This window comes from Coregonus lavaretus, assembly GCF_964263955.1.
Source record: "Coregonus lavaretus genome assembly, chromosome: 6".
Classification (NCBI taxonomy): Eukaryota; Metazoa; Chordata; class Actinopteri; order Salmoniformes; family Salmonidae; genus Coregonus; species Coregonus lavaretus.
The window spans coordinates 33475712-33547800 of NC_139993.1; the positions used below are offsets into that span (position 1 = coordinate 33475712).

Genomic DNA, 72089 nt, shown 5'->3' on the forward strand with positions numbered 1-72089 from the left:
TCTTTCGTTTGGCGTGCGTCTCGGTCAAATTAATTATCAACAGTGGCGATTTTAGAATGTAAATCTTGGTGGGGCAAACAAAACAAAAAATTGTGGGATGCATGCCAGCAAAGCCACTACACAACACCACACTAAACAATACATTACGGTGACAAACGTGCCCACAAACTTTTAAGGCCTACATAAAGCTGTCCCAACTGCAGAGTCCCAACACCTTACTACTGCTACACCTGGCTATCAGCGGAACCTTGTCTGGCAGCGAAACAGTTAATTCAGCCTAATTTACTGTCAAGTCAGCTGATATGGCTGACTTGCTTAAAAAGATGTGGTTTCTACTGACAACTGAGATGTACAAACTATGGCATAAGGGGATGACAAGTGGATAAGAGGCAATCTGTAATTTCGATTAAGACATTAATGAGCGAGCTAGGACGGACGTAGTCAATATAACTATTTGTTCATCACTTTTGAAATGTACAGCAACAGAATTCAGAACATGGGCCGTTCATACAGTGTTCTCAGAACCGTAGGATAAATAAAGGGGGCATATAAGCAGACAATGAAAGCTCTTACAATATTCAATGATTACATTTCTCTAAAACAAGTTATAGGCTACATGTGCACCACCAAGTCAGAACAGTAGGCAAAATTTAGATTTCCGCCTAAATAGACATACACAAAAGTAACTGCTATTCATGTGTAATTACATGACTCTGACATGCCACAACTTGGTATATTTGGAAAGAAGACATCTGGGAGATTATGAGGAAATGATCAGAAGATAGATAGGCATTACATAGTTCAAAATACACAAGATCAAGCACACACAAAATAACTGTTTATTTTTATTTTGAAAGTCAGCTTTCTTTGATAAGCTATAAGTGAATTATTGATTCCCAGAGCTGGAAACACATCAGATGGCTTCCACAACATGTGAACAATATCAGGAAAAAAAGGGATTGATAGACCTAACAACTAGAAATGGGCAGATGTTTTATTAAGTGGTGTCAGGTGTGGTCACAGGATGTTTCCAAGTGTCCCTAAACCTCTCCAAAGTGGCATATGTCTGTAAATTAGATAATTCCAGTGCTATTACATATTTGCAATCCCTAAATGCTATTTGTTCAGTTAAAAACACAATTTCTACCATTGCAACCTCACTCAAACATTGTGGTGGTGTTATGGGGTACATTCAAGTGTCCTTTCAACCTCTCCAAAGTGTCCGATTGTGGTAAATGCACTGTTTTTGCACACTGGATGTGCCTAAAAGTTATTGTTCACTAAAAAAACAAAATTTCTACAACAGCAACCTCTCTCAAACATTGTGGGGTTCTTGGGGGACATACATGGGATATCCAAGTGTTTTTTCAACCTCTCCAAAATGCCTGAACGTTTAGCCTAGGCATATTTTTCATGCGCAAAGATATAGTCACTCGGTGGACATTCGATGTTGCCATTAAGTCATACCTCATCAGATATTGCCAATAGGCGAGATTTATCCTACCAACCTAAGAATTAATTTCATATCCCCCATGTAGCTATATCTCAAACACAGACCAAATCGAAGCTTATCTTGTAAGATGTTTGCTGTTTGGTGAAAACGTTGAGTAAAATAAACATTTTGACTCTCGGGGCTGGTGATCAATAACGGTAGGTCACAGGCAGACAAAGAAGACATCCTCATGATCTGTGGAGTCCCGGCTTTCGGTGTGCATCGACGTATTCTGTGTTTATTTCGTTTATGCTTCACAACACTAACTGAAATGTAGGTAGCAGCCATCTTGAAATGAGGTCATCGGCTCGGCCTGCCCTTATACATTCATATGCCCATATATGGTAGTAAGTCACACCAAAGATTTTAAGGCACAGATCAATAGCCAAGATACTCAGCTTAACGCAGACACCCTGCTTTTGCAGATAGGGGCTACCGTTCTCATACCCGACTGAATTGAATAAAAAAAATCTAATAGGATCCCCAAATATGGGGACAATACATTTAAGAGTTAAGAGGGGAAAATATACCAAATTATTAGGGTGAGGTACATGGGCTACTAACAGTTTACTACACAACATACTTAGTATTACTTTCTTAGCTACGGTATACATATCTCCCTGGCATATTACATCATTTTTGCAGCAGCATACAATACATTTTTGGACTCACCTTGTTGTGCTGTGCTCACTTGAACAGGAAGGTGGCGCGGCGGTCCTTCGTGGGCAAATTTTGTCATCAAACTTTGTCATCAAAGTCTGGCATTCTCTGGATTTATGGTGCATGTAAGACAACAGGGAACTCAGGAAAAAACAAGGTTGAATCATGATGACTTCAGTAATCTTCAGGTCGTAGCTCTAGAAAGAGGCCCGAGTTCCAGATTAACAATTCCGAGTTGGATGACCGTTCAAAACATATTTTCCCTTGACTGAGCTCGTTTTTCCAGAGTTCCCAGTTGTCTTGAACTCACTGAAGTCAGATTTTGCAGTGAGTTAACAGTTGTTTTGAGCGCGCACAAATCATGCTTCATTGACAGCATGGCCAATGTTCAATGTTTATCATTTTAAGCTTGGAAAAGAGACCCTTAAATCCAGACTTGGGACCACACAGCCACTCCACTGAATAGCAGGCTAGTGATTGCTTTGCAATGCTTGCAGTTAGCCACTGATTCCTTCCAAACCATTCATTGTTGAATTTGCGATTTCAAACTTGTTGTGTAATGTTTATGTCCAATGGCCGATGAGCACCGATACGTTTTATCTATAATTTATCTTCATTATTTCTCTTCATATGACAAGGATGATTAAAAAGGATTTGCCAGTAGATTGTTGACTTGATTCGTGATGATGACTGATAGCTAAGATTTTGAAAGTATGACGTTGACATGATCAGTCCAATCAAAGCTACTGTAGATATAACGCGATTTTACATCATTTTATCTGTGGCCAATGACCTTGAGCCTTCTTGGATGGGCACTTCTAATGTAACTCTATGGCAGCACCCAATGGGCTTGAATTTCCGAGCTCTGCCCTTAGATTTGGTGGTGACAAGTGTCCCCATGAGTGACAGAACACTGAGCTAATCACGGCGCAACTAGAGAACATTACCAACACTTACGCTCTGTCTTTTCTGTTGGATGCTCAACCTCCACAGAAAGCACTGAGCTAGGCTGAAACACCTGCATTTTGGAGCTGCCTTTCTCAAGAAATCAAAAAAGTGGCTTTATTAACTCAATTATTGAGTTGACACGTTTTATTTTTTTGTGTGTTTCTTTTTTTTTGCTAAAAATGTGGGGCTCTGAATGATAGGTCGCCACTGATCATCAATATTTCAATATTTTATTTGGACGGGCAAGGAGGTAAGGTTGAGCGGGCCAGGCCCCCTAGGGCCCGCCCATAATGCTTGCCCTGGCACGGTACCAGTTTAACAAATCAAAGGAAGTATATATGGAAGTAGTTTAGTGCCCCCCCTCAAAAAGTGGTTCAAATGGGTAAAAATCTAATCTTTCTGATATCTATTTTTGTTTTACTTTTTGGCTATCTGTTTTTCCATGTATGAATCTGTTATTCAATGCGTTTCTATGGACAAATAGCAGTAAGGTAAAATTAAATGTTTCACCAAATTATTTCGGGGTCCTAAAATTCCAAATCTAATAGCTAAATTATACTTGGTATGGCTATCTTAAAACAATTCCATATGTTAGCTTAGTAGAACCCCCTCTTAAGGATCGTTTTAACTGCGCCGTGTTAAACATCCCACAACATTGAAAGTCTTGAACGCACCCTAGATAGCGCGTCATAGCCTACACGAGCGAAGTCATATGACCTAACATTAGTACCAGCTCACAGAAGCAGAGGAAAACAAAGGACTACTCAGCTGCGGTAATGTATAATTAGTTGATTTCAGGATTAGATACTGTGTTGAACCAGCTAACTATTGTTGTTCAGACGAAACTCTTTTACCGTGATATATATGGCACATTGCTGTTGTCATTATGGATTTGTATGGAGGCATATGTTGACTAATGCAGATTGTTTGGTCAGCAATGTTCCTCATACACGTCATATCTTTCTCTTTTGCACTTTCAGAGTTCAGCTATCCCTCGAGATGGCAGATAAGAACTTTCTGTCATTCTTGGTCATAACTCTCTGTACAGTCATTACATGTGGTGAGTTTGCCCTTGTCCAACCAACATAAGCTCTGATTTAATATCTGGCCATTTAAACATCCCTATTTGAATACTGAAATGTCATATTCCTTCAACAGATGGGAGTGTATCCCTATCTGCTCCAGCCACTGTAAATCTGGAGGAGAAAGGTTCAGCCAATATCACCATAACGACTAGGTAACTGTTCTTCTAGCTGGGCATCTACTACCAGTTTGTATCAGTATTATATCTATTTGTTGTGATAATTTGATGCAGTGTTTGGCATTTCTTTCTTTTTGCAGCGCTCCTCTGAATGTCTCAGCACTCATTATTTTTAACTTCACTGACTCCTCTGCAAATGTTACCTCAATACTTCAACTGCCTCAGCAGGTATGCGTTTTGTTTCATTCAAACTCACTGAAAAGCAAGAACCAAGAACCATGTAATTGAATATTAATGCACTTTGATATCTGCATCTGTCATATTTCAATTAACTACAGTGGTCACAGTGTGTAAAATCAATACTAGTGCTTATGTTGTAGCCATAAATGCATATTATGTCCAAATGTAACAATTGTTTACAGTAACTTTTTATATATTTTATTATTATTTATGTGCAGTATTTCCAACGTTTTATGTTGTGTAAATCTGATCTCCAGGTAGAGTTGCCTGCAAACACCACATCAAGCACTTTTGAGGTTCATGCTGAACATGTGGGTCAGGTGACAGCCTATTTATACAGCAACAACACTGACATTGCAAGGTGAGCTGTACAGGGTTTCTGTCTCTTAGTGAATTTCAACTCCATGAGAGTTTCTCACTTTCAGACTGATTTTTAAACCAACATAAAGTACTAAAAGTCTCATTTATGTTTTCCAGCCATAAGACCAGAATCCGTTTCTTGGTCATTAGAAGCAACATCATTGATATAATTAACCAAGTAATTGGTTGGATTTACTTCCTAGCATGGTCTATCTCATTCTACCCTCAAGTATATGAGAACTGGAGAAGAAAAAGGTAGTGCCTTTGACACTTTTTTCAAAATCCTCTGCATCACAGGATTTAGAGCTAAAGGACCTTTGGATATGGTTTCTGACTAACTTTGTCTGTTTGACAGTGTGGTGGGGCTGAACTTTGATTTTCTGGCACTCAACTTGACAGGCTTCATTGCCTACAGTGTCTTCAATGTAGGCCTCTTCTGGGTTCCATACGTGAAGGTAACCGTTTGCATGCCCTCACAAACAGTATAACAAATTGTGACGAATCCTGACTTGATACCAATGGGGATTTGCGCTGGATAATCTTCTATGGTCTTATTGACTCGGTTTTTACTCCATATGGTTATATAACAGTGTGTTTCTTTATTTACAGGAAGAGTTTTTGAAGATAAATCCAAATGGTGTAAACCCAGTGGATACCAACGATGTGTTCTTCAGTCTCCATGCAGTTGTGCTGACTCTTGTGTATGTCTCTCAGTGTGCCATCTATGAAGTGAGTAACAAAAGACCAGTCTTTAGTGACTTCCTAGATGTCCCCCTTGGTTATAGACTGGAGACAGATGTTGGCTGGCCAAATATTGATTAGCTTATGTTTTGATTGTTGGCAAAAACTGATATTCATTTGATCCTTTGAGCAGTTTTTTTGGGGGGAGAAGGAAAGCATTTTTGTCAAGGCCTCGATTAAACATTGACAGTTAAAATAATGTTGAAAGTGATTTAGAGTGTTCCTGTGTGTCTGTGTTGCAGAGAGGAGGGCAGAAGGTGTCCAAGATTGCTATTGGCCTTCTGGTGATTGGTTGGACGTTTGCCCTGGTCACCCTCTTTGTTGCTGTGGCCAATAAGATCACCTGGCTGGAATATCTCTACTATTTCTCTTACATCAAGCTAGGTGTCACCCTCGTCAAATACATCCCACAGGTATGGATTTCACAATATTTTACTGTATATTGGATGGTTTTAGCTTATATAATTAGCATTTGTTACAGTAGATGTTGTTGCACCTCACTTGGAAATGTATGATGCTATTGCTTTTCATGATCACACACTGTCTCTGTGTGTCCTCAGGCCTACATGAACTACCAAAGACAAAGCACAGAGGGGTGGAGCATTGGCAATGTGTTGCTGGACTGCACAGGAGGCAGCTTCAGTCTCATTCAGATGTTCCTTCAGTCGTATAACAACGGTAAGGCTGCCTATGCTTCCCGTAGTGCACTAATGTACACATACCTCAGTAGAACAGGCAATAATTAGTGAGTGAAAATATTTAAAGGACAGTCCCAACAATTCAAAACGTGTCTTAAGTTGCAGGCATTTAACATTTTAATTGTAGTCATTCATTGTTTATAGTCATTAATTGTCATTCATTGTGTGTGTAAACACAGTGCATTCGGAAAGTATTCAGACCCCTTCACTTTTTCCACATTGTGTTGTGTTACAGCCTTATTCTAAAATGGATTAAAGGGTTTATTTCTTCATCAATCTACACACAATACCCCATAATGAAAAAGCAAAAACAGGTTTTTAGAAGTTTTAGCAAATGTATAAAAAAAAAAAATGAAATATCACATTTACATAAGTATTCAGACCCTTTACTCAGTACTTTGTTGAAGCAGCGATTACAGCCTTGAGTCTTCTTGGGTATGATGCTACAAGCTTGGCACACCTGTATTTGGGGAGTTTCTCCCATTCTTCTCTGCAGATCCTCTCAAGCTCTGTCAGGTTGGATGGGGAGTGTTTCTGCACAGCTATTTTCAGTCCGGGCTCTGCAATGAGACTCGAAATTGAGCTCAGGTGCATCCTGTTTCCATTGATCATCCTTGAGATGTTTCTACAACTTCATTGGAGTCCACCTGTGGTAAATTCAATTGATTGGACATGATTTGGAATGGCACACACCTGTCTATAAGGTCCCACAGTTGACAGTGCATGTCAGAGCAAAAACCAAGCCATGAGATCGAAGGAATTGTCCGTAGATCTCCGAGACAGGATTGTGTCGAGGCACAGATCTGGGGACGGGTACCAAAACATTTCTGCAGCATTGGTACCCGTCCTCAATCATTCTTAAATGGAAGAAGTTTGGAACCACCAAGACTAGAGCTGGCCGCCCGGCCAAACTGAGCAATAGGGGAAGTAGGGCCTTGGTCAGGGAGGTGACCAAGAACCCGATGGTCACTCTGACAGAGCTCTAGAGTTCCTCTATGAAGATGGGAGAACTTCCCAGAAGGACAACCGTCTCTGCAGCACTCCACCAATCAGGCCTTTATGGTAGAGTGGCCAGACGGAAGGCACTCCTCAGTAAAAGGCACATGACAGCCCTCTTGGAGTTTGCCAAAAGGCACCTAAAGGACTCTCAGACCATGAGAAACAAGATTCTCTGGTCTGATGAAAACATGATTAAACTCTTTGGCCTGAATGCCAAGTGTCACGTCTGGAGGAAACATTTTACATTTTAGTCATTTAGCAGACGCTCTTATCCAGAGCGACTTACAGTTAGTGAGTGCATACATTTTCATACTGGCCCCCCGTGGGAAACGGACCCACAACCCTGGCATTGCAAGCACAATGCTCTTCCAACTGAGCTACAGGAAACCTGGCACCATCCCTACGGTGAAGCATGGTGGTAGCAGCATCATGCTGTGGGGATGTTTTTCAGCGGCAGGGACTGGGAGACTAGTCAGAATCGAGGGAAAGATGAACAGAGTAAAGTACATAGATCCTTGATGAAAACCTGCTCCAGAGCGCTCATGACCTCAGACTGGGGCGAAGGTTCACCTTCCAACTGGACAACGACCCTAAGCACACAGCCAAGACAACGCAGGAGTGGCTTCGGGACAAGTCTCTGAATATCCTTGAGTGGCCCAGCCAGAGCCTGGACTTGAACCTGTTCGAACATCTCTGGAGAGACCTGAAAATAGCTGTGCAGCAATGCTCTCACCATCCAACCTGACAGCGCTTGAGAGGATCTGCAAAGAGGAATAGGAGAAACTCCCCAAATACAGGTGTGCCAAGCTTGTAGCATCATACCCAAGAAGACTCGACGCTGTAATTGCTGCCAAAGGTGCTTCAACAAAGTACTGAGTAAAGGGTCTGAATACTTATGTAAATGGAATATTTCCGTTTTTTTTTTTCTATACATTTGAAAAAAGTTCTGGCAACCTGTTTTGGTTGGTAATTATGGGGTATTGTGTGTAGATTGATGAGGGGGATAAAAATATTTAATCAATTTTAGAATAAGGCTGTAACGTAACAAAGTGGAAAAAGTCAAGGGGTCCGAATACTTTCCGAATGCACTGGGAAGACAGGGAAGATGTATGTATGTATGTATATGTACAGTACCAGTCAAAAGTTTGAACACACCTACTCATTCAAGGGTTTTTCTTAATTTTTTACTATTTTCTACATTGTAGAATAATAGTGAAGACATCAAAACAATGAAATAACACATGGAATCATGTAGTAACCAAAAAAGTGTTAAACAAAATATATTTTCTATTTGAGATTCTTCAAATTGCCACCCTTTGCCTTGATGACAGCTTTGCACAATCTTGGCATTCTCTCAACCAGCTTCACCTGGGATGCATTTCCAACAGTCTTGAAGGTGTTCCCACATGTGCTGAGCACTTGTTGGCTGCTTTTCCTTCACTCTGCTGTCCGACTCATCCCAAACCACCTCAGTTGGGTTGAGGTCATCTGATGCAGCACTCAATCACTCTCTTTCTTGTTAAAATAGCCCTTACACAGCCTGGAGGTATGTTGGGTCATTGTCCTGTTGAAAAACAAATGATAGTCCCACTAAGCCCAAACCAGATGGGATGGCGTATCGCTGCAGAATGCTGTGGTAGCCATGCTGGTTATGTGTGCCTTGAATTCTAAATAAATCACAGACGGTGTCACCAGCAAAGCACCCCCACACCATAACACCTCCTCCTCCATGCTTTACGGTGGGAACTACACATGCAGAGATCATCTGTTCACCCACACCGCGTCTCACAAAGACATGGCGGTTGGAACCAAAAATCTCCAATTTGGACTCCAGACCAAAGGACAAATCTCCACCGGTCTAATGTCCATTGCTTGTGTTTCTTGGCCCAGGCAGGTCTCTTCTTCTTATTGGTGTCCTTTAGTAGTGGTTTCTTTGTAGCAATTCAACCATGAAGGCCTGATTCACACAGTCCCCTCGGAACAGTTGATGTTGAGATGTGTCTGTGACTTGAACTCTGTGAAGCATTTATTTGGGCTGCAATTTCTGAGGCTGGTAACTCTAATGAACTTATCCTCTGCAGCAGAGGTACAGTGAGGGAAAAAGTATTTGATCCCCTGCTGATTTTGTACGTTTGCCCACTGACAAAGAAATGATCAGTCTATAATTTTAATGGTAGGTTTATTTGAACAGTGAGAGACAGAATAACAACAAAAAAATCCAGAAAAACGCATGTCAAAAATGTTATCAATTGATTTGCATTTTAATGAGGGAAATAAGTATTTGACCCCTCTGCAAAACATTACTTAGTACTTGGTGGCAAAACCCTTGTTGGCAATCACAGAGGTCAGACATTTCTTGTAGTTGGCCACCAGGTTTGCACACATCTCAGGAGGGATTTTGTTCCACTCCTCTTTGCAGATCTTCTCCAAGTCATTAAGGTTTCGAGGCTGACGTTTGGCAACTCGAACCTTCAGCTCCCTCCACAGATTTTCTATGGGATTAAGGTCTGGAGACTGGCTAGGCCACTCCAGGACCTTAATGTGCTTCTTCTTGAGCCACTCCTTTGTTGCCTTGGCCGTGTGTTTTGGGTCATTGTCATGCTGGAATACCCATCCACGACCCATTTTCAATGCCCTGGCTGAGGGAAGGAGGTTCTCACCCAAGATTTGACGGTACATGGCCCCGTCCATCGTCCCTTTGATGCGGTGAAGTTGTCCTGTCCCCTTAGCAGAAAAACAGCCCCAAAGCATAATGTTTCCACCTCCATGTTTGACGGTGGGGATGGTGTTCTTGGGGTCCTCCTCCTCCAAACACGGCGAGTTGAGTTGATGCCAAAGAGCTCCATTTTGGTCTCATCTGACCACAACACTTTCACCCAGTTCTCCTCTGAATCATTCAGATGTTCATTGGCAAACTTCAGATGGCCCTGTATATGTGCTTTCTTGAGCAGGGGGACCTTGCGGGCGGTGCAGGATTTCAGTCCTTCACGGCGTAGTGTGTTACCAATTGTTTTCTTGGTGACTATGGTCCCAGCTGCCTTGAGATCATTGACAAGATCCTCCCGTGTAGTTCTGGGCTGATTCCTCACCATTCTCATGATCATTGCAACTCCACGAGGTGAGATCTTGCATGGAGCCCCAGGCCGAGGGAGATTGACAGTTATTTTGTGTTTCTTCCATTTGCGAATAATCGCACCAACTGTTGTCACCCTATCACCAAGCTGCTTGGCGATGGTCTTGTAGCCCATTCCAGCCTTGTGTAGGTATACAATCTTGTCCCTGACATCCTTGGAGAGGTCTTTGATCTTGGCCATGGTGGAGAGTTTGGAATCTGATTGATTGATTGTTTCTGTGGACTTTAAGAGTGTGCTCTAATCTCAGCTCGTTACCTGTATAAAAGACACCTGGGAGCCAGAAATCTTTCTGATTGAGAGGGGGTCAAATACTTATTTCCCTCATTAAAATGCTAATCAATTCATAACATTTTTGACATGCGTTTTGCTGGATTGTTTTGTTGTTATTCTGTCTCTCACTGTTCAAATAAACCTACCATTAAAATTATAGACTGGTCATTTCTTTGTCAGTAGGCAAACATACAAAATCAGCAGGGGATCAAATACTTTTTTCCCTCACTGTAACTCTGGGTCTTCCATTCCTGTGGCTGTCCTCATGAGAGGCAGTTTCATCATAGCGCTTAATGGTTTTTGCTACTGCACTTGAAGAAACTTTCAAAGTTCTTGAAATGTTCTGTATTGACTGACCTTCATGTCTTGAAGTAATGATGGACTGTCGTTTCTCTTTGCTTATTGGATCTGTTCTTGCTATAATATGGACTTGGTCTTTTACCAAATAGGGCTATCTTCTGTATACCCCCCTACCTTGTCACAATACAACTGATTGGCTCAAATGCATTAAGAAGGAAAGGAATTCCACAAATTAACTTTTAAGAAGGCACACCTGTTAATTATAATGAATTCCAGGTGACTACCTCATGAAGCTAGTTGAGGGAATGCCAAGAGTGTGTAAAGCTGTCATCAAGGCAAAGGGTGGCTATGTGAAGAATCTCAAATATAAAATATATTTTGATTTGTTTAACACTTTTTTTGGTTACTACATGATTCAATATGTGTTATTTCATAGTTTTGATGTCTTCACTATAATTATACAATGTAAAAATTTCAGAAAAACCCTTGAATGAGTAGGTGTCCAAACTTTTGACTGTGTGTGTGTGCATACATACATACATACATACATACATACATACATACATACATACATACATACATACAAACGTATGTGGACACCCCTTCAAATTAGTGGATTTGGCTATTTCAGCCACACCCATTGCTGACAGGTGTATAAAGTCGAGCACACAGCCATGCAATTTCCATAGTCAAACATTGGCAGTAGAATGGCCTTACTGAAGAGCTCAGGGACTTTCAACGTGGTACCGTCATAGGATGCCACCTTTCCAACAAGTCAGTTGGTCAAATTTCTACCCTGCTAGAGCTGCCCAGGTCAACTGTAAGTGCTGTTGTTGTGAAGTGGAAAGTCTAGGAGCAACAAAGATTCAGCCGCGAAGTGGTAGGCCACACAAGCTCACAGAACATGGTGGATGCCAGGAGAACACTACCTGCCCCAATGCATAGTGCCAACTGTAATGTTTGGTGGAGGAGGATTAATGGTCTTGGGCTGTTTTTCATGGTTCGGGCTAGGCTCCTCAGTTCCAGTGAAGGGAAATCTTAATGCTACAGCATTCAATGACATTCTATGCATCCAACTTTGTGGCAACAGTTTCGGGAAGGCCCTTTCCTGTTTCAGCATGACAATGCCCCCGTGCATAAATCGAGGTCCATACAGAAATGGTTTGTCGAGATCGGTGTGGAAGAACTTGACTAGCCTGCACAGAGCCCTGACCTCAACCCCATCAAACACCTTTGGGATGAATTGGAACGCCGACTTCGAGCCAGGCCTAATCGCCCAACATCGGTGCCCGACCTCACTAATGCTCTTGTGGCTGAATGGAAGCAAGTCCCCGCAGCAATGTTCCAACATCTAGTGGAAAGCCTTCACAGAAGAGTGGAGGCTGTTATAGCAGCAAAGGGGGGACCAACTCCATATTAATGCCCATGATTTTGGAATGAGATGTTCGACAAGCAGGTGTCCACAGACTTTTGTGTGTGTGTGTGTGTGTGTGTGTGTGTGTGTGTGTGTGTGTGTGTGTGTGTGTGTGTGTGTGTGTGTATATACAGCTCTGGAAAAAATTAAGAGACCACTGCAAAAATATAAGTTTCTCTGGTTTTACTATTTATAGGTATGTGTTTGGGTGAAATTAACATTTTTGTTTTATTCTATAAACTACTGACAACATTTCTCCCAAATTCCAAATAAAAATATTGTTATTTAGAGCATTTATTTGCAGAAAATGACAACTGGTTAAAATAACAAAAAAGATGCAGTGCTGTCAGTCCTCGAATAATGCAAAGAAAATAAGTTCATGTTCATTTTTAAACAACACAATACTAATGTTTTAACTTAGGAAGAGTTCAGAAATCAATATTTGGTGGAATAACCCTGATTTTCAATCACAGCTTTCATGCGTCTTGGCATGCTCTCCACCAGTCTTTCACATTGATGTTGGGTGACTTTATGCCACTCCTGGCACAAATATTCAAGCAGCTCGGCTTTGTTTGATGGCTTGTGACCATCCATCTTCCTCTTGATCACATTCCAGAAGTTTTCAATGGGGTTCAGGTCTGGAGATTGGGCTGGCCATGACAGGGTCTTGATCTGGTGGTCCTCCATCCACACCTTGATTGACCTGGCTGTGTGGCATGGCGCATTGTCCTGTTGGGGAACAATGTCAGAGCAAAAGGAAGCAAGTTTTCTTCCAGTACAACCTTGTACGTGGCTTGATTCATGCGTCCTTCACAAAGACAAATCTGCCCGATTCCAGCCTTGCTGAAGCACCCCCAGATCATCACCGATCCTCCACCAAATTTTACAGTGGGTGTGAGACACTGTGGCTTGTAGGCCTCTCCAGGTCTCCGTCTAACCATTAGACGACCAGGTGTTGGGCAAAGCTGAAAATTGGACTCATCAGAGAAGATGACCTTACTCCAGTCCTCTATGGTCCAATCCTTATGGTCTTTTGCAAACCTCAGCCTGACTCTTCTTTGCTTCTCATTGATGAAGGGCTTTTTTCTAGCTTTGCACGACTTCAGTCCTGCCCCTAGGAGCCGGTTTCAAACCGTCCTCGCCGTGCACTTCACCCCAGCTGCCCATTGCCATTATTTTTGTAGTTCAATTGATGTCATCCTACGGTTGTTGAGTGACATTCGAATGAGTTGGTGGTAATCCCGGTCAGTAGAGAGTCGTTTTTGCCCTCTGCCGGTCTGTAGCTTTGTTGTCCCCAATGTCTGCTGCTTGACCTTGTTCTTATGAACCGCCGTCTTTGAAATTTTAAGAAGCAACCTGACGCTCACTGTATCCCTCTGCCAGTAAAGCCAGAATTGAACTGTTCTTTTCCTCACTCAAAACTTTCCTTTTCAACTCTTTTGGCATGGTCAATAGTTCTTTTTTGATTAATATTACTTTTGCGGTACTATTAGCACTGTTTTTGCCATCCAGCTGGTCCTATTGCAAGAGGATAGTGATGACCACAGCAGTGGTTTTTATACTTTTCCTCGTTAAATAAGATTTGGTTCAGGTGATCACCTAATCAGTACCTAATTCAGTAGAATGAGGTGTGCCTGTGTTGGAATTCAACAAACACTGGAATGGAATGGCTGTCATACATGTAGAGATGCTGATTTAAGAAAAATGTGTAGTGGTCTCTTAATTTTTTCCAGAGCTGTATATATACAGTTGAAGTCGGAAGTTTACATAAACTTAGGTTGGAGTCATTAAAACTCGTTTTTCAACCAATCCACAAATTTCTTGTTAACAAACTATAGTTTTGGCAAGTCGGTTAGGACATCTACTTTGTGCATGACACAAGTAATTTTTCCAACAATTGTTTACAGACAGATTATTTCACTTATAATTCACTGTATCACAATTCCAGTGGGTCAGAAGTTTACATTCACTAAGTTGACGGTGCCTTTAAACAGCTTGGACATTTTCAGAAAATTATGTCATGGCTTTAGAAGCTTCTGATAGGCTAATTGACATCATTTGAGTCAATTGGAGGTATACCTGTGGATGTATTTCAAGGCCTACCTTCAAACTCAGTGCCTCTTTGCTTGTCATCATGGGAAAATCAAAAGAAATCAGCCAAGACCTCAGAAATATTATTGTAGACCTCCACAAGTCTGGTTCATCCTTGGGAGCAATTTCCAAACGCCTGAAGGTACCACGTTCATCTGTACTAACAATAGTATGCAATTATAAACACCATGGGACCACGCAGCCGTCATACCGCTCAGGAAGAAGATGCGTTCTGTCTCCTAGAGATGAACGTACTTTGGTGCAAAAAGTGCAAATCAATCCCAGAACAACAGCAAAGGACCTTGTGAAGATGCTGGAGGGAACAGGTACAAAAGTTTATATATCCACAGTAAAACGAGTCCTATATCGACATAACCTGAATCCCAAAACCGCCATAAAAAAGCCAGACTACGGTTTGCAACTGTACATGGGGACAAAGATCGTACTTTTTGGAGAAATGTCCTCTGGTCTGATGAAACAAAAATAGAACTGTTTGGCCATAATGACCATCGTTATGTTTGGAGGAAAAAGAGGTAGGCTTGCAAGCCGAAGAACACCATCCCAACCGTGAAGCTCGGGTGTGGCAGCATCATGCTGTGTGGGGGGGCTTTGCTGCAGGAGGGACTGGTGTACATCACAAAATAGGAAGGAAAATTATGTGGATATATTGAAGCAACATCTCAAGATATCAGTCAGGAAGTTAAAGCTTGGTCATAAATGGGTCTTCCAAATGGACAATGACCCCAAGCATACTTCCAAAGTTGTGGCAAAATGGCTTAAGGACATCAAAGTCAAGGTATTGGAGTGGCCATCACAAAGCCCTGACCTCAATCCTAAAGAAAATGTGTGGGCAGAACTGAAAAAGCGTGTGCGAGCAAGGAGGCCTACAAATCTGACTCAGTTACACCAGCTCTGTCAGGAGGAATGGGCCAGAATTCACCCAACTTTTTGTAGGAAGTTTGTGGAAGGCTACCCGAAACGTTTGACCCAAGTTAAACAATTTAAAGGCAATGCTACCATATACTAATTGAGTGTATGTAAACTTCTGACCCACTGGGAATGTGATGAAATAAATAAAAGCTTAAATAAATCATTCTCTCTACTATTATTCTGACATTTCACATTCTTAAAATAAAGTGGTGATCCTAACTGACCTAAAACAGGGATTTTTTACTAGGATTAAATGTCAGGAATTGTGAAAAACTGAGTTTAAATGTATTTGGCTAAGTTGTGTGTAAACTTCCGACTTCAGCTGTGTGTGTATGTGTATATATATATATATATATATATATATATATATATATATATATATATATATATATATATATATATATATATACAGTGCCCTCCACTATTATTGGCACCCCTGTTTAAGATGTGGTCGAGGACTTCCAAAAATTCTCTTTTTTTTTAAAACAACATAGAACCCAAATGCAAAAAAAGAGAGAAATCCAACCTTTTATTTAAGTACATTACTTTGGTGGTAAAAAAAAAAATCACACATTTAGAAAAAAAAAAAACTTGAAATCATGTGTCCCACAATAATTGGCACCCTTAACAATCCCGCTGAAAATTTTAATTGATTTTTTTTTAAATATATTTTTCTGTAGTTGCTAAAGTTGGTCAGGGTATCTATGAACTTTTAATTAGTAATTCATGACTTCCTGTTTCCCTGGGGTATAAATATGACGTGACACAGAGGCCTAATTCTCTTACCCATTTGTCAACATGGCAAAGACAAGAGAACACACCATTCAAGTAAGGCAGATTTGTGTCGACCTTCATAAGTCAGGCAATGGCTACAAGAAAATAGCCACTCGCCTTAACTTGCCCGTATCTACAGTCAGAGGAATCATTAAGAAGTTTAAAACAACTGGAACAGTGACAAACAAGGCTGGAAGAGGTCCCAAGTTTATCTTGCCACAACGCACAGTGAGGAGGATGGTAAGAGAAGTAAAAAAAAGTCCTAAGCTCACTGTCACAGAATTGCATCAAAGAGAGGCATCTTGGGGTCACAAAGTCTCCAAAACAACCATCAGACGCTCTCTACATGCCAACAAGCTGTTTGGGAGGCATGCAAGGAAAATGCCTTTTCTCACTAACACTCACAAACGTAAACGTCTGGAGTTTGCTAAGCGGCACTGGGACTTCAACTGGGATCGTGAGCTTTGGTCAGATGAGACTAAGATTGAGCTTTTTGGCAACAAACACTCTAAGTGGGTCTGGCGTAAAACAAAAGATGAGTATGCCGAAAAGCACCTCATGCCCACCGTGAAGTATGGTGGAGGATCTGTGATGCTGTGGGCCTGTTTCTCTTCCAAAGGCCCTGGGAACCTTGTTAGGATGCATGGCATTATGAACGCTTTGAACTACCAGGACATTTTAAATAAAAACCTGATGGCCTCTGCCAGAAAGCTGAAGATGGGTCGTCATTGGGTCTTTCAGCAGGATAATGATCCAAAACATGTGGCAAAATCTACACAAAAATGGTTCAGCAGTCACAAACTCAAGGTCCTCCCATGGCCATCTCAGTCCCCAGACCTCAACCCAATCGAAAACCTGTGGGGCGAGCTAAAAAGGAGAGTGCATAAGAGAGGACCCAGGACACTGGATGATCTAGAAAGATTGTGCAAAGAAGAATGGTCAAAGATCCCTCTCTCTGTGTTCTCCAATCTTGTGAAATGTTATAGGAGGAGATTAAGTGCTGTCTTGTTGGCAAAAGGGGGTTGTACAAAGTATTAACATCAGGGGTGCCAATAATTGTGGGACACATGATTTCAAGTTTTTTTTTTTTCTAAATGTGTGATTTTTTTTTTTTACACCAAAGTAATGTACTTAAATAAAAGGTTGGATTTTTCTCTTTTTTTGCATTTGGGTTCTATGTTTTTTTTTTTTAAAAAATAGAATTTTTGGAAGTCCTCGACCACATCTTAAACAGGGGTGCCAATAATTGTGGAGGGCACTGTGTATATATATATATGTACAGTGGGGAAAAAAAGTATTTAGTCAGCCACCAATTGTGCAGGTTCTCCCACTTAAAAAGATGAGAGAGGCCTGTAATTTTCATCATAGGTACACGTCAACTATGACAGACAAATTGAGAGAAGAAAAATCCAGAAAATCACATTGTAGGATTTTTTATGAATTTATTTGCAAATTATGGTGGAAAATAAGTATTTGGTCACCTACAAACAAGCAAGATTTCTGGCTCTCACAGACCTGTAACTTCTTCTTTAAGAGGCTCCTCTGTCCTCCACTCGTTACCTGTATTAATGGCACCTGTTTGAACTTGTTATCAGTATAAAAGACACCTGTCCACAACCTCAAACAGTCACACTCCAAACTCCACTATGGCCAAGACCAAAGAGCTGTCAAAGGACACCAGAAACAAAATTGTAGACCTGCACCAGGCTGGGAAGACTGAATCTGCAATAGGTAAGCAGCTTGGTTTGAAGAAATCAACTGTGGGAGCAATTATTAGGAAATGGAAGACATACAAGACCACTGATAATCTCCCTCGATCTGGGGCTCCACGCAAGATCTCATCCCGTGGGGTCAAAATGATCACAAGAACGGTGAGCAAAAATCCCAGAACCACACGGGGGGACCTAGTGAATGACCTGCAGAGAGCTGGGACCAAAGTAACAAAGCCTACCATCAGTAACACACTACGCCGCCAGGGACTCAAATCCTGCAGTGCCAGACGTGTCCCCCTGCTTAAGCCAGTACATGTCCAGGCCCGTCTGAAGTTTGCTAGAGTGCATTTGGATGATCCAGAAGAGGATTGGGAGAATGTCAGATGAAACCAAAATATAACTTTTTGGTAAAAACTCAACTTGTCGTTTTTGGAGGACAAAGAATGCTGAGTTGCATCCAAAGAACACCATACCTACTGTGAAGCATGGGGGTGGAAACATCATGCTTTGGGGCTGTTTTTCTGTAAAGGGACCAGGACGACTGAACCGTGTAAAGGAAAGAATGAATGGGGCCATGTATCGTGAGATTTTGAGTGAAAACCTCCTTCCATCAGCAAGGGCATTGAAGATGAAACGTGGCTGGGTCTTCCAGCATGACAATGATCCCAAACACACCGCCCGGGCAACGAAGGAGTGGCTTCGTAAGAAGCATTTCAAGGTCCTGGAGTGGCCTAGCCAGTCTCCAGATCTCAACCCCATAGAAAATCTTTGGAGGGAGTTGAAAGTCTGTGTTGCCCAGCGACAGCCCCAAAACATCACTGCTCTAGAGAAGATCTGCATGGAGGAATGGGCCAAAATACCAGCAACAGTATGTGAAAACCTTGTGAAGACTTACAGAAAACGTTTGACCTGTGTCATTGCCAACAAAGGGTATATAACAAAGTATTGAGAAACTTTTGTTATTGACCAAATACTTATTTTCCACCATAATTTGCAAATAAATTCATTACAAATCCTACAATGTGATTTTCTGGATTTTTTTTTCTCTCATTTTGTCTGTCATAGTTGACGTGTACCTATGATGGAAATTACAGGCCTCTCTCATCTTTTTAAGTGGGAGAACTTGCACAATTGGTGGCTGACTAAATACTTTTTTTCCCCGCTGTATGTATGTATATGTATGTGTATATATATATATATATATATATATATATATATATATATATATACATACATACATACATACATACATACATACATACATACATACATACATACATACATACATACATACATACAGTGTGGGGAAAAAAGTATTTGATCCCCTGCTGATTTTGTACGTTTGCCCACTGACAAAGAAATTATCAGTCTATAATTTTAATGGTAGGTTTATTTGAACAGCGAGAGACAGAATAACAATAAAAAAATCCAGAGAAACACATGTCAAAAATGTTAAAATTGATTTGAATTTTAATGAGGGAAATAAATATTTGACCCCCTCTCAATCAGAAAGATTTCTGGCTCCCAGGTGTCTTTTATACAGGTAACGAGCTGAGATTAGAGCACACTCTTAAAGGGAGTGCTCCTAATCTCAGCTTGTTACCTGTATAAAAGACACCTGTCCACAGAAGCACTCAATCAATCAGATACCAAACTCTCCACCATAGCCAAGACCAAAGAGCTCTCCAAGGATGTCAGGGACAAGATTGTAGACCTACACAAGGCTGGAATGGGCTACAAGACCATCGCCACGCAGCTTGGTGAGAATGTGACAACAGTTGGTGCGATTATTCGCAAATGGAAGAAACACAAAATAACTGTCAATCTCCCTCGGCCTGGGGCTCCATGCAAGATCTCACCTCGTGGAGTTGCAATGATCACAAGAACGGTGAGGAATCAGCCCAGAACTACACGGGAGGATCTTGCAATGATCTCAAGGCAGCTGGGACCATAGTCACCAAGAAAACAATTGGTAACACACTACGCCGTGAAGGACTGAAATCCTGCAGCGCCTGCAAGGTCCCCCTGTTCAAGAAAGCACATATACAGGCCCGTCTGAAGTTTGGAAACATTATGCTTTGGGGGTGTTTTTCTGCTAAGGGGACAGGACAACTTCACTGCATCAAAGGGACGATGGACGGGGCCATGTACCGTCAAATCTTGGGTGAGAACCTCCTTCCCTCAGCCAGGGCATTGAAAATGGGTCGTGGATGGGTATTCCAGCATGACAATGACCCAAAACACACGGCCAAGGCAACAAAGGAGTGGCTCAAGAAGAAGCACATTAAGGTCCTGGAGTGGCCTAGCCAGTCTCTAGACCTTAATCCCATAGAAAATCTGTGGAGGGAGCTGAAGGTTCGAGTTGCCAAACGTCAGCCTCGAAACCTTAATGACTTGGAGAAGATCTGCAAAGAGGAGTGGGACAAAATCCCTCCTGAGATGTGTGCAAACCTGGTGGCCAACTACAAGAAACGTCTGACCTCTGATTGCCAACAGGGGTTTTGCCACCAAGTACTATGTCATGTTTTGCAGAGGGGTCAAATACTTATTTCCCTCACTAAAATGCAAATCAATTTCTAACATTTTTTACATGCGTTTTTCTGGATTTTTTTTGTTGTTATTCTGTCTCTCACTGTTCAAATAAACCTACCATTAAAATTATAGACTGATCATGTCTTTGTCAGTGGGCAAACGTACAAAATCAGCAGGGGATCAAATACTTTTTTCCCTCACTGTATATACGACACAGTGGCACAATATTCATAATACAGGATTTCCTTTTCATGTCCATCCACCCACGAGCCCTGCCAACCCACCCACCCACCCACTCACGAGCCCTGCCAACCCACCCACCCATTTCTTTCCCTGTGGCTGGGAGAATAGCAGACAAATCATAACAAACAAGTCATAAACATATAAAAAATAACAACTACAAAAACATACGGAAAAGGAAAATACAGTTATTTAAATAATGTCTTAAAAAGGTTATAAAAGTACATTGAAATAGTGATACATTTTGTTGTTTTTCTGATTAATTCCATCTGTCTTAAACATAATTGTGACTTACTACATCACTTGCTGAATTATCTGATGGTCTAAGTCAGGGTTTCATGGGTTTTTCTATTGTTTCCTAGATGAATGGAAGCTCATCTTTGGGGACCCCACAAAGGCAGGACTTGGCTTGTTCTCCATATTCTTCGATGTGGTGTTCATCATTCAGCACTACTGTCTGTACAGACATAAACCACGTTATGAGCTTGTGGGTGACCAGGAATAGGCTAATTACCTTTTACTCTTTACCTCTGCCAGTGAGACTGGGTCCAAATAATTTTCTATAGGACGTGTGTTCCCAGCCATTTAATGGGAAGCTATTTAAAGACAGTGGGGCCATACTTCCGAACTTGATTTTTTTTTAAAGTTTACACTTTTTCTCCGTCTCAAAATGCGCATCAGCCAATTAAAATCGTTGGCGTAGTTGCACGTGATCAAACACTATTGGTGCTTTCAAGACAACTGGGAACTCTGGGCGGTCAGCTGTGATAACTTGCACAGCTGGCCGTGATTTATATCTGGTTCAAATTCTGTATCGGACAATTAAATCGTTGACGTAGTAGTTGGACATGATCCAACACTTATTCATGAAAGTGTCCTTAACAAAAGTCCAACGGCGCGTTCTGATAATCAAAGCAACTAGATCACGTGTGTTTGACTTTCTGGTCAAATAGCTCTCTGTGTAGAGTGCCAACTCCATGTAATTGTTGCTGATTGTGGCAAGGGTTTGAATCTCATTAATTTTTTTAGTCCTTTTGAAATGCAGAATTACTTTTATTGTGTTAGTAAGTTGAGGAGAAGTGTAGCCAAAACCTTGTAAATGAAGATTACGCATACATTTAATGAGGAGCTTCTTGTTGGAGTCCCTCTTGCAGACCGACACATAGGCTACTGGCACTGATACATAAATAGGTGTTGCTTTTATAAGCTATATTACATAGATTTTAGTGCTGAGCGATTTAACCGGCGTCGGTTCAATTATTTGAATTCTATTTCGTTCAGTTTTTTTCTGTGAGCTAGATGTGCAGTTTCTGTACAGATAAATTAGATAAAGCCTGAACTGTGCGACGTAGTAGGGATTTGAAGTTTCCAGCAGTCCAATATTCTACATAGTTTAGCGCAGAAAACGTAATTAACTACAATCCATTGCGTGCCCACTTAAACTTGTCTGGTCTGTCCTGAGCAAGACATGGGGTGGTTTTTGTAAATTAATTTTGTCTATCTACTCTGATTTCAGACCACTCTCGTTTGAGTGTGCCAGAGCGCAGAACAACTGATTATTTACGAATGCGGAACACCCGTTGAATATGACAGGTATCAGTAACGGTTGGCAAAAAACTGAATTAAATTGTTGCTAGCAGCACAGTTAGTCACTAATGCTCTAGATAACATGAAAACAGCCTAACTAGCTCTGCTAGGGCAATTAAAATGGTCAGAGTGAGGTGTTGTCTCATTTGTGTGTGGCAGTAACTAGCAAGCTAACCAACTTTAGCCAGTTAGCTTGGGCACTTGACTGCCTTTGTGAGGTCAGAACTCTCGGATCAACCCTACTCCTTGGCCAGAGCGTCCAGTGTGCGCTCTGAATGCTCAGAGAGCGAAACGCTCTGAATTTACTTAAGTGATAATGCCAGAGAAGCCTGTGTTTGGAGGATATATTGGCACGGGTGTTTCGTCTCGGGCATGCAAACTGTGCCAATATATCCTCCAAACACCAGGTTCGAGGGCATTATCACTTTTATACAACGGGTTACCAACATATTCAAGTAATGATTGACATATTTTAATATATCGTAATCCAGGGTTGCTACCCAAGCCGTCTGGTCGTTCGTTCTACGAGACCCAGTCGTTCTGTATCTATGGATGCGACCCAGTCGTTCGTTCTAAATGTTCCATTGCCGTACTGGCTGGCAACGTTCTAATCCCTTGCTTGCTAGCTAGCCAACTACGGCTAATTTACAGTCATGTCAAACAGTGCAGCCAGAACAACAACAGTAGCTGCATTTGTTTAAGCTGTTTTCCAGTGACATTTATTTGGACACATCCATAACAATGAGCTAATGAAAATGTACTCTCTCATCAGGACACTGTTGTTCAGAGAAGCTAGCCAACAACACAGCTAACACAATCACTTAAAACTGAAGCTGGAAAGACTGCAAACTAGCTGCACTTCGTTTCGTTTGACCTTTGTATATATCCATAAAAATGATGCCAGCTGATTCATGATTTCGACTGGCTGAGAAATGCTACCTGCCTGCCTGTCTGTCTCGTCCCGACTCCTGACACGTTCATTACTATGGGACAGCTGGAGATCGAATTTGAATATTGAAACAATGTTGCAAATGTCGGAGAGCCAGACAGCAAGGTTTATACAAATCTCTGCTGTTGAAAACTAAATGTTAGTGTCGTGTCCCGTCGGCTGTTGGTGGTTATTGCTGTCAAACAAAGAGTCCGCTTAGGCTGCACCTTGATTAGAAGCTTTTATTCATATCACAAGTTTACAGCATAAGTTACAGACCCGCGGTGTCTGGAGAAGCACCGTCCCAAAATAATCTGAATGCTTCTGACCCCCTCTTTGTCTAGCTCATACTTATAAACAATGGCAAAATATGGGTTGCTCCCTCTTCCGTCCAATCACCTATCCCCCCTGGGGCGTCACCCTACCACTGGCTACTTTTGAACTAAGATAAACATCTTTCCTTTGTCCCTCTAGAATAGTCATAATCTTCATACACGACATTAGTCTAAAAGAAATAGATAATGCCTAGATGCTTTTTATAGTGGAGATCAAGTTTATAAATTGCCTGGAGGCTGATGAGAGTGGATTGCGCAGTCAGATGGAACAGAGTAAATAGGCATTTTAAAGTAATAGATTTAGCCGGTGGTAACTTGTGGAATAGACACCGGCTGGAATGTGGGTTTTAACCAATCAGCATTCAGGATTAGACCCACCCGTTGTTTAATAAAGGACAACTTTACAATGCTCTGAATTTACAAATGGCCCAGAGCGCACTCTGATACACTGGAGGCAATTTACGAACACACACGGAGAGAAGCGAGAACGTGCAATAGGAAGCAGTTGCTTCGCCAGCCAGGATTGTGATTTATAGTTGGAATTCAGCAGTCATAAAAGTATACCTTATTTACTTTGAAGAACAGTTTTTAAAAAAAAAATTTATTATTTTTTTTGCAGACGCTCTTATCCAGAGCGACTTACAGTTAGTGAGTGCATACATTTTTTCATACTGGCCCTCGTGGGAAACTAACCCACAACCCTGGCGTTGCAAGCGCCATGTGCTACCAACTAAGCTACACCTTATTTACTTTGAAGAACTACTAAGATAGTGATTTTTACAGCATAGGCAGTAGCTCTATATGAGATGACTTGAAATGAAATAATAGTCATCAAATAAAACAAATATTTTATGAAAGTAAAGTAATGTGAATAAATTATGGTTAATAAGGGATAAGCAGTAGTGGGCAGTCACTACCATCATGGGACTTTTAGTCATTGTTTTATTCGGTGTTATAGAATTCAACCCACATAATGCATAGTGCATTTAATGTATTTTTAAAATGTATGGAAATCTAAAACCTTGATTATTTTTTCAGAATCAAACCCGAAACCGACCTCATAAAACACGAATTGCTCAGCACTAGTATATGTGTAGGCTACACGTACAACGTTTTATATGCATTATTATAATCATCCACTTTGTGACAAATGCGTTATTTGAATCTAGCATCGCGGACCAGAAATGAACAGTGTTTTTCTTAACAAAAATACTTGACAAGAGGTGGGCTTGAAATCACGGTTAATGAGCACTGTCATTTTAGCGTCAACAGTGTGTGCCACCAGGACTGAATAATGACGGTACATGACAGCTATTTGACAAGTCCATAAGGCTCTTTAACTTTTTGTAACGATGTATGATAAACTGTATGAATATTGTATAGACCTCCTTCATCTTTTTTTTTTCTGTAAAAGCACATGGATGTGTGTGAAACGGATGTGCAAAAACTTGGGATTTTGTCATATATGTGAAAACGTGCCTTTTGAAATGTTTCTGTTAGCGTAGTCAAGGATGCATCATGCAATATTGGCACTATACTTGCGACAGACCAAGCGGAATTTGCAGGTTTAAAAATATCCTTCTGGTGGCCATTTTGATCTATTTTAAGAAATGCCATAGGTTGTTAACGTTGATAGGCTGATGCAGAATTTGTTACGGGAAATAATCACTGCCACCTGCTCAGGTTAGCTTACATAGGGCTAAATGTGTCAAGTTATGTAATGGGAACAGCTAACATGTAGCGTTTGATCACGTGCAACTACATCAATGGTTTCATTTGGCCGATGCACATTGAGACATTTTGCAAAAAGTGCTTTTTACTAAATGATCGTGTAGGATAATAGGGATTTCATTGTGTTCCATAAATTGTGAATAAATTAATAATTATGGTTTGATAGCACTAATGGAGGAACTCTGCGTAGTTAAAAAAAAACTGAATAGCATAGGCCTTGAACTTGTAAATCTGTCAAAGCAATAGTTCAGTTTTTGCTATACAATACAACTGTTTGTTTTTATTTCCATTTTTTTCTATATTTGAAAGATAATTGCTATTTTGAAATAGACAGAAAACATGATGCTTTATTGTCAAATTAATAAAATGTTTTCAACTTAAGTCAAGTGTGATGTTTCATTATGCTTACATTGTGTGAACATGACTCCCTCTAGTGGTGGTAACATTTTGTTAGCCCAGCCATAACACGCATGTCTACCGCGGAGTATTGTGGGTGTCAGTGAGGAAGTAAAATGGCGGACCTGGCAAACGAAGGTAAGGAACCGCTCGCTGGGAAAGATAAACAAATCTAATGAATCACAACAGTGAGTGAATGTAGTTCAGACTGCGACTGGACTGTCAGTAGATGTGCAGGGAATGCTCCGTTTTGTCTGCAGCTCGATCTGGAGGCAGCGGTTTGACTAAACAGCATACGTTAGAGCCCCCGGCCTTTGCTATATTTTACGGGGGGGAGTAGGGGTCTGCGGGCCGGACAGTGTGGCACAACCCGGGGGGGGGGGCAGTTGTCAGACGTGAAAATATCACATCTGTAGTGAGTGAACTATTATTACCTGCCGATTTATCTGCATTTTTGTAAATATGTGTGTATCTATTTTAGAAATCAAGCACATGAACGCACGAACAATATATATCTAGTTCTCTGTCTGGGTCACATGGGAAACACCGGTGGAAATGTTCTCTTCTCGAATAGCCTTTTTAAAACTCCCACTATCACCATGTAGCTATCTAGGACTTCTATGGTCAAAACGCCTAATTAAGGTAGGTTATCGTTAAGACACGGTCAACATATCCCAACTTGACAGGTTTTTTTTGCATGGCGGTGCTGTTTACAGACAACTGGTTCTTGTCCTTGCTGATTGCTCGATGTTACAGGTGTCTATCCCATTGAGGTACAGACGACAATGTTGCGAGTTCAATGCATAACGTTAGCAATACTGTACCAGAAACCTAGATAGCCTAGTTACATAACAGGATTTGCAAAGTACTTAGCTAGATGGATTTGAATGACTGACTTTTATACAGTTTAAAATCAAACCTATTTTATATGCCTAGAATGATGCCAATACAGAAATTGAGCTGTACATAGAGCTAACTACCGAAAGTTCAAACCTTCAACGGTCTCTCTACTCTGGACTTCTTTTTCTGATTTCACCATCAAAAATAACAATGGCTTGCTGTAACACCTTTTCTTCAGTGCATGCAGATTCATTCAAATGTGTGAGATTTAATGAAGATGTGAAGTTGTGCAGCTATCCCAAAAGTAAGAGGCTTAAACGTTATGTGAATAGAAGACTAATGAGATTAATGCCTGTAGACACTCTTTGCTCCAGAATGTCACGGTAGAGGTCTCTGGAGTTAGTCTACTTGACAGCTGCTCCATTGAAAGACACTAGAACACCCATTCCATTTCAATGTAAAACCCCTCTCGCTTCTCTTATCTTCTGTGTCCTGGATTCCTTTCTCATTTCGTCAGCTGTTACTTACAATGCATGAGGTCATTGGAGACATGCCTGCCTATCACACATCATTCATTTCCGTCAGTTTCCAATTTCAATCGAATGAGAAGATTAATCAGTTGTTTTGGTCATGACAACTTGTTCCCCTTACTGAAACACTTCTGATTTTCCTTCTGTTCTTAGCAGGAAGAATATGAGATGTTCAGCTTGTGATGGTTACAGCCAGAGGTAGGGATCAGAATTGACAGCATGGACGAGGACAAGGGTGAGTGGATATGGAGGTGGGTGAGGGACCCAGAAACAACCAGTTTGCACTCAATCAACTTTTAATGAGACAATGTTTTGGTACAAGGTGGATCTTTGTCCGTTTTTCCCCTTCCAAATCCCCTTTGCCTCGTTGAAGGTAGTTTGGTTGCAATATTGTGGACTTTTATCTTGTCCAGTACCTGAGTTCTAGTGATGTAAGCAATCGTCACCTCACTCATTTTTAGGCAAGGTACTCTCATGATAAAGAATTAAGGCTATAGGCTACATGAAGTAGATTGAGTTGCATTGTAGCCTTTACTGTAACTTAACAACAGACATTCCTCTGTCAATGTCAACAGACTGAAAGAACTAGCCTAGTCAGAAAGGCTACATTTCAAAGACGTATAGACTAGACTAGAGTATGCAGGCTATATCGAGTGTAACTCACCATTGTTACAAATTTAGATTAAATCAAGGAAGTGCAGTCTGTTTGATCCACTTCCTTCATTTGATAGTCTAAATGCCATAGAGCTTCTTTTGTGACAAGGCAAATCCATGTATTTTCCTTTAGTTTTTTATAAAAAGGGGGAATGTTTCATTGCCGTATCACAGAGAATAGCAGTGGTGTGGTTGGAGGCATCAGTAAAACCCTATTTATGCAGAAGTCAAAAACCTTGCAGTGTGCATCCACCATCTCTGGCAAGCATTTATGCATGTCTTTCACACCTTGAGGGCACATGAGCAATGCCAAGCCATCACAAAGCCTTGTGCCTCAGCTGGGGACAACTGACCACATAAACCTTCAAGCTACTAGGCCTACATATTGAAAAGCTATCTTTTATATCTGCTTTTACTGTTCAGTGTCAGTAGCTAGCACATTTTCATGCCCAGCCTTCTAAAACAGACCATGTCTTTGCTGCCCTTTCTGTTCTGCATTTTACATTTACATTTTAGTCATTTAGCAGACACTCTTATCCAGAGCGACTTACAGTTAGTGAATACATTTTTTTTTTTTATACTGGCCCCCCGTGGGAATCAAACCCACAACCCTGGCGTTGCAAACGCCATGCTCTATCAACTGAGCTATTTTCCCCCTATCATGGCCATATCACCTTCACCATAGCGCCTTCAGTTTTGTTTCTATATTTTTATTGCCTGATTTATTGGGTCAAGCCCAGTGTAGTTGCATCATGTTGACCCGAAGCACCCGTAGGCGCACACATTGGCAGTCAAATTATATAAAGTCATACACACACATCCTCGCAATCAGATCCCATCCACATGGCTTACCCTAAAAATAGGCAAGGGCAGATTTTAGCAGCAGTGAGTCGTTCTAGGGTTGATATCATCCTTCAAATCCATCTGCTGAGGCTGGCAGTCCTCCATTCATCCTACCCCATCACAACTGGCACGTCTCCCTCCTCAGCTGTGGCAGATAGCAGGCTATTCCAGCTGGACTGGGGTTAGTGGCCACACTGGCCAGAGCCTAGAGCCTCCTATTCAGGGAAGTCTCATGAATAGAGAGTTCGAGTTATAGCCTGGGGAGAAGATTTACTTGGTCCTGGCTGGGGTACTATCAAAGCTGTGTGGGTACTGACAGTGACAGGGGAGTCCACTTACACTGACTGGGATGCCTGAGCCCTGAGGTTTATTGTGTTCTGGGGGAGGTGAAGCAAGTGCACATTTGAACAAAACTTGTTACATTTTCGCCTTGGCCTAACCTGCGGGTCTTTGTCAGCTCGGTATAATTAAATGTAGGCTTGGGCGGTATCCATATTGTCATACCTTCATACCGAGCTTGTGCCATACTGGGATATTCGGTAATACCAGCACTGAACACATGGGGCACTGTTTTCAAACCCCACTCATACTCTGTAATCCGAAGGTTAGTAATGCTAACAAGTACATGGAAAATCCCATAGAAAATGCTAAATAGCACATTGCAAACATTTTGTTCAGTTTCTGACCTAAACTATACAAGTATTAGCAAACCAAATGCACAACTGCAGAGCATTCAGCATATTTTAGACAGTTAACTCAATAGTTATAAGATATCCAGCTGGCAAACATTTAGTTGTGAATTCCATACTGTATTTACACTACATTTATTTTTATTTTACCTTTATTTAACTAGGCAAGTCAGTTAAGAACAAATTCTTATTTACAATGACGGCCTACACCGGCCAAACCCGGAAGACGCTGAGCCAATTGTGCGCCGCCCTATGGGACTCCCAATCACAGCCGGTTGTGATACAGCCTGGAATCGAACCAGGGGGTCTGAAGTGACGCCTCAAGCACTGAGATGCAGTGCCTTAGACCGCTGCGCCACTCGGTAGTCCAAATACATGATCAAAAGTATGTGGACACCTGCTCGTCGAACATCTCATTCCAAAATCATGGGCATTAATATGGAGTTGGTCCCCCCTTTGCTTCTATAACAGCCTCCACTCTTCTGGGAAGGCTTTCCACTAGATGTTGGAACATTGCTGCGGGGACTTGCTTCCATTCAGCCACAAGCATTAGTGAGGTCGGGCACTGATGTTTGGTGATTAGGCCTGGCTCGCAGTCAGCGTTCTAATTCATCCCAAAGGTGTTCAATGGGGTTGAGGTCAGGGCTCTGTGCAGGCCAGTCAAGTTCTTCCACACTGATCTCGACAAACCATTTCTGTATGGACCTCGCTTTGTGCATGGGGGCATTGTCATGCTGAAACAGGAAAAGGCCTTTCCCAAACTGTTGCCGCAAAGTTGGAAGCACAGAATCATCTAGAATGTTTTTGTATGCTGTAGCGTTAAGATTTCCCTTCACTGGAACTAGCCCGAACCATGAAAAACAGCCCCATTCCATTATTCCTCCTCCACCAAACTTTACAGTTGGCACTATGCATTGGGGCAGGTAGCGTTCAGATGGTGAAGCGTGATTCATCTCTCCAGAGAACGCGTTTCCACTGCTTCCAGAGGCAGTTTGGAACTCAGTAGGGAGTGTTGCAACCGAGGACAGACAATGTTTATGCGGTACGCGCTTCAGCACTCGCCGGTCACGTTCTGTGTGCTTGCGTTGCCTACCACTTCAAATCAAATTTTATTGGTCACATACACGTGTTTAGCAGATGTTATTGCGGGTGTAGCGAAATGCTTGTGCTTCTAGCTCCGACAGTGCAGTAGTATCTAGGGATGCACCGATATGACATTTTTGGCCGATACCGATATCCGATATTTAAAGTTTTAGCGGCCTCTTAAGCATTCCAGTACAGTTAAATAGTTGAAACAAAGTGTCATATGTTCAGTTATGAACAGATTGTTTAATAACTTGTCAATTATAAAAATGACAAATCCATGAATGTATTTTATTGCACAACAGATATTCATGACACTAATATTTTAGCTGCCCCACATTACAAAGATGGTTAAGTTGTTGGTGGCTCGTCTTACTATCCAATCTTGACTGTATGGAGAAACTTAAAAATGCTTTGAAATAAATATTGGTTTAAACTAAAATGCTGTTAATTATTTTAGCTTTAACTGCTTGAAAAAATTACTGTCTCTAGGCTGTCATAAACTGCTACAGTGGGGGAAAAAAGTATTTAGTCAGCCACCAATTGTGCAAGTTCTCCCACTTAAAAAGATGAGAGGCCTGTACTTTTCATCATAGGTACACGTCAACTATGACAGACAAAATGAGAAAAAAAATCCAGAAAATCACATTGTAGGATTTTTTTATGAATTTATTTGCAAATTATGGTGGAAAATAAGTATTTGGTCAATAACAAAAGTTTCTCAATACTTTGTTATATACCCTTTGTTGGCAATGACACAGGTCAAACGTTTTCTGTAAGTCTTCACAAGGTTTTCACACACTGTTGCTGGTATTTTGGCCCATTCCTCCATGCATATCTCCTCTAGAGCAGTGATGTTTTGGGGCTGTCGCTGGGCAACACGGACTTTCAACTCCCTCCAAAGATTTTCTATGGGGTTGAGATCTGGAGACTGGCTAGGCCACTCCAGGACCTTGAAATGCTTCTTACGAAGCCACTCCTACGTTGCCCGGGCGGTGTGTTTGGGATCATTGTCATGCTGAAAGACCCAGCCACGTTTCATCTTCAATGCCCTTGCTGATGGAAGGAGGTTTTCACTCAAAATCTCACGATACATGGCCCCATTCATTCTTTCCTTTACACGGATCAGTTGTCCTGGTCCCTTTGCAGAAAAACAGCCCCAAAGCATGATGTTTCCACCCCCATGCTTCACAGTAGGTATGGTGTTCTTTGGATGCAACTCAGCATTCTTTGTCCTCCAAATACGACGAGTTGAGTTTTTACCAAAAAGTTATATTTTGGTTTCATCTGACCATATGACATTCTCCCAATCCTCTTCTGGATCATCCAAATGCACTCTAGCAAACTTCAGACGGGCCTGGACATGTACTGGCTTAAGCAGGGGGACACGTCTGGCACTGCAGGATTTGAGTCCCTGGCGGCGTAGTGTGTTACTGATGGTAGGCTTTGTTACTTTGGTCCCAGCTCTCTGCAGGTCATTCACTAGGTCCCCCCGTGTGGTTCTGGGATTTTTGCTCACCGTTCTTGTGATCATTTTGACCCCACGGGGTGAGATCTTGCGTGGAGCCCCAGATCGAGGGAGATTATCAGTGGTCTTGTATGTCTTCCATTTCCTAATAATTGCTCCCACAGTTGGTTTCTTCAAACCAAGCTGCTTACCTATTGCAGATTCAGTCTTCCCAGCCTGGTGCAGGTCTACAATTTTGTTTCTGGTGTCCTTTGACAGCTCTTTGGTCTTGGCCATAGTGGAGTTTGGAGTGTGACTGTTTGAGGTTGTGGACAGGTGTCTTTTATACTGATAACAAGTTCAAACAGGTGCCATTAATACAGGTAACGAGTGGAGGACAGAGGAGCCTCTTAAAGAAGAAGTTACAGGTCTGTGAGAGCCAGAAATCTTGCTTGTTTGTAGGTGACCAAATACTTATTTTCCACCATAATTTGCAAATAAATTCATAAAAAATCCTACAATGTGATTTTCTGGATTTCTTTTCTCAATTTGTCTGTCATAGTTGACGTGTACCTATGATGAAAATTACAGGCCTCTCTCATCTTTTTAAGTGGGAGAACGTGCACAATTGGTGGCTGACTAAATACTTTTTCCCCCCACTGTATATATCTCATCTTTCATTTAGAAAAAAAAAAAAAGCTTAGTTTTAAATTAAAATCTTGACCTATACCAGCCATGAATAAACAACAGAAAAGCCTTTGGCCTTATTTTCTTCCAGTGACTTAAGATGTCTGGGTTACAATATGACTGCCCGTTTACAATTTTAACATTTGGGGGAGGTTTTTCATCACTAAGAGGACCTGCTCAGCTTTGTCAGGAGAGTCTGTTTGTTTTTTCGTCTACAATGTGTGAAGCTGCACTGAAAAGGCGCTCACTGTCCACACTAGTACAGGGAGCACCAAGATACTTGCGGGCAGCTTCAGCTAGGATGAGGAAACGGTGCTTGTTACTTCTCCAGTATCCAAGTGCATCTTCATTCCTGGGAATAATAGGATCTGTCAGGTGTGCTAGTATCTAAAAATAATGGGAAGGGGGAGGGGTTAGTACATTTAATACAACATTGCATTATTCTTGCATTCCAAAGGATCATTAGGCATAGATCAACATTGGCAAATGTTGGCTGATGTAGTAACAGAAAATGAAAATACAACGCGTCGCTCTCTCACAGAGAAACACACACTGACCAAAATGTTATTTTGTTGGCATTTACATATGTCCCCATTTCCAGTAAAACATCATCAAAACCTACTTCTTTCACTTACTTGCTGTGCTGTTTTGTTGTTCCTTTGTTCAGTCGTTCCATTCTCAACCAGGATTTCATCATACATGTCAAGCAATGAAGTTTCAGCTCTGTCTGTCCGTGGCCTCTTCTGTCATGGGTCCTCTTCCTCGGTGTGCACTGTCACTGTGTCCGTTTCCATCTTGTCCAGCTGTGTCTGTTAACATTTCACGTAAACCCTGTTTCTTGTCTGCATCGAAGTAGCAGTCCTTGTACCTAGCATCGACCATGGTGGCGACACAGTAAAGAGGCTCAGAGAGAATGCCACCGAATCGCTTGTTCACAGCCTCTAGTAGAGTACTTTTGCGAGTTTTAACCCCACGGTCTGTGTCGGCAGTTTTGTTGAGCAGGCGTTTCAATGCCATGACAGAGGGTATCACGTCTGCTGCGGACGCAGTTGATGAGCTTATTTCTCGAGTCAGTTGTTCGAATGGAGCTAGGAGTCTGTTCATGTTTTCAATGAGAGTCCACTGGTTTGTACTGATTGTTGCTGGTAACTCATAGTCGGCTGCGTACACGCCAAGCACTTGTTTTTGTTCCAGCAGGCTCTCCATCATGTAAAAAGTACTGTTCCATCTGGTGGAAAAGTCTTGCTTAAGCCTTTTCGTTTTCACTCCAAGCTGCTCCTGTATTGCTTGTAGGTGGCTGTATGCAGGCTGTTAGTGTTTAAAATGACCCACTGTCTTCCTACCTGTTGCAACTGTGTCAGATATGCTGCGTTGGGCCAAAAGACCTTCGTTCACAGCCAGTTGCAGCGTTTGTGCCATGCATGGCAAACTGGCGACTCCGCGTTCTTCCATAGCCTTTGTCATGTTACATGCATTATCACGTAGCACAGCGTGTACTTTGTTCTTGGGGATTTTCCAAGTTTCAAACATGTTCTCTAATGCCATTGAAATGGCAGCAGAGGTATGAGAACCAGCACATTCTTGAGCATGCAATACGGCTTTGCTCAGTACGAAATCCTCGTCGACCCACTGTGCTGTCAGACTCAGCATGCTCATGGGGCTGACATCGCTGGTCCAAATGTCAGTCGTGAAACTAATAGAAGTGACGCCCATAGCAAGTAGCTCATGGATGTGCGTTTCAACAATACTGTGTAACTCCAGTAGGGCAACATCTGAAAAATAGCGCCTACTTCGTAGTGTGTACCGGTGCTTGACCAGTCGGCGAAAGCCAACATCATCCACGACAGAGAACGGTTGATTGTCAAGGGCAATGAATTCCATTATCTTGGCGTTAATGGATTTCACCTTTGAGTTGTCTCACAGAAATGTTCTTACTCTTTCAAATGACTGCTCGACTTGAACTTGTTTAGTTGTTGGAAGTGTGCGCTTAGTTTTTTTCTACTTTTGTTCTAAGTAGTCGCTGAACGTCTGGGGGTGATGCCCTTTCAAATGAGTAATTAGGTTTGTGATTTTGAAAGATTTCACTTTCTCCACTCCTTGGGAAATAATAGCAGCACAAACGTTGCATATGGCCTTTTTGTGATCTTCCTTTGAAACTTCCAAATAGATCCACACAGCAGACATTGTGGGCTAGGTTAGGAATGCTGTGTTGCATGTGTAGCGCTGTATTTTTCATAGCGTCATTACGTCATCTACCCACATTATACAAGGTATGCACGTCAGCTTTGACATCGGTTTTGCACGTCGACGTTAAACTATACATAGAGCCGATGCCGATGTTGCCATTTTTAGCTAATATCGGCCGATTCCGATATGCTTACCGATATATCTAACAATTTCACAACATATAATACACACCTAAGTAAGGAATGAATTAAGAATATATGCATATATGGACGAGTGATGTCAGAGCGGCATGGACTAAGATACAGTAGAATAGTATAGAATACAGTATATACATATGAGATGAGTAATGCAAGATATGTAAACATTATTAAAGTGGCTAGTGTTCCATTTCTTAAAGTGGCCAGTAATCTCTAGTCTATGTCTATAGACAGCAGCCTCTAATGTGCTAGTGATGGCTGTTTAACAGACTGATGGCCTTGAGATAGAAGCTGTTTTTCAGTCTCTCTGTCCCAGCTTTGATGCACCTGTACTGACCTCACCTTCTGATGCCTTGTGGGGCCCCAGTGTTGAGGATCAGTGAAGTGCAGGTGTTGTTTCCTACCTTCACCACATAGGGGTGACCCGTCAGGAAGTCCAGGACCCAATTGAACAGGGCGGGGTTCAGACCCAAGGCCTCGAGCTAAATGATGAGCTTGGAGGGTACTATGGTGTTGAATGCTGAGCTATAGTCAATGAACAGCATTCTTACATAGGTATTCCTCTTAGAGCAGTGGGATAGGGCAGTGTGCAGATTGATGGCGATTGTATCGTCTGTGGATCTATTGGGGCAGTAAGCAAATTGAAGTGGGTCTAGGGTGGCAGGTAAGGTAGAGGTGATATGATCCTTGACTAGTCTCTCAAAGCACTTCATGATGACAGAGGTGAGTGCTACGGGGCGATAGTTGTTTAGTTCAGTTAACTTTGCTTTCTTGGGTACAGGAACAATGGTGGCCATCTTGAAGCATTTGGGGACAGCAGACTGGGATAGGGAGAGATTGAATATGTCCGGCTGAGCTGTTGTTGCTCCTATGTTTCCACTTGGCAATGACAGTGCTTACAGTTGACCGGGGCAGCTCTAGCAGGGCAAAAATTTGACGAATTGACTTGTTGGAAAGGTGACATCCTATGACGATGCCACGTTGAAAGTCACTGAGCTCTTCAGTAAGGCCATTCTACTGCCAATGTTTGTCTATGGAGATTGCATGGCTGTGTGCTCGATTTTATACACCTGTCAGCAACGAGTGTTGCCGAATCCGCTAATTTGATGGGGTGTCCACAGACTTTGTATATATATTGTAGATCACCTGGCGCATGCTGCACAACAGTGAGTGACTCACAACGCTCCGGTCTTTCATTAATGTGTGCTTGTAAACAAACACCATATGAGACGTGACTGGGGACTACCGTAAGCTTTTTAATAATGTGACAGGTGAAATGAAGAACGCAATGTTCTTTATCTCCTAACGTATTGCACACATGGACTGCAGATATTTAAAAAGTAGCTACAAATATTCAAATTTATTTTTAAAAAACTTCTAATAGTTTAAACGGTATTGACGGTATTGAAAAACCATCCCGGGCGGGAAGGGGTTCTACTAAGCTATGTGGAATACCAAGAACATTTAGCTATTTGATTTGGAATTTTAAGACCCCTTGAAGTATCAAAAGAAAATACAAAAAAAAGTATTATTTGGCCTTACTGTTATTAGCCCATACAAACGCATTGAATAACAGATTCACTAAATGGAACAACAAAAAAATCTAAAGGAAGTTTGTGTCCTATATTTGAGAGAGATAAGAAAGATCAGGAAACATTATTATATTTAAAAAAATTTAAAAAATGTATTTAACCCGTTATTTTTGGCACTAAACTGTCTCCATATAAACAGTGCATTCGGAAAGTATTCAGACCCCTTCACTTTTTCCACATTTTGTTACGTTACAGCCTTATTCTAAAATTGAATAAATAAAAATGTTTCCTCATCAATCTACACACAATACCCCATAATGACAAAGCGAAAACAGGTTTTTAGACATTTTTGCAAATTAATTAAAAATGTAACACAGAAATACCTAATTTACATAAGTATTCAGACCCTTTGCTATGATACTCAAAATTGATCTCAGGTGCATCAATTTTCCATTGATCATCCTTGAGATGTTTCGACAACTTGATTGGAGTCCACCTGTGGTAAATTCAGTTGATTGGACATGATTTGGAAAGGCACACACCTGTCTATATAAGGTCCCACAGTTGACAGTGCATGTCAGAGCACAAACCAAGCCATGAGGTCGAAGGAATTGTCCGTAGAGCTCCGAGACAGGATTGTGTTGAGGCACAGATCTGGGAAAGGGTATCAAAACATTTCTGCAGCATTGAAGGTCCCCAAGAACACAGTGGCCTCCATCATTCTTAAATGGAAGAAGTTTGGAACCACCAAGACTTCTCCTAGAGCTGGCTGCCAGGCCAAACTGAGCAATTGGGGAAGAAGGGCCTTGGTCAGGGAGGTGACCAAGAACCTGATGGTCACTTTGACAGAGCTCCAGAGGTCCTCTGTGGAGATGGGAGAACCTTCCTGGAGGACAACCATCTCTGCAGCACTCCACCAATCAGGCCTTTATGGTAGAGTGGCCAGATGGAAGCCACTCCTCAGTAAAAGACACATGACAGCCCGCTTGGAGTTTGCCAAAAGGCACCTAAAGGACTCTCAGACCATGAGAAACAATATTCTCTGGTCTGATGAAACCAAGATTGAACTCTTTGGCCTGAATGACAAGCGTCACATTTGGAGAAAACTTGGCACCATCTTTACGGTAAAGCATGGTGGTGGCAGCATCATGCTGTGGGGTTGTTTTTCAGTGGCAGGGACTGGGAGACTAGACAGGATCGACGCAAAGATGAATGGAGCAAAGTACAGAGAGATCGTTGATGAAAACCTGCTCCAGAATGCTCATGTCCTCAGACTGGTGCGAAGGTTCACCTTCCAACAGGACAACGACCCTAAGCACACAGCCAAGACAACACAGGAGTGGCTTCGGGACAAGTCTCTGAATGTCCGTGAGTGGCCCAGCCAGAGCACAGACTTGAACCTAAACGAAAATCTCTGGAGAGACCTGAAAATAGCTGTGCTCCCCATCCAACCTGACAGTTTGAGAGGATCTGCAGAGAAGAATGGGAGAAACTCCCCAAAAACAGGTGTGCCAAGCTTGTAGCATCATACCCAAGAAGACTCAAGGCTGTAATCGCTGCCAAAGGTGCTTCAACAAAGTACTGAGTAAAGGGTCTGAATACTAATGTAAATGTGATATTTCCGTTTTTTATTTGTAATACATTTGCAAAAATGTATAACCTGACTGTAAAAGTCGCTTTGGATAAAAGCGTCTGCTAAATGGCATATTATTATTAAAACCTGTTTTTGCTTTGTCATTATGGGGTATTGTGTGTAGATTGATGAGGAGACAAAAAACTATTTAATCCATTTTAGAACAAGGCTGTAACGGAACAAAATGTGCAAAAAGGAAGGGGTCTGAATACTTTCCGAATGCACTGTACTTCTATTCATTTTTTTCAACTGGTACCGGGGGACCTTCATTCGAGTCTTGTGAGGCCTATGGGCGTCATAGAGAAAAACAACTGACATGTACGTGCTCGTGAGAGTCTCACCTATCCACAGAGGGGAATTATTGTGTAGCCCAAACTGTTCGGACGCTATAGACAGAAGTTGGCAGATTGGCTGTACCAACTTCAGACGAGTCCCAAGATGCTTGTGGGGGTAGAGCAAAACTGAGAACACCATCATGTTCATGAGAGTCTCATCTTTCCATAGAGGGGTCATGATAGTATGTAGGCCAAATCTTTCGGACGCTACAGACGATTTTGTGAGAAGACCGATTTTCGGTGGATTAAGACGCATCCAAAGCAAACTATTTCTAGCTTAAACTGCCAGATTTTTGTGGGGAGTTTTTAATTATGTTAATTAGGTTTCCACAGGGGTGCGGACATCGACTCTAGGAGATTAAAGGGAAAATCCACTCAAATGATGCTTTTTGCATCATCTTGATGATGTGGCCGGTGACACTTTGCTTCTTGAAATTCCAATATCTTGAAAAATTGACTGCTGACATGCAAAACATTTTGGGACTTTTACAACAGTGGACTAATGAACAAAATACCAAAATATATTTTTTGAGTGGATTTTCCCTTTAAGCTTTTGCCCAAAGATTTGTGAAATTATATCTCCAACAGTGACACATATGATTTATCTTGCAGAGAAGCCTGCCATAGCCCCACCAGTGTTTGTGTTCCAGGAAGATAAAGCACAGAAGGTGAGACACTAATTTCACACCTCTGCTGAAAGAATTGAAACAGTGAATCAGACTATGAATCAGACTTGGCTTCACACTGACTGGATAATTCACTCAGTTTTCTGTGTCTGACTATCTGTTTCCTCCTCTATTTCTCTCGTTTTCTGTCATACCCTTAACAGAGATCAGCAGAAGGGTCCAGTGCTGAGGATGGAGAAGGTAAGGATGAGGAGGATAACCAAGCAGGTTATAGTGCTTTGGAAAATGTGACACGTCTATCTTATATTACTGTATTTTAGTTACTTTGCTAATCTTTGCTGATTCTGTCTCCTCCAGACTCTGATAAAGATGGCAGTAGTTACTGTCCCCCGGCCAAGAGAGAAAGAACATCGTCACTAACACAGTTCCCACCCGCACATTCAGGTAATTTGTACGTTTTGTTGAATTAAAATATTATTTTGTTAGTGTGTGGAGAAAGGGTCTGTACTCATGTTATTTCTTATTGTCTCATGCAGTTTCTAAGAACAATGTGTTCATGCCATCCAGTTTCTGTCAGTCCCCGACAGGAAATAATTCAGATTCAGAACCTGGTGAGTTCATGAATAGTTGTCTTAAGATCTCCTTTTCAATCTACCTGAAATTTGCATGATAAGGAGAACTACCCTTGAAGAATCATGACAAGAATGTTTAGCTTTTTCTCAATCAAAGTTCTGGCCTAACTTAAATCTCATATTCCCTCTCTCTTTCTCCATCTTTCTCTGTTCTGTTGTCAACAGAGGAGAAGACGGTTGGGTTTCGCCTGAAGCCTCCCACTCTGATCCATGGACAGGCGCCTAGTGCAGGTGGGTGCTCTCTCCTGCCAATTTCAGAGAGGCTTTATTGTCCATTGAGTGAAAATCTTAAATGTGGTTTTGGGGTTCCAGCACACAGGCTCAGTCACAAAAACAATGTACAACCTCTCGAGTAGCGCAGTGGTCTAAGGCACTAAATCGCAGTGCTAGCTGTGCCACTAGAGATCCTGGCTCGAATCCAGGCTCTGTCGTTGCCGGCCGTGACCGGGAGACCCATGGGTGGCGCACAATTGGCCCAGCGTCATCCTGGGTAGGGGAGGGAATGGCCGGCAGGGATGTAGCTCAGTTGGTAGAGCATGGCGTTTGCAACGCCAGGGTTGTGGGTTCGAATCCCACGGGTGGCCAGTATGAAAAATTAAAAAAGAATGTATGCGCTCACTAACTGTAAGTCGCTCTGGATAAGAGCGTCTGCTAAATGACTAAAATGTAAATGTAAAACATCACAATAAGTTGAGAAAAAGATGGCCCTTGTTTGTCTGGGGTTGGTCTGTCCAGAGCCTTATATTTAGGCCAAGTATAATGTGTTGCAGGCGTCCCGAGCCAGAAGCCCAAGGAGCAGCAGCGTAGTGTACTACGACCAGCAGTACTGCAGGCCCCTCCGGCCACCAAATCACTAACCCAGACCGGTAAGTACACTTAGGAAAACTTAACCTCAAAGTCTTCAGATCCTCTCACAGCTATACTACTTCATTATGTTCTGCAATGGCCATTCTGTTCCAGCTTTCTTTTATCTCAATGTGCTTGGACAAAACATCTGTTTCTTGAATTTCCCTGAGTCTCCTCTTGTGGTCCTCATAGGTTTGAACAGTGGTACAAATGGAGTGAACAGGTCGTCAGAGGGTCTGCCAGTCACCCAGAACAACACAGAGAACTGTGATGGCTCCACAGACAATATGGCTAAGTCACAGGTAAGCTGAGAGGTCAAAGGGCGCCACGCTAGCTACATGTTCACCGATTGGAAGGGCTCTACAGTGGCATATAATAACCTATATAGTTATCAAGCTCCTAACGACAACACAGAACACAACAGGACACAAGGAAGGTTTTATGCTTGGACATTCAGTATGGAATTTCCATGAATGTGTCTCCATGGCTCCAAATCACCATGGCTCTGTCTTTGACATTCTGACCAAATATAAATGTGGATTCCACAGGACGATCGGGTTCTCTCCTTTCCTGCTCTCACCCCTCCTGCTCTCACCCCTCCTGCTCTCACCCCTCCTGCTCTCACCCCTCCTGCTCTCACTCCTCCTGCTCTCATCTTTCAAGGAGAAGAAAAGGGATGAGAGCAGGAGGAGTGAGAGCAGGAGGAGTGAGAGCAGGAGGAGTGAGAGCAGGAGGAGTGAGAGCAGGAGGAGTGAGAGCAGGAGGAGTGAGAGCAGGAGGGGTGAGAGCAGGAGGGGTGAGAGCAGGAGGGGTGAGAGCAGGAGGGGTGAGAGCAGGAGGGGTGAGAGCAGGAAAGGAGAGAACCCGATCCTCCTGTGGAATCCACATTTGTATTTGGTCAGAATGTCAAAGACAGAGCCATGGTGATTTGAATAGTTAACTAAAGTACATGTCATATAGAATACGTTTCAAAGATGCTCTGGGCTTTGCCTCATACCTAACAACACCCCATTGAGGTGTGTGGGTAAATCAAATTATAAACTGAGTGGTTCAAGCTAGGGCTGTGGCGGTCACAACATTTTGTCAGCCGGTGATTGTCAAGCAAATAACTGTCGGTCTCACGGTAATTGACCGTTAATTAACATAAACACATTTAGCATTTCCTGGCTTCCACACACACCCTACAAGCCATTTTAAAAAGTCTAATAAATCCATGTAATATAGCCTACACCTTCACAATAAATCCATTATTTATTTTAGAACGGTCTAAAGAAGCATGATATGAAGAAAATGTAGTCTATTTCAGAAGAAAATAATAACATACTTAGCATGTCCTTATGTTAAGTCCTGATGTGGCTATGCCAAATGGCTGTGGGCTACACCGTGGCATTATTTTATATTATTTTATAGTATGAAGAATACAATTGAACAGTGCGCACATGCGGCTATTCTGTGTTGAGTGGTTAACAAATAAATAGGTACTTCTATATGCTTAATTTAGAGTTATTCATGGAACTTTAGTTGTTCTACAAACGTTGGGCTATATGTTTTGATTTTTAATACATTGTAAGGCTGCATGAGAAGACTCTAATGATGATTTGAAAAAAGTTGCTTGAAAGGCATGGGCTCTGCTTTGTTTTTTGCGCAGCCTGTACACACTCCAATTGTCTCTCATTCACAATTTGACAAGCACTTGATCATTTCACGGCGGCATCCCCTTTGTGGCCCGGAATGCTGCGTTGTGCCCTTCTCCCTGAGTGTGCTGCGCAATCCGATGCGTCTCTCACTCACATGGCTCTAAGTCACGTGATCGGGTCTTTCTCACAGGCTACAAGTTAAGACAGACACATCGGGGACGCAACTGCGCGCATCCTTATCCAATTCCGAGGTGCAGATTGAAGATATTGGAAGAACTGTCCACATTTACTTTTCATTAGCCAACAAGATGAGTAGACCTAACGAACAGCAAAAGCACTAGCCTATGTCAATCTACTATCCCGCATAGTACAAAAGTCGACCTATTCTGTGCGAGAAATTAATATTCCAAACATAGTCTGGGACAGTTGTGGGATGCGATAGATCCCAAATTAATACAACCACTAGCATCAAAAAACATTTTTTATGCAATGTGGCAGACGCAACAAATCATAACGTTTAGCTTAAAATGTTGATAAAATATTAGGCTTTTTCTTCACATTATAAGCGCAGCAATGCGCACATGGTAGTAGGCTATAAGCGCGAATGTTCCATTAGCGGAAAACACCATTATCAAAAGTCACCGCAAATTAAATTACGCATGTAATGCTTTTATTATAAAGGTGCATTTCTACGGTGAAAATTATCTTCCCCAAACTTGTAACTCATGCGCTGCTTATACAGTGGGGAGAACAAGTATTTGATACACTGCTGATTTTGCAGGTTTTCCTACTTACAAAGCATGTAGAGGTCTGTAATTGTTATCATAGGTACACTTCAACTGTGAGAGACGGAATCTAAAACAAAAATCCAGAAAATCACATTGTATGATTTTTAAGTAATTAATTTGCATTTTATTGCATGACATAAGTATTTGATCACCTACCAACCAGTAAGAATTCCGGCTCTCACAGACCTGTTAGTTTTTCTTTAAGAAGCCCTCCTGTTCTCCATTCATTACCTGTATTAACTGCACCTGTTTGAACTTGTTACCTGTATAAAAGACACCTGTCCACACACTCAATCAAACAGACTCCAACCTCTCCACAATGGCCAAGACCAGAGAGCTGTGTAAGGACATCAGGGATAAAATTGTAGACCTGCACAAGGCTGGGATGGGCTACAGGACAATAGGCAAGCAGCTTGGTGAGAAGGCAACAACTGTTGGCGCAATTATTAGAAAATGGAAGAAGTTCAAGATGACGGTCAATCACCCTCGGTCTGGGGCTCCATGCAAGATCTCATCTCGTGGGGCATCAATGATCATGAGGAAGGTGAGGGATCAGCCCAGAACTACACGGCAGGACCTGGTCAATGACCTGAAGAGAGCTGGGACCACAGTCTCAAAGAAAACCATTAGTAACACAATACGCCGTCATGGATTAAAATCCTGCAGCGCACGCAAGGTCCCCCTGCTCAAGCCAGCGCATGTCCAGGCCCATCTGAAGTTTGCCAATGACCATCTGGATGATCCAGGGGAGGAATGGGAGAAGGTAATGTGGTCTGATGAGACAAAAATAGAGCTTTTTGGTCTAAACTCCACTCGCCGTGTTTGGAGGAAGAAGAAGGATGAGTACAACCCCAAGAACACCATCCCAACCGTGAAGCATGGAGGTGGAAACATCATTCTTTGGGGATGCTTTTCTGCAAAGGGGACAGGACGACTGCACCGTATTGAGGGGAGGATGGATGGGGCCATGTATCGCGAGATCTTGGCCAACAACCTCCTTCCCTCAGTAAGAGCATTGAAGATGGGTCGTGGCTGGGTCTTCCAGCATGACAACGACCCGAAACACACAGCCAGGGCAACTAAGGAGTGGCTCCGTAAGAAGCATCTCAAGGTCCTGGAGTGGCCTAGCCAGTCTCCAGACCTGAACCCAATAGAAAGTCTTTGGAGGGAGCTGAAAGTTCGTATTGCCCAGCGACAGCCCCGAAACCTGAAGGATCTGGAGAAGGTCTGTATGGAGGAGTGGGCCAAAATCCCTGCTGCAGTGTGTGCAAACCTGGTCAAGACCTACAGGAAACGTATGATCTCTGTAATTGCAAACAAAGGTTTCTGTACCAAATATTAAGTTCTGCTTTTCTGATGTATCAAATACTTATGTCATGCAATAAAATGCAAATTAATTACTTAAAAATCATACAATGTGAATTTCTGGATTTTTGTTTTAGATTCCGTCTCTCACAGTTGAAGTGTACCTATGATAAAAATTACAGACCTCTACATGCTTTGTAAGTAGGAAAACCTGCAAAATCGGCAGTGTACCAAATACTTGTTCTCCCCACTGTATATGCCAGTTAGGCTCTACACCCCTTGTAAAGCAGATTAATGTTCTTAATTTTAAGAAGTTATTTGACCACTTTAGTTGTGATACAAACCTTATTAAAACGTATAGGCCTATGGGCTAGGCTACATGATGTGTGTGACTATGATTCGAACAAGTCAACACAAAAAAGGCATTGTTTCTTATGCTGGGCATCATTCACAAGTGATAATATATAATTCACAGGTGATAGGCTAATATTGTCACCCATCAGACTATTCTTGAATTAATCTCATCTTTACATATACAAAATAATATATGTGTGACATTTGTTTTGATTTAGAATGGACCATTATCATGCACCTGTATGGAAACAGGGGCAGTGGGAAAAAATACATGTCATCTATGCACTTAAATAGCGAATGGAGGACACTTTTCCCCTTGGTTTATTTTCATGCCAGCCAGGTAGGCTATACTCCTGTTGTAAATATAAGCAATGTGCTTAATATTAGGAAAGTTGAGAAATAAATATATTAGGCCTAGCCTATAGAAAGCTGATGGGATCCTCCTCTTTTTATTAGCGGCCATTACTCTGTTTTCTCCCGCAATTGCATAGCCTATAGAAATGTTGCGCAACATGAGCTCATGGGCTCTCATGAAGTGTTTGATTAGATTTCCGATTAGATTTGCATTGATGTCAGAGTGATTAGAGTATAGAGTGCTGAGTCCCAGGCAGTTAGCAAGTTTGGTAGGCTACTAATAACCATTGGCAGCATCAGAGCTTGGAGAAGCCTAATTACCGTGACTAAACGTTCATGTGGAATTTGACTGCCTTCATGACTCGTGACCGCCGGTGTGGCGGTAATACGGTCACCGCAACAGCCCTGGTTCAAGCCCTGAATGCTGATTGGCTGACAGCCGTGGTATATCAGACCGTATACCGTGGGTATGACAACATGTATTTTTACTGCTCTAATTACGTTGGTAACCAGTTTATAATAGCAATAAGGCACCTCGGGAGGTTTGTGGTATATGGCCAATATACCACGGCTAAGGGCTGTATCCTGGCACTCCGCATTGCGTTGTGCGTAAGAACATCCCTTAGCCGTGGTATATTGGCTGTATACCACACCTCCTCGGGCCTTATTGCTGAAATATAGCAGCCTTTTGTGGCCTTGCATGCTCTATTACGTGAGTTTGTATGTTCTTTTGTTATTATTTGTCTGATCATGACCTTTTTCCCCATTGGTCTAGGTTGAGGAAAGCAGTGACAAGAAAGGCTCTCTGTCAGCAGAATCAGGGGAAACCAATTATTTCCTACAGTATAGAAGCACTCCCAGGTTAGTCTCTCATGGATTCTGGCTCTAATGGATATTATCAGTCATCAGTTTTATTAGACTACTATTTTATCATAATTTTATAATCTTATTATTATTATTATTATTATAACATCCTTTCCTCTGTATGTTTCCCACCCAGCTTACAGAAGGCTGAGAACAACACCGACGACGGGGCTAAGTTTGTGTTTGGACAGAACATGTTGGATCGTGTCCTGGTGAGACGTGTTGTTTTGTGAGGCTAATCTACTCATCTGTTATGTCTGTGGTTTTTCTATCATTTGTCCCCCTGCCAACTAAAGATGGGATCCACAAAGTTGTGTTAAAGCATGTTGTATTACATTCTTGTTCTGCAGAGTCCGCCGAAATGTGAGCAGGCAGCAGAGGGCAGCAGAGATCCCCCTGCCGCCCCGCCATGTGAGCCACCCTCACAGGACAGCAGCCCCGACAAAGGTGGGCAGAGAAAAGAACATACTGCATATGAAAAAATATGGAATTTATGTTACTAAGCCCATATAATAATGGCAATCCAAGAAAGGAGACACTGGCTTATTTTCAGATGTCCAAAGTGTCCTTCTTGTTTGCTGTTCATTTTCAAATGGGTTTGTGGTTCTCTTCTTTGCAGATACCAATGTGACAGAGTCTTTGGAGGAGTCGGCAGCAGCCTACACCAAAGCCACAGCCAAGAGGTGTTTGTTAGAGAAGGTAGAGGTCAGAACTGGAGAGGAGTCGGAGAGTAATGTTCTACAGGTATGCAAAAGCTCTGGTTGTTTGTTGTTCAATGCCAGTATATTTACAGTAACGTTCAATTTACTTCACCAGGACATTTAGCAATTGTTGATTTAAAGTTACCCATTGTAGTTTTGTGTTTACATTTCTCCTCAGACAGGGTTGGAAATAGGCTGAAATCGTCCATGGTCATTCATCTGACAATGGCATGTTTTTTGTCTCAGGTCCAATGCAAGTTGTTTGTGTTTGACAAAGCATCCCAGTCTTGGGTGGAGAGAGGCAGAGGACTACTGAGGCTTAATGATATGGCCTCCACAGAGGAGGGATCGTTACAGTCCAGGCTAGGTACAGTCATTACAGTGGCATAACACTGTTGAATCAAATCGAATCAACCATTTAGTGCATTTAAAAATCCAAATACACCTTACTGTCATGCCGCACTACCCTGGATTGCATCGTATGATACTATGGAGTTGTTTTTGTACATCTGTCAAAACGCAACTCCCATTTGAATGTATTATATTGCTTATTATATGCATTGTATATAACCTGAGTTTGTGCTGTTCTGGCCCTGTAGTGATGAGGACCCAGGGCAGTTTGCGTCTGATCCTCAACACCAAGCTGTGGCCCCAAATGCAGACGGATAAGGCCAGCGAGAAGAGCGTCCGGATCACAGCCATGGACACTGAGGACCAGGGGGTCAAGGTCTTCCTCATATCGGTACGAGTAAGACGACATTACTTATTACATAGTAATTACTAGGGATGGGCACGGTTATTGGAATATCTGTGATGAGTGTGCTAGAAGGAGTCAAGCGCAGGAGGGTAAATCACCGAATACAGAGTTTATTCCGTCGTACACAAATGCGCTGGATAGCGACACACGAAAACAGGCACAGGGGGAAACTATCTACCCTGGCAATACACGATACGGGATACTCCAACAATATACAGGCACAGGGGAAATATCTACCCCAGCAATACAAAGGGAGAGTAGCTCCATGGAATGATGATATATGGAGCGGCAGTGGCTAGAAGGCCGGTGACGACGAACGCCGAAGCCTGCCCGAACAAGGAGGGGAGGCAGCCTCGGCGGAAGTCGTGACAATATCCTGATATGCGAACCAACGTTAGTTTGTGATTACTTGAGTGAGTGTTCATCTTAGGAGAAAAAAATGGTAGGCCTATTTTAACAATGAAAAAACTTTGTCTAAATAAAATTATCCATGTGACATTTTTATCTAGAAGGATATACCATGACATCTGAAATTCTTCATTTAATAAAACAACAAACTTTTGAATGTTGTTTTTTTAACTGTACTTTGAGCTACTGCTGCGCATTTATCCCTCCAGGCTGCCCTGACATCGGTATGCTATTTTCCCCACTTCAGATAGCAATTACAGGCACTCACCTAATGGAGTTTCCACAATACCTGACACAGATCAATGCAAAACACTCACCAGATAACCTTTTTATAACAGAATAAGTTATATCATGGTGAAAATCTGACTTCTCTATCTCTGTTGCTGCTAGCCAAACTATCGGAGAAAAGCAAATGTCCGCTGTTTACCACTGCCATGTCCATTTGCGTCATTCAGATTGGTCGAGATTCAAAAGCATGAATTTTCTTTGAATTTCAACTATCCGGGTATCTGGGAAAAAAAATCATATTCTAATAGTTAAATATTTCCCCTAGTAATTACACTATAATTACATGGTAATAGATTAGTATATCTAACACTGCCAGGACCTCCTGTATAGTACTGATGAGTTAGTTATGTGTCTGTTCCAGGCGAGCTCTAAGGACACAGGTCAGCTGTACGCAGCGCTGCATCACCGTATCCTGGCACTGCGGAGCCGCTCAGACCAGGAGCCAGAGCCCCGGGTCCCCATTCCAGACGGCCACATCCCTCACCCCCAGTCTAACGAGGAGGATAGTGATGAGGACGAACCGCTCACACCCACTGCCAACACCACAGGTAAACTATAGAACCATTTTAGCCTAACTGTTACCCAAACTGATCCAATCACCCCAAATTAATCTGAAGTCCTCTTACTGTGATTGTTAAAAAAAAGTGAGACGATGATATCTGGACAAAGTGATAGTCCAAAAGTGTTATTTGGTGTTCCAAGGAAGTGATCTGGGAGACCCCTATCGATGGTCCATAAAAGTTATCTGGGGGTTCAAAAAGGTCATCTAGACATGCCCCCTAACGATCTAACTAACATATTTGAAAGTCCAAGTAAGTGATCTTGGACACCCCCGCTGATGTTCCAAAGAGGTTATCTGGGGGTCCAAGGAAGTTATCTGGGGATCTTTGAATGGGACTTTTTACCCTTGTACTTTTTCCTTGGATGTTGTCAATTGTCATGGATTTTGTCTTATTTGATTCAAGCTACAACATCTGGCCCATTCAAAAAGTCCAAGAATGTAATTTAAAACACTGTCATTGGACTGCCCCTAGCCTATCACTCACCAGACCTGTCTCTCCTCTCCCCAGATGGTCCAGAGGTCCAGGCCAGCGGGAGTGGGAGTGGGTCCTCATAGCGCCTGCCCCCCACAATGTGCCCACACGCTGCAGTCAGGACCCCTACAGGCACCTCCACGGACACCTCAGTCCAGCATTTCCCCAAGGGTCCGAGGTCACAGTGGAGCTCCAGGAAGGATCCTATGCAGGTGTTACTAACTTAACTCTGTGCAGTTCAGTCTCTCTGCATTCACAGTATATCTGGGATGGATGCTCTTTTTTTCTTTCTTCTTTTTTTTACCTATAGAACTGAAAAAAATATATTTTTTGGAGTTTGTGAATTGTTGCTCATCATATTGATGAGTGAGACGGTGCAAGAGGGAATGAGAAAGCAGTTTTCTTCTCTCGCCGATGTAAGTACATTCTAAAGAGTTTGCCGTTAAAAGTGGGACCTCTTTATCCACCTTGTAAGAGAACAGACCTCAGGCACTTCAAATCCAGTGGGGCTTGTATTTTGTTCATAGAGGTAAAGATCTAGTTGCCTAGCAAATAATAGTTTATAAAATCTTTTTTTATTTCACTGAGTTGTCTGTCATTGAAGAGTGTATGAACTCTTACTTCAAGTTTTATTTGTATTATTAGTCCATTGTTACCTCCTGTGGCCACTGTTAGTTTTTAGTATGTAGTCAACATTATATTTTATTTTTGACCACAAATCATTTGAAATAGAAGCCCTTGTGCAAACACCTGCTTTGACGTTCGTAGCCATACATGATTTAATAAAGAATTCCATTTAATAATGGAGTTGACTTGTGTTCATTATTATGATTATTATTATTATTGGTACATACGTTTTTATTGATAGTTGATATATCGACTTTGATTTTGAAGTTTACCCGAAAATGAACCCATTTTGCAGATAAGCTAGTTTTACAACCGGTTTGCTCCATGACCCCAAAGTTTTCCCTAAATATAGTTGTTAGATTTGTTTGTTTCAAAAAGATAAACATTTTTAGATGGATCTGAAAAGATATCAACTTCCCAAATATATATTGAATAAACCAATTTTATTTGAGGAGTAAGCATTTTTTTTTACTTAGTTTGCTCTAAATAAGTTACACAGACATTGTTTGAAACAACCACGATCATTGCAAACATTTTTTCCCTATATTTTTTCATACCATCAGAAAGACCAATATATTAACTTCTAGGTTCGAGGTTTGGCATTTTTTTTTTTTTATCGTTATTTACATATATCCTAAATGGGTTTGACCCCAAAACCCTACAAAATGCGCTCTCAGAACAGCTAATGCTGCCATTTTATTCAAAGAGCTATAGGCATTGGAACAGGTGGTTCTACCCACACAGGATAGGAAGACTACAAGTACATAGTTTCTCATCAATAGTCTGGTGCTGAGCCATCTTTATTCCGCTGTTAATCGATGGCTCTGGTTTGGTGTATTTAAAACGGATCCCTTACGAGAAGTAGATGACTACAGTTATATTTCCTTCAGTGAAGTGTAGCTCCTCTTGTTTTAAACCTTTTTCTTCCTCATCAGTGGAATTAGTAATATCTCTAAGCTGTTGTATTATAGTGTGATACTTTTTCATGTACTACAATGCTTTGATGTGTAAATATGTATTTTTAAAACAAAAAAGCACACTAAGAAAACATTGGAGAAAAAAAAGCAGGCAAGTAGAAATGTTTTTGGTTAAAATGTATAAATCCCGTAATGTATATTATTGAGCAGCCTTTACGTCAAAAAAACAAGATGACGCTCCTTATTTTACACTATTCTTCACCTGTCTGTAGAAACCTCAACGTGTAGTGTGCTCTGTACGTTTGTGTTCTCTCCATTCTTCACATTCTGCTTATGTAGCGACAAACATAGGACTATTCCTCCGGACATGGGGCTCAGACATGAATGTATGGCGTCTTGGGTCTGTATCAAGAGCCGTTCTTCAGCACTTTTCCTTCTCTGTTATATTTCTCCCATCAATATGAATTTTTAAAAGTTCGTAAATGAAAATTAACTTGGGCTGTCCATGGATAAAATGGCGAAAGGTGGTCAATGATGAAGTGTTGAATGTTGTTTACATTGGGGTCGTTGATGGTTATTTGCTGGGGAGTGACTGTAAGAGAAACACTTTCGTTAATGTTATATTTTTGTTGTTGTATTGTCTGTCGTCTGCTATAGGTTCCTTTAAAACATCTACCTGTTTTCTATTTTGAGTTAGCTGTAGTTGTTCCATAACCTGGTGCTATTTTGTTGCCGTTCCTAACACTATACAAGTCAATGTTGATATTCTGTTAGAATGATATCAAAACAGTACATCTTTGAATGGAAGTCAAGTGGTGAAGATGTTATGAAACTTAGTTGACATGTCGAGCCCTTGCCGCTATTGTACAAGAGCACCTGTCCCATACTGTATCTGTGACTGGAATATGTTTTCATAATAATGTCTTCTGCATTGGCCTCTAAACATGCCGTTAATTTCAATACATTAGCTCATAGTTTACAGTAGTGGCATTGCTGTTTATTGTGATTGGTCCAATACAACGGAGATGTGGTCATAGAGTAGGTGCGCCAGAGATGTGCAAGGGTTCAGGAGTGTTGCATAATAGTATTTGAAATGAACAGAAAAAGCAGTATAGTTTCAACAAACAGGCCCACTTATGGGAAAGGCTTTCTATCCAGCTATCCTCTCTCTTTCAAATGGTCCGCAACTGCAATAGAGACATGTAAAGATGGACCATACCTATCGGGAGAAAGATGCTTGTCGTTGAGGAACACTAGAATAGCTACATGTCTCTTTTCAACGATGCCCACGTCGTTACCTGTCATTTTGATATTGATCACCCAGTATGTGTGGAACCAGGGATGGGCAACTCCAAACCTGGAGAGCTGCAGTGAGTGCAGGCATTGGAGACTTTTGGTTATTTGCTCATAATGATTTACAATAAAATTGAAGAAGGAATAGAAAAATTGAATAAGCCCTGAACACTGGTGAAACAAAAGCCTGCACAGGTCTCCATGAACGGGGTTGCCCACCACTGCCCCAGTCCCTTCCCCTGAAATGTATTGTTGAGCCTACTGTCTTGCCAGGTTAAACAATCATCATGTTATTTTTTGCTTTGAGCTTTAGTATAAAATGGCTACAAAAAAAGAGACAAACAAACAAAAAAAACTTGTTATGAAAAGAAGTATGTAAAATTGTCATATCAAATGTATTTCAGAATTACATTAAAACTTTTAACAGAAAGCAAAACTTTGTTTTTATGGTTTACTGAGTTTTCTAAAGATTTTGTATTTGGACTGGTCAAATAGCTTTGCCGTGATTCCTCACGAAACTAGAACAAAACGAGACCCTGATTTATTGGATTTTAACTAAATGTAAACCATAGAAGGGTCCCATTTGTATCTTATACCATAATTGACTAATCATTAATTGAAGTTAGAACATTTGACATTTTGGCCTTACCCAGGTCTCATTTATAGTTGCAGTAAGTCATATCAGAAGCTAGCAGATTCATTACTTACCAACAACAGCTGAAAATTCCAATAAAATGACATCACGTTTTGGAGTTCACTTTCCTTGCTTTGTCTAACAACACTCATGAATCTAGCGACTGTTTTGTGGGTCAAAAAGCAGTATTTATCTTGTTTCATAGCACATACGTTTATTAGCACGCTTTTTTCACACTGGCTTTAGCCACAGAGGGACCTGCTCAGAAAAGTGCATGGAGGTTGCTACATTATGGCATTAACTAATCATAAACTATTTACATATAATACAAATGTGGGTATATTTGTGGACAGAATTCTAACTTACTCAACCTTTAAGAATCCATAATGTGTAGGTGCAACAAAGACTAAATGGATTTGTTATTTGAAGCTTTACTGCTTGCTCTGTAATATAGGTAGTATTTGGATTTAAATTAAACATCAATATTGACAAATATATATTTGCAAATTTTTGAACAATATATACTCCACGGGCATATCAAAGTTCCAGAGTGGGATATCTGCTAGTTTTATAGTTAAGGCCCATTTTTATACTGAGAAATTGGCATAGTAGACAATGTAACCAATCACAGCACTCCTTTTTCTTGCGTCATTGCACATCCTACACCAACAGAGGCGACCATTTTGAATCCATTTTCACATTCATTCTATTGGTAATGCTTACAAATTGGATCATAACTCTAAAAGTAGCAGAGATCCTACTCTGGAACTTTGATATGCCCAGAGAGCATGTTATGTTCAACAATATATATACGAATTTAGCCAAATCAAAAATGGTATATTTTCAATATTCATACATTTTGTGAAAAAATTGTTATAGAAATCGAAATACTACTCATATTACAGAGCAAGCGGTAAAGCTTTATGTAGCTAGGTTTACATCCAATTGGCGAAAGAGTTTCTTGCAAATATTCTAAAATCTGCATATAACAATATGCACATTTTCCCACCAGAGATGTTTCCATCAAACTGACTTATTGCAAATAAAAGGCTATGCGTGCTGACTCTAGTGCCCATAAAAATAACTTTGGTGGTTAAATTCCCATATACCGAATAAAAAAAATACAAGTTGAATGGGTTTCCATCGCTTTTTCAACTCTACGGATGGTTTTGTCAAAAAAACAGTGTGCTCTAGCCAACAGCTCGCAGATACAGTGTGGTTAGGATACCTACATTATGGATAATTATTTTTATTTGTCAAACTGCAGCCATGCATCGATCATCATGTCACCAGAATAAGACCCTCGATATTTATTGGAAAGGAGCATCAAGCTCATAATCGTGCATTTTCACCACCCTGTGAAGTTCATCATAAATGATTTAATCTGTAGCCTAATAAACTGCATGCTTTCCCGAGTCGTAGTGGGAGGGAGGACCACAAAACATATCATCGAGTGACTCCAAGTTGACTTCAATATGGTAGTTATTATATCAATACTTGCGCATAAAAGCGTTTCCACCGCCATTTCTCGCATAATACGTTTTACCGACACAAAAATATCCCACCCTGTCTAATGAACAAATTGTCTTGGCAAGATTTATACAATTGTACCAGCATTTCCATCAACCCAGTCTTGATTTTTTCATGTGTCAGGTAATTCATCCACAGGAAATGGTTGCATGGAAACTTGGTTTATTACACCAATTTTAGCTTTGTAGCAGCAACAGATGAAACATTATGGAGTCTTAAAGGAGGCCTGGGTAATGCCAAAATGTCACAAATATTCCAACTTCAATTAATTATTTCTCAATTATGCTTTAAAGGTCCAATGCAGTCATTTTTATCTCTATCAAATAATTTCTGGGTAACAGTTATGTACCTAACTGTGATTGTTTTCAATTAAAACTGTCAAATATAAACAAAAATAGCTTCTTAGCAAAGAGCAATTTCTCAAGCAAGAATTTTTCTAGGACTGTCCTGGAGTGGTTTGAGTGGAGAGGGGAAATCTGGAAATTAGCTGTTATTGGCAGAGAGGTTTGGAACTCTCTTTCTTGTTGGTCTATTATTAACTAATTTAACTTGGAAGGCCAAAACAGGCTGAAATTTTAGGCAGTCTTTTCAAACAGCTCTTACACTAAAAGGGCATTATCATAATTTTCACAATTTTGCAGTATTATTCCAACCTCATAGTCTGGAAAAATTCACTATATATACACAAGTATGTGGACATCCCTTCAAATTAGTGGATTCTGCTATTTTAGCCACACCCATTGCTGACAGGTGTATAAAATCGAGCACACAGCCATGCAATCTCCATAGACAAACATTGGCAGTAGAATGGCCTCACTGAAGAGCTCAGTGACTTTCAACGTGGCACCGTCATAGGATGCCACCTTTCCAACAAGTCAGTTTGTCAAATTGCTGCCCTGCTAGAGCTGCCCTGGTCAACTTTAAGTGCTGTTGTGAAATGGAAATGTCTAGAAGCAACAACGGCTCCGCCGCGAAGTGGTAGGCCACACAAGCTCACAAAATGGGACAGCCGAGTGCTGAAGCACGTAACACGTAAAAATGGTCTATCCTCGGTTGCAACACGCACTACCAAGTTCCAAACTTCCTCTGAAACAACGTCCGCAAAATAACTGTTCGTCGGGAGCTTCATAAAATGGGTTTCCATGGCCGAGCAGCCGCCCACAAGCCTAAAATCACCATGTGCAATGCCAAGCGTTGGCTGGAGTGGTGTAAAGCTCGCCGCAATTGGTAGTCCGACAGACGAATCTGGGTGTGGCGGATGCCAGGAGAACGCTACCTGCCCGAATGCATAGTGCCAAATATGAAGTTTGGTGGAGGAGGAATAATGGTCTGGGGCTGTTTTTCATGGTTTGGGCCCCTTAGTTCCAGTGAAGGGAAATCTTAACGGTACAGCATACAATGACATTCTAGACGATTCTGCGCTTCCAACTTTGGCAATAGTTTGGGGAAGGCCCTTTCCTGTTTCAGCATGACAATGCCCCCTGGCACAAAGCGAGGTCCATACAGAAATGGTGTGTCGAGATCGGTGTGGAAGAACTTGACTGACCTGCACAGAGCCCTGACCTCAACCCCATCGAACACCTTTGGGATGAATTGGAACACCGACTGCGAGCTAGGCCTAATCGACCAACATCAGTGCCCGACCTCACTAATGCTCTTGTGGCTGGATAGAAGCAAGTCCCTGCAGCATTGTTCCAACATCTAGTGGAAAGCCTTCCCAGAAGAGTGGAGGCTGTTATAGCAGCAAAGGGTGGACCAACTCCATATTAATGCCCATGATTTTGGAATGAGATGTTCAACGAACAAGTGTCCACATACTTTTGATCATATAATGTATATAAAACACAGGAAAATCACATTTTTGACTGCATTGCCTATCAAAGTTTTATACATGTAACTGAGTACGACATTGATCTACAAGTCAGATAACAACTGTGCGCACAGTGCAGGAGACGCAGCTGCTCGCGCCAACTAAACATAGGTCTACCCTATCCCTGTTCTAATATTCATAGGCTATATCTGCGCGCATCTTCAGCATTCAGATGTTTGTAAAATGGCTTTTGCAAAATGACATCATATGCTTTATTAATTGAGGGACAACCAATGTAATTTGCTCGGTCAGTGTTACCAAATGCGCTGAAGAAAATGGTGTTTTATCGGGGGGCTGTGTAGGCTACCGGAGTGTGGACACCACCTCACATCTTGCTGATTGCACATCTAACTGCTGATTGGGGCTTTTTTGATTGCCAGCTTCACCGTACACAATATGTTTAGTAGTTCTGCTTTAAACAGTCATTGCATTTGGTCATTTTACATGAACAGAATAAAGGTGTAATTTCATAAAGACAGAAAACATTTTTGCAAGCGGGTCGGAGCGGTAGAAAAGAGCAGCTCTCCTCGAAGTTCCAAACTGTCAAAACCATTCACTTTTGAGACGGGTGAAATCCAAATCTGTGTTATATTAATTGGCTATGTACAGTGGGGAAAACAAGTATTTAGTCAGCCACCAATTGTGCATGTTCTCCCACTTAAAAAGATGAGAGAGGCCTGTAATTTTCATCATAGGTACACGTCAACTATGACAGACAAAATGAGAAAAAATTATCCAGAAAATCACATTGTAGGATTTTTTATGAATTTATTTGCAAATTATGGTGGAAAATAAGTATTTGGTCAATAACAAAAGTTTCTCAATACTTTGTTATATACCCTTTGTTGGCAATGACACAGGTCAAACGTTTTCTGTAAGTCTTCACAAGGTTTTCACACACTGTTGCTGGTATTTTGGCCCATTCCTCCATGCAGATCTCCTCTAGAGCAGTGATGTTTTGGGGCTGTCGCTGGGCCTTATTCTAAAATTGATTAAATTAAATGTTTTCCTCATCAATCTACACACAATACCCCATAATGACAAAGCGAAAAACAGGTTTTTAGAAATTCAAAAATCAAGCCATGATGTCGAGGGAATTGTCCGTAGAGCTCCGAGACAGAATTGTGTCAAGGCACAGATCTGGGGAAGGGTACCAAAAAATCTCTGCAGCATTGAAGGTCCCCAAGAACACAGTGGCCTCCATCATTCTTAAATGGAAGAAGTTTGGAACCACCCGCCCGGCCAAACTGAGCAATCGGGGGAGAAGGGCCTTGGTCAGGGAGGTGACCAAGAACCCGATGGTCACTCTGACAGAGCTCCAGAGTTCCTCTTTGGAGATGAGAGAACCTTCCAGAAGGACAACCATCTCTGCAGCACTCCACCAATCAAGCCTTTATGGTAGAGTGGCCAGACGGAAGCCACTCCTCAGTAAAAGGCACATGGTAGCCCGCTTGCAGTTTGCCAAAAGACACCTAAAGGACTCTCAGACCACGAGAAACAAGATTCTCTGGTTTGATGAAACCAAGATTTAACTCTTTGGCCTGAATGCCAAGCAAACCGTCTGGAGGAAACCTGGCACCATCCCTACAGTGAAGCATGGTGGTGGCAGCATCATGCTGTGGGGATGTCTTTCAGCGGCAGGGCCTGGGAGACTAGTCAAGATCAAGGGAAAGATGAACGGAGCAAAGTACAGAGATATCCTTGATGAAAACCTGCTCCAGAGCGCTCAGGACTTAAGGCTGGGGCGAAGGTTCACCTTCCAACAGGACAACGACCCTAAGCACACAGCCAAGACAACGCAGGAGTGGCTTTGGGACAAGTCTCTGAATGTCCTTGAGTGGCCCAGCCAGAGCCCGGACTTGAACCCGACCGACCATCTCTAGAGAGACCTGAAAATAGCTGTGCAGTGATGCTCCCCATCCAACCTGACAGAGCTTGAGAGGATCTGCAGGGAAGAATGGGAGAAACTCCCCAAATACAGCTGTGCCAAGCTTGAAGCGTCATACCCAAGAAGACTCAAGGCTGTAATTGCTGCCAAAGGTGCTTCAACAAAGTACTGAGTAAAGGGTCAAAATACTTATGTAAATGTGATATATATTTTTTTTTATAAAAACAGCGCTGGAAAAAATTAAGAGACCACTGCAAAAATATACGTTTCTCTGGTTTTACTATTTATACAGTGAGGGAAAAAAGTATTTGATCCCCTGCTGATTTTGTACGTTTGCCCACTGACAAAGAAATGATCAGTCTATCATTTTAATGGTAGGTTTATTTGAACAGTGAGAGACAGAATAACAACAACAAAATCCAGAAAAACGCATGTCAAAAATGTTATAAATTGATTTGCGTTTTAATGAGGGAAATAAGTATTTGACCCCCTTTCAATCAGAAAGATTTCTGGCTCCCAGGGGTCTTTTATTCAGGTAACGAGCTGAGATTAGGAGCACATTCTTAAAGGGAGTGCTCCTAATCTCAGTTTGTTACCTGTATAAAAGACACCTGTCCACAGAAGCAATCAATCAATCAGGTTCCAAACTCTCCACCATGGCCAAGACCAAAGAGCTCTCCAAGGATGTCAGGGACAAGATTGTAGACCTACACAAGGCTGGAATGGGCTACAAGACCATCGCCAAGCAGCTTGGTGAGAAGGTGACAACAGTTGGTGCGATTATTCGCAAATGGAAACACAAAAGAACTGTCAATCTTCCTCGGCCTGGGGCTCCTTGCAAGATCTCACCTCGTGGAGTTGCAATGATCATGAGAACGGTGAGGAATCAGCCCAGAACTACACGGAAGGATCTTGTCAATGATCTCAAGGCAGCTGAGACCATAGTCACCAAGAAAACAATTGGTAACACACTACGCCGTGAAGGACTGAAATCCTGCAGCGCCCGCAAGGTCCCCCTGCCTTAAGAAAGCACATATACAGGGCCGTCTGAAGTTTGCCAATGAACATCTGAATGATTCAGAGGAGAACTGGGTGAAAGTGTTGTGGTCAGATTAGACCAAAATCCAGCTCTTTGGCATCAACTCAACTCGCCGTGTTTGGAGGAGGAGGAATGCTGCCTATGACCCCAAGAACACCATCCCCACCGTCAAACATGGAGGTGGAAACATTATGCTTTGGAGGTGTTTTTCTGCTAAGGGGACAGGACAACTTCACCGCATCAAAGGGATGATGGACGGGGCCATGTACCGTCAAATCTTGGGTGAGAACCTCCTTCCCTCAGCCAGGGCATTGAAAATGGGTCGTGGATGGGTATTCCAGCATGTCAATGACCCAAAACACACGGCCAAGGCAACAAAGGAGTGGCTCAAGAAGAAGCACATTAAGGTCCTGGAGTGGCCTAGCCAGTCTCCAGACCTTAATCCCATAGAAAATCTGTGGAGGGAGCTGAAGGTTCGAGTTGCCAAACGTCAGGCTCGAAACCTTAATGACTTGGAGAAGATCTGCAAAGAGGAGTGGAACAAAATCCCTCCTGAGATGTGTGCAAACCTGGTGACCAACTACAAGAAACGTCTGACCTCTGTGATTGCCAACAAGGGTTTTGCCACCAAGTACTAAGTCATGTTTTGCAGAGGGGTCAAATACTTATTTCCCTCATTAAAATGCAAATAAATGTATAACATTTTTGACATGTGTTTTTCTGTTGTTATTCTGTCTCACTGTTCAAATAAACCTACCATTAAAATTATAGACTGATCATGTCTTTGTCAGTGGGCAAACGTACAAAATCAACAGGGGATCAAATACTTTTTTCCCTCACTGTAGGTATGTGTTCGGGTGAAATGAACATTTTTGTTTTATTCTATAAACGACCAACAACATTTCTCCCAAATTCCAAATAAAAATATTGTCATTTAGAGCATGTATTTGCAGAAAATGACAACTGGTCAAAATATCAAAAAAGATGCAGTGTTGTCAGACCTCGAATAATGCAAAGAAAATAAGTTCATGTTCATTTTTAAACAACACAATACTAATGTTTTAACTTAGGAAGAGTTCAGAAATCAATATTTGGTGGAATAACCCTGATTTTCAATCACAGCTTTCATGCGTCTTGGCATGCTCTCCACCAGTCTTTCACATTGATGTTGAGTGACTTTATGCCACTCCTGGCGCAAAATTTCAAGCAGCTCGGCTTTGTTTGATGGCTTGTGACCATCCATCTTCCTCTTGATCACATTCCAGAAGTTTTCAATGGGGTTCAGGTCTGGAGATTGGGCTGGCCATGACAGGGTCTTGATCTGGTGGTCCTCCATCCACACCTTGATTGACCTGGCTGTGTGGCATGGCACATTGTCCTGCTGGAAAAACCAATCCTCAGAGTTGGGGAACAATATTACTTTTGAGGTACTATTAGCACTGTTTTTGCCATCCAACTGGTCCTATTGCAAGAGGATAGTGATGACCACAGCAGTGGTTTTTATACTTTTCCTTGTTAAATAAGATTTGGTTCAGGTGATCACCTAATCAGTACCTAATTCAGTAGAATGAGGTGTGCCTGTGTTGGAATTCAACAGACACTGGAATGGAATGGCTGTCATACATGTAGAAATGCTGATTTAAGAAACATTTGCAGTGGTCTCTTAATTTTTTCCAGAGCTGTATATACATTTGCAAAAATATCTAAAAACCTGTTTTTGTTTTGTCGTTATGGGGTATTGTGTGTAGATTGATGAGGGATAATTTTTTACATCCATTTTATAATAAGGCTGTAACATAACAAAATGTGGAAAAAGTCAAGGGGTCTGAGTACTTTCCGAATGCACTGTACATAGTTTAACGCAGAAACGTGGTAATTAACTACAATAACCATAATCCATTGCACGCCCGCTTAAACTTGTCCGTCTGTGCGGATTAGACACAGAGACTGAGAGAAGAGACTGAGAGAAGAGAACGTGCGATCGAGAGGGATAGAAAGCAGTTGCTTCGCGAGCCTGAAAATACATTATCTAAGTGATTGATAGTTGGTATTCAAGTGATTGATAGTTGGCATTCAGCAGTCATAAAAGTATGCCTTATTTACTTTGAAGAACTACTAAAATAGTGATTTTGTCAGACAGCATAGGCAGTAGCTCTATAGAAATGAGATGATGACTTCGAATGAAATAATAAAGTCATCAAATAAAACAAATATTTTAGCAAAGTAATGTGAGTAAATTATGCAGTCACTACCATCATGGGACTTGTATTAATTGTTTTATTCAGTGTTGTTACAGCATTCAACCCACATAATGCATAGTGCATTTCATGTCAAATATAAATAATCGAAATCTAAAACCGTGATACATTTTTAATAATCGAACCAAAACCGAACAGACATAAAAAAGCACTAATCGCTCAGCACTACCTATTAGTAGACAATCCTGAAAGCTCAGTCCGTCTCTCCGTCCGTGTAAGTGTTGGTATCTCACCACAGGAGGGTGTTCTTGGTTTGAAGACGTTACAGCATCAATAAAGTATCAACAGAGACAGTTCATCTTGTTAGCAGTACCAAAGCCTCAAAATGTAGTCAAAATTGTGGAAAGGACACTCATCTTGTTTTTACAACATTATTATAATTTTCAGATAATACTTCTGAAACCAATGCTAACATAAATTATGTATTTGTCTAATTAGGCTATTTCTGCAGTTCCTTCTGAATAAATAGACTACAGTATAGTACATCTATATATTTCCATATTATTTGCTTGTAAGTGGAGCATAACTATTTTGGTAAGGCCACCCTGGTATTCCTATGCACTCAGATGATTTAGACCACAAATGATTGACTAATACAGTAGATTCATTTAAACTTCCAGACAATTGGCATGTTCTTCTCCTGACTCACAACAACAGATTTGATAGGCTTAAACAGTGTATAACACACACACACGCAAACAGTATACACACACTAACTTATAACAATATCAGTGAGTGCTGTTTTACGGTCAGTGATTAAGGCCAGTGTGTCTGTAATAAAGGCTGGTAATTGGTTACACCTGCAGGGTTGGATGACAATGAGGATTCAGGGTTCATCAGAGACATGTTAATCCCTATAATAAATCAGAGGGATTTAGACGATGTTCTCTCCCAGCGCCATAGTTCACCTAACACTCCTATGTAGCGTTGCCCCACAATATACAGTATCCAGCTGCAGCAAAGTGCAGGCATGCTCAAATCTCACATATGCAGACTACGTCCCAGGCACTGTGATGTCCTGTTTGGGTAGAGACGTAGAGTTAGGGTTGATGTAGGGGTTAAGGTTAAGGACTGGAACATGTTATGTGGACTTCCGATCTCCACTTCAGACCTCCACCATCCTCCACTGGGTTCACTAAATCCAGTTGCTTGGGAAACTACAGTGCATTCGGAAAGTATTCAGAACCCTTCCCCTTTTCCACATTTTGTTACGTTACAGCCTTATTCTAAAAAAATGTTATCCTCATCAATCTACACAGAATGGCCCATAATGACAAAGTGAAAACAGGTTTTTTGAAATTCTTGCAAATGTATAAAAAAAGAAAAGAAAATACCTTATTTACATAAGTATTCAGACCCTTTGCTATGAGACTCGACATTTAGTTCAGGTGCATCCTGTTTCCATTGATCATCCTTGAGATGTTTCTACAACTTGATTGGAGTCCACCTGTTGTAAATTCATTTGATTGGACATTATTTGGAAAGGCATACAACAGTCTATAGAAGGTCCCACAGTAGACAGTGCATGTCAGAGCAAAAACCAAGCCATGAGGTCGAAGGAATTGTCTTTAGAGCTCCGAGACAGGATTGTGTCGAGGCACAGATTTGGGGAAGGGTACCAAACATTTCTGCAGCATTGAAGGTCCCCAAGAATACAGTGGCCTCCATCATTCTTAAATGGAAGAAGTTTGGAACCACCAAGACTCTTCCTAGAGCTGGCCGCCCGGCCAAACTAAGCAATCGGAGGAGGGGGGCTTTGGTCAGGGAGGTGACCAAGAACCCGATGGTCACTCTGACAGAGCTCCAGAGTTCCTCTGTGGAGATGGGAAAACCTTCCAGAAGGACAACCATCTCTGCAGCACTCCATCATTCAGGCCTTTATGGTAGAGTGGCCAGACGGAAGCCACTCCTCAGTAAAAGGCACATGACAGCCCGCTTGCAGTTTGCCAAAAGGCACCTAAAGGACTCTCAGACCATGAGAAACAAGATTCTCTGGTCTGATGAAACTAAGATTGAACTCTTTGGCCTGAATGCCAAGCATCACGTCTGGAGGAAACCAGGCACCGCTCATCACCTGGTCAATACCATCCCTACGGTGAAGCATGGTGGTGACGTTTTTCAGCGGCAGGGACTGGGCAACTAGTAGGATCGAGGGAAAGATGAACGGAGCAAAGTACAGAGAGATCCTTGATGAAAACCTTCTCCAGAGCGCTCAGGACCTCAGACTGGGGTGAAGGTACACCTTCCAACAGGACAACGACCCTAAGCACACAGCCAAGACAATGCAGGAGTCTCTGAAAGTCTCTGAAAGTCCTTGAGTGGCCCAGCCAGAACCCTGACTTGAACCCGATCGAACATCTCTGGAGAGACCTGAAAATAGCTGTACAGTGACGCTCCCCATCCAACCTGACAGAGCTTGAGAGGAACTGCAGAGAAGAATGGGAGAAACTCCCCAAATACAGGTGTGCCAAGCTTGTAGCATCATACCCAAGAAGACACGAGGCTGTAATCGCTGCCAAAGGTGCTTCAACAAAGTACTGAGTAAAGGGTCTGAATGGCGCCGGAGGGGAAGGATGCCGTTTTACGGGCTTTTAACCAACTGTGCTATTTCGTGTGTTTTTTCGCATTTTTTGTGAATTATTTTGTACATAATGTTGCTGCCACCATCTCTTATGACCGAAAAGAGCTTCTGGATATCAGAACAGCGATTACTCACCTCAAACTGGACAAATACTTTTTCTTTAATGAGTCCGACGCAAAGGATATACTGCTACTCTGCCGCGAGCTGCCCAGTGACGTGAGCCTACCAGACGAGCTGAATGCCTTTTATGCTCCCTTCGAGGCAAGCAACACTGAAGCATATATGAGAGCACCAGCTGTTCCGGACGAATGTGTGACCACGCTCTCCATAGCTGATGTGAGCAAGACCTTTAAACAGGTCAACATTCACAAGGCTGCAGGGCCAGACGGATTACCAGGACGTGTACAAAGAGCATGCGCGGACCAACTGGCAAGTGTCTTCACTGACCGAGTCTGTAATACCTACATGTTTCAAGCAGACCACCATAGTCCCTGTGCCCAAGAAAGAGAAGGTAACCTGCCTAAATGACTACCGCCCCGTAGCACTCACGTCGGTAGCCATGAAGTGCTTTGAAAGGCTGTTCATGACTCACATCAACACCATCATCCTGGAAACCCTAGACCCACTCCAATTCACATACCGCCCCTACAGATCCACAGATGATGCAATCTCAATCGCACTCCACACTGCCCTTTCCCACCTGGACAAAAGGAACACCTATGTGAGAATGCTATTTATTGATTACAGCTTAGCGTTCAACACCATAGTGTCCACAAAGCTCATCACTAAGCTAAGGACCGTGGGACTAAACACCTCCCTCTGCAACTGGATCCTGGACTTCCTGACTGGCTGCCCCCAGGTAGTAAGGATAGGCAACAACACATCTGCCACGCTGATCCTCAACACGGGGGCCCCTCAGGGGTGCCTCCTGTACTCCCTGTTTACCCACGACTCCGTGGCCAAGCACGACTCCAACACCATCATTAAGTTTGCTGATGACACAACAGTGGTAGGCCTGATCACCGACAACGATGAGACAGCCTATAGGGAGGAGGTCAGAGACAACAACCTCTCCCTCAATGTGAGCAAGAAAAAGGAGCTGATCATGGACTACAGAAAAAGGAGGGCCAAACACGCCCCCATTCACATTGATGGGGCTATAGTGGAGCGGGTCGAGAGTTTCTATTTCCTCGGTGTCCAAATCACCAACAAACTATCATGGTCCAAACACACCAAGACGGTCGTGAAGAAGGCACGACACCATCTTTCCCCCTCAGCAGACTGAAAAGATTTGGTATGGTTCCCCAGATCCTCAAAAAGTTATACAGCTGCACCATCAAGAGCATCCTGACCGGTTGCATCACCGCCTGGTATGGCAACTGCTCGCCATCCGACCGTAAGGCGCTACAAAGGGTAGAATGTACGGCCCACTACATCACTGCGGCCAAGCTTCCTGCCATCCAGGACCTACACTACCGTTCAAAAGTTTGGGGTCACTTAGAAATGTCAATTTTTTTGTCCATCAAAATAACATCAAATTGATCAGAAATATAGTGTAGACATTGATAATGTTGTAAATGGCTATTGTAGCTGGAAACAGCAGATTTTTAATGGAATATCTACATAGGCGTACAGAGGCCCATTATCAGCAACCATCAGTCCTGTGTTCCAATGGCATGTTGTGTTTGCTAATCCAAGTTTATAATTTTAAAAGGCTAATTGATCATTAGAAAACCCTTTTGCAATTACAGTGGGGAGAACAAGTATTTGATACACTGCCGATTTTGCAGGTTTTCCTACTTACAAAGCATGTAGAGGTCTGTAATTTTTATCATAGGTACACTTCAACTGTGAAAGACGGAATCTAAAACAAAAATCCAGAAAATCACATTGTATGATTTTTAAGTAATTAATTTGCATTTTATTGCATGACATAAGTATTTGATCACCAACCAACCAGTAAGAATTCCGGCTCTCACAGACCTGTTAGTTTTTCTTTAAGAAGTCCTCCTGTTCTCCACTCATTACCTGTATTAACTGCACCTGTTTGAACACGTTACCTGATTAAAGACACCTGTCCACACACTCAATCAAACAGACTCCAACCTCTCCACAATGGCCAAGACCAGAGAGCTGTGTAAGGACATCAGGGATAAAATTGTAGACCTGCACAAGGCTGGGATGGGCTACAGGACAATAGGCAAGCAGCTTGGTGAGAAGGCAACAACTGTTGGCGCAATTATTAGAAAATGGAAGAAGTTCAAAATGACAGTCAATCACCCTCGGTCTGGGGCTCCATGCAAGATCTCACCTCGTGGGGCATCAATGATCATGAGGAAGGTGAGGGATCAGCCCAGAACTACACGGCAGGACCTGGTCAATGACCTGAAGAGAGCTGGGACCACAGTCTCAAAGAAAACCATTAGTAACACACTACGGCGTCATGGATTAAAATCCTGCAGCGCACGCAAGGTCCCCCTGCTCAAGCCAGCGCATGTCCAGGCCCGTCTGAAGTTTACCAATGACCTGTGGTCTGATGAGACAAAAATAGAGCTTTATGATCTAAACTCCACTCGCCGTGTTTGGAGGAAGAAGAAGGATGAGTACAACCCCAAGAACACCATCCCAACCGTGAAGCATGGAGGTGGAAACATCATTCTTTGGGGATGCTTTTCTGCAAAGGGGACAGGATGACTGCACCGTATTGAGGGGAGGATGGATGGGGCCATGTATCGCGAGATCTTGGCTAACAACCTCCTTCCCTCAGTAAGAGCATTGAAGACGGGTCGTGGCTGGGTCTTCCAGCATGACAATGACCCGAAACACACAGCCAGGGCAACTAAGGAGTAGCTCCGTAAGAAGCATCTCAAGGTCCTGGAGTGGCCTAGCCAGTCTCCAGACCTGAACCCAATAGAAAATCTTTGGAGGGAGCTGAAAGTCCGTATTGTCCAGCGACAGCCCCGAAACCTGAAGGATCTGGAGAAGGTCTGTATGGAGGAGTGGGCCAAAATCCCTGCTGCAGTGTGTGCAAACCTGGTCAAGACCTACAGGAAACGTATGATCTCTGTAATTGCAAACAAAGGTTTCTGAACCAAATATTAAGTTCTGCTCTTCTGATGTATCAAATACTTATGTCATGCAATAAAATGCAAATGAATTACTTAAAAATCATACACTGTGATTTTCTGGATTTTTGTTTTAGATTCCGTCTCTCACAGTTGAAGTGTTCCTATGATAAAAATTACAGACCTCTAAATGCTTTGTAAGTAGGAAAACCTGCAAAATCGGCAGTGTATCAAATACTTGTTCTCCCCACTGTATGTTAGCACAGCTGAAAACTGTTGTGCTGATTAAATAAGCAATAAAACTGGCCTTCTTGATACTAGTAGAGTATCTGGAGCATCAGCAATTGTGGGTTTGATTACATGCTCAAAATGGCCAGAAACAAATAATTTATTTTAGAATTTTATGAAATTTCACTTCACCAATTTGGACTATTTTGTGTATGTCCATTGCATGAAATCCAAATAAAAATCAATTTAAATTACAGGTTGTAATGCAACAAAATAGGAAAAAAGCCAAGGGGGATGAATACTTTTACTTTTCGAAAACAAATATTGTGTGCGATATATTGTTGCATTACAACCTGATATATTCCTTCCATATTGCCATTTCATAGTGATCTGGTAACACTTCAAATATTTACAAAACACATTGAGTTTCAGTTTTATATGGTGAACATTGACAAAGAATAACAAAGAAAGATGATTTTCATTTTTATATATATTTAAATAAAAAATACCTAAGCGTGTGAAAAATGTCAATCGCAGGTTTTTGTCTGTCATTATGCCAATATGGAAAAGGATGTGCCAGAAGTATGCAATGGTTAAATTCAAACTTGTCACGACTTCCTCCGAAGCTGCCTCCCCTCCTTGTTCGGGCAGGCTTCGGCGTTCGTCGTCACCGATCTTCTAGCCACTGCCGCTCCATATCTCATCATTCCATTTGTCTTGTCTTGTCAATTACACACACCTGGTTCATATTCCCCTCATTAGTACGTGTTTAAGTGTTCCCTCTGCCCCCTTGTCCTTGTGGGTGATTGTTTCATTGTGAGGATTAGTAGCTCGGTTGAGCTCAGTATTTTGTATTGCCGGGGTATTTTCCCTGTGTGCATGTTTGTTCCAGTGCGCCTGTTTTGCGCACTGGATGGTTACGCTGGATTACGGAATAAACTCTGTATACTGTGATTTACCCTCCTGTGCCTGACTCCTTCAAATCACGCATCACAGAATCACCCACCCGCTATGGAGTCAGCGGGAGAGGAGCGCATGCCTGGAGTCGTGGCACGGGTCCAGGAGCATTCAACAATGCTAGCCAGCTTGGGAAAAGCGATGGATCGGGTTCTCCAGGTCGTCCAACGCCTGGAGAGGAGAGGACCCGATCTATCGAGACCAGCTGGGCAACCGGATCCAGCCACCCACACCCCAGCACCCAGCGGGATCCATATATCCCGACCACGGGACAGCTGCTCTCTGCTAGGGATTCCTCCTCCAACTGGAGCTCTACTTGTCCAGCATCAGCCCGGCCCCATCGGAGCGGGAGAAGATGTCCGCCCTCGTCTCCTGCCTCTTGGGGAAAGCCCTGGAGTGGGCCAACGCGGTCTGCAACGAAGGAGGAGCCGCGTTGGACAACTACGGGGAGTTTGCTCGCCTCTTTCGGGTTGTCTTCGATCACCCGCCCGAGAGTCAAGAGGCAGGCGAGCAGCTAGTCCACCTGAGGCAGGGGACGAGGACTGCACAGGACTTCGCCTTGGAGTTTCGGACTCTAGCAGCTGGGTCCGGGTACAACGAGCGGGCCCTTATTGACCACTTCCGGTGCCATGTGTGGAAGGACGTCCGAAGGGAGCTAGCCTTCCGGGTCACCATGTTGTCCTTCACGCAACTGGTGGACATGGCCATCCATTTGGACAACCTGCTGGCGGCCAGAGGACGTCCTGGAGGGGGTCTGCCTGTTCCAACCCCGGCCGACTCGGATCACGAACTGGGTGGAGCCGCGATCCGAGAGAGCGGAGGACGACAGCGCCAGTGTCACTCTGGTGGCACGAAGGGACATTACACCACACGATGTCGTCAGCGTTCTTTTGGGTCTGGAGGCGGCAGGCAGGGCACACTCGCATCACCCCAGGTATCAAACACCCACACTTGTTCAGAGCCCTCTGCTGCGCACTGTACCCTACCCATCCACTTTCCTGATCACATTGTAGTTCCCCAGTATAAGGCGCTAGTCGATTCAGGCGCAGCTGGGAACTTTATGGACAGAGCATTCTCACACAGTCTAGGCATTCCATTGGTTCCCCTATCCATTCCACTCCCCATCAGAGCACTTGACAGTCGACCATTAGGGTCAGGGTTTGTTAGGGAAGTTACCGCACCAATCACCATGGTTACCCACGAGACTCATTGCGAGCAAGTCACGTTTTTTATTATTGAGTCTCCTGCTTTCCCTGTGGTACTAGGTATCCCTTGGTTAGCACTCCACAACCCCACATTCTCATGGCCGCAGAGGGTTCTCACGAGGTGGTCGCAAGAGTGTCAGGGTCTCTGTGTTTCCGTTGGTGCAACCATGGTGGAAAGTCCGGACAGTACCTCCACCGTGTGCATTCCCCCCGAATACCTCGATTTGGCGCACGCGTTTTCCAAAACGCAGGCGACCAAGTTACCACCTCATCGGGCGGGGAATAGCGCGATAAACCTCCGGGTAGACGCTGTGCCTCCCAGGAGTCATGTGTATCCCTTGTCACAGGCTGAAACGGAGGCTATGGAAACATACGTCACCGAGTTCCTGCGCCATGGGTACATACGTCCCTCCACTCACCCACCTCCTCAAGTTTATTTTTTGTGAAGAAGAAAGACGGCGGTCTGCGCCCTTGAATTGATTATCGATCACTGAACAAGGAGACGATACGATTTAGTTATCCTCTCCTCCTCATTCCTTCAGTGATCGAGTCAATTAATGGGGTGCGCTTCTTCACCAAATTAGATCTCCGGAGTGCGTACAACCTGGTGCGTGTCCGAGAGGGGGATGAGAGGAAGACTGCATTCAACACAACCACGGGGCATTATGAATACCTGGTGATGCCCTACGGTTTGATGAATGCTCCATCCGTCTTCCAGTCCTTTGTGAACGAGGTGTTTCGGGACATGCTTGGTCGCGATGTAGTGGTCTACATCGATGACATTCTGGTGTATTCCACTACGTGCGCCGAGCATGTGTCCCTGGTTCGCAAAGTGCTGGCCCGACTGTTGGAAAATGACCTTTATGCCAAGGCAGAAAGGTGTCTGTTTTTCCATCAGTCCGTCTCCTTCCTCGGATACCGTATTACCACCTCAGGTGTGGAGATGGAGGGAGAACACATTTCAGCCGTGCGTAATTGGCCGACTCCAACCACGGTTAAGGAGGTGCAGCGCTTTATTGGCTTCGCCAACTAATATCGGAGGTTTATCCGGGGCTTTGGCAAGGTCGCAGCTCCCATTACATCTCTGTTGAAGGGTGGGCCATCACGGCTCCGCTGGTCTGCTGAGGCTGACAGGGCCTTCAGTAACCTGAGGGGTCTGTTCACCTCAGCCCCGGTACTGGCCCACCCCAATCCATCACTACCATTCGTAGTGGAGGTAGATGCGTCCAAGGTAGGGATAGGCGCTGTCCTATCTCAACGCTCGGGCAAGCCACCCATGTTCTGCCCCTGTGCCTTCTTCTCTAAGAAGCTCAGCCCGGCGGAGCAGAACTACGACGTTGGTGATCGGGAGCTGTTGGCTGTTGTCCGAGCCCTGACCGTGTGGAGGCATTGGCTCGAAGGGGCGAAACACCCTTTCCTCGTCTGGATGGACCACCGTAACCTGGAGTACATCCGGGCAGCGAGGAGGCTGAATCCTCGCCAGGCCAGGTGGGCCCTATTCTTCGCCTGGTTTGATTTCACACTGTCATACATCCCGGGTACAAAGAACGTGAAGGCAGACGCATTGTCACAGCTGTATGACACAGAGGAGAGGCCCAGAGACAACACCCCCGTACTCCCGGCCGCCTGCATTTTGGCGCCGGTAGTATGGGCGATATACGCGGATAAAGAGCAGGCGTTACGCACAGAGCCATCTCCACCTCAGTGTCCAGCTGGGCTGCAGTACGTGCCTGCTCTTATCCGTGACCGTCTGATCTACTGGGCACACACGTCACCCTCCTCTGGTCACCTAGGTATCGGTCGTACAGTGCTCTGGTGGCCTACCTTGGCTAAGGACGTGATGGTGTATGTCTCCTCCTGCTCGGTGTGCGCCCAGAGTAAGGCACCTAGGCACCTCCCAGCAGGTAAGTTACAACCTTTACCAGTTCCGCAATGACCATGGTCTCACCTGAGTGTTGATTTTCTTACCGATCTTCCCCTCTCCCAAGGTAACACCACCATCCTGGTCATTGTGGACCGCTTTTCCAAGGCCTGCCGCCTCCTTCCTCTTCCCGGTATCCCCACGGCCCTGCAAACTGCGGAGGCCCTGTTTACGCACGTCTTCCGGCGCTACGGGGTACCAGAGGATATAGTGTCTGACCGGGGTCCCCAGTTCACATCCAAGGTCTGGAAGGCGTTCATGGAACATCTGGGGGTCTCGGTCTTGGCCTGACCTCTGGTTTCCACCCCGAGTCTAATGGGCAGGTGGAACAAGTAAATCAAGATGTGGGTAGGTTCCTGCGGTCCTACTGCCAGGACCGGCCGGGGGAGTGGTCGGTGTTCTTGCCATGGGCCGAATATGCCCAGAACTCTCTCCGTCACTCCTCCACTAACCTAACGCCATTCCAATGTGTTTTAGGTTACCAACCGGTTCTGGCACCGTAGCACCAGAGCCAGACCTAGGTTCCTGCGGTGGATGACTGGTTTCGGCGCGCGGAGGAGACGTGGGATGCTGCTCATGTCCACCTCCAACGTGCCGTGCATCGTCAGAAGGCCAACGCTGACCGCCACCGCAGTGAAGCCCCGGTCTTCATACCGGGTGATCGGGTCTGGCTCTCGACCCGGAATCTGCCCCTCCGCCTGCCCTGCCGGAAGCTGAGCCCGCGATTTGTGGGGCCGTTCAGTCCTGAGGAGAATCAACGAGGTTACCTATAGGTTATTACTCCCCCATGATTACCGTATTAACCCCTCATTTCATGTGTCTCTCCTCAGGCCGGTGGTGGCTGGTCCGCTCCAGGAGTCTGAGGTGTGGGCGGTCCCTCCGCCTCCTCTGGACATCGAGGGGGCTTCGGCGTACTCCGTCCGTTCCATCCTGGAATTGAGGCATTGGGTGGGGGGGCCTTCAGTACCTCGTGGAGTGGGAGGGGTACGGTCCGGAGGAACGGTGCTGGGTCCCGGTGAGGGATATCCTCGATCCCTCCCTGTTGCGGGATTTCCACCGTCGCCATCTGGCTCGCCCTGCTCCGCGTCCTTGTGTGTGTGTGGGGGGGGGGG

The 72089-nt window shown here is 42.8% G+C and overlaps 2 protein-coding genes across 3 annotated transcripts; both read left to right on the plus strand.

The window, feature by feature from the left end:
• The first annotated feature begins 3809 nt into the window (after window positions 1–3809).
• LOC311130851 (cystinosin-like) lies at window positions 3810–25698 on the plus strand. Its single transcript, XM_084163657.1, has 11 exons — window positions 3810–3873; window positions 4081–4160; window positions 4259–4337; window positions 4442–4529; window positions 4799–4902; window positions 5019–5156; window positions 5257–5356; window positions 5511–5630; window positions 5885–6055; window positions 6203–6320; window positions 21099–25698. Exons 2-11 carry the CDS (start codon window positions 4100–4102, stop codon window positions 21239–21241), a joined length of 1122 nt encoding a protein of 373 aa, XP_084019783.1. The 5' UTR covers window positions 3810–3873; window positions 4081–4099; the 3' UTR covers window positions 21242–25698.
• A 108-nt stretch (window positions 25699–25806) lies between these two features.
• On the plus strand, window positions 25807–49770 carry LOC311131640 (ran-binding protein 3-like). Of its 2 annotated transcripts, XM_084164737.1 has the most exons (17): window positions 25809–25851; window positions 27237–27318; window positions 38983–39038; window positions 39200–39236; window positions 39354–39440; window positions 39533–39607; window positions 39794–39859; window positions 40399–40494; window positions 40667–40776; window positions 45688–45773; window positions 45913–45988; window positions 46127–46223; window positions 46396–46520; window positions 46724–46844; window positions 47077–47219; window positions 48292–48478; window positions 49001–49770. In XM_084164737.1, the coding sequence occupies exons 2-17, from the start codon at window positions 27303–27305 to the stop codon at window positions 49045–49047; spliced, it is 1425 nt and encodes a 474-aa protein (XP_084020863.1). In that variant the 5' UTR covers window positions 25809–25851; window positions 27237–27302; the 3' UTR covers window positions 49048–49770. The 2 variants fall into 2 exon arrangements, with proteins under 2 accessions (XP_084020862.1, XP_084020863.1); XM_084164736.1 differs by lacking the exon at window positions 27237–27318 and having other exon boundaries at window positions 25807–25851.
• Window positions 49771–72089: the final 22319 nt, after the last annotated feature.

Excerpts from the sequence above, each read along its gene's own strand:
- LOC311130851 (XM_084163657.1), top strand. The coding sequence starts at position 4,100 with ATGGCAGATAAGAACTTTCTGTCATTCTTGGTCATAACTCTCTGTACA. Across the intron at positions 5,157-5,256 it reads GAGAACTGGAGAAGAAAAAG|TGTGGTGGGGCTGAACTTTG; the intron begins GTAGTGCCTTTG and ends TCTGTTTGACAG. Across the intron at positions 5,631-5,884 it reads CTCAGTGTGCCATCTATGAA|AGAGGAGGGCAGAAGGTGTC; the intron begins GTGAGTAACAAA and ends TCTGTGTTGCAG.
- LOC311131640 (XM_084164736.1), top strand. The coding sequence starts at position 25,830 with ATGGCGGACCTGGCAAACGAAG. Across the intron at positions 39,237-39,353 it reads CAGTGCTGAGGATGGAGAAG|ACTCTGATAAAGATGGCAGT; the intron begins GTAAGGATGAGG and ends TGTCTCCTCCAG. Across the intron at positions 39,608-39,793 it reads TAATTCAGATTCAGAACCTG|AGGAGAAGACGGTTGGGTTT; the intron begins GTGAGTTCATGA and ends TGTTGTCAACAG.